This window comes from Pinus tabuliformis, chromosome Q (assembly GCF_031772625.1).
Source record: "Pinus tabuliformis cultivar Carrire ecotype Pingquan chromosome Q, CPIR1, whole genome shotgun sequence".
NCBI lineage: Eukaryota > Viridiplantae > Streptophyta > Pinopsida > Pinales > Pinaceae > Pinus > Pinus tabuliformis.
This window is the reverse complement of record NC_142296.1, coordinates 381,964,110-382,036,198: the sequence shown is the minus strand read 5'-3', so window position 1 is coordinate 382,036,198 and position 72,089 is coordinate 381,964,110. Positions and strand designations below refer to the sequence as shown.

Sequence of the window (72,089 nt, the reverse complement as noted above, 5' to 3'; positions counted from 1 at the left end):
CATACAATTCACGGTTTTCTCCAAATAGTTTATAACAACTCTCTGTTTCTCTAACCAATTCATACGAATTAATATATCATCTGATACTAGAGGAATAAAATTTAAGTCTACTTCTGTGGGCTAACCATTTAACTCAACATGAAACTGTCTTGTTTGAATGGTCACCTTCCTTTTGGCACCAATTTCTAACTATACCAACCAGGCATTTTTAAAATTTTCTGTTTTTAATTTACATGCGTACATAGTTTGAGGAGTAATATAACTTAAACTAGCCCCTGGATCAATTAAAACAGAAACATACTAGTTGGAGATGATACCTTTAATTTCTATCATGGTAGATTGATGTTTAGCCTATCTATCCTCTAGTTCCACATTGATCCTAGGAATGTTCTTGGCAACATAATTCATAATTGTTGATTCATGCACTGCTTGAATATTCGGAACAAATCACAGATTATGTGGACAATGTCTTAATAAGTGTGGTTTGCCTCAACACCAACACTTCAGTGGCTATCGTTCCTTGACCCCACCATTCCTTTTTTTGTTTAGTTCCATGGGACTTGACCCAGTGTAAGATTTTGTAGGATGAATGGCATTTCCCTTGATGAATTTCTTTCTCTGATGATATTTTATAAAAATTTTAAGATGAGGAGGTTTTTATCTTCTTATGACAATCTTGGTTTTGTCCTTACTTTTCCATGGTTTCGAACCTTCACTTATATTTTTGAACTATTGGTAGCACAATATATCTTTCCTTACCACCTCATCCATTGATTTAGGATTGTCAAACTCAATCTTTCTTTGTAGGGTGCTGGTAAACAGTTTAAAAATTGTTGTACCTTGGATTTCTCTTATTTGATGTAGGGAACATACCATAATAAGTTTGTAAATTTTGCTACAAACTCATCCATGGTCAGTTGTCCTAGCCTTAACTCATGGAATTCCTTAGCACGATCATCATAGTATCGCTCACTCAGGAACTGAAACTTAAAATGTTTCTGAAATAAATCACAAGTAACTGTCTTCTCTTCCAACAAATGTATAGTTTTGGCCTCTTCCCACCAGAGAGTAGCCTTTCCCTACAGCTGGTAAATAGCCAGCTGGGCCTTTAGATTAATTTCATATACATACACCTGAAAGTATTTTATTATATTAAGAACCCAGGTTTCCATGTATTCTTCTTTTTCCTCATCAAAAGTAGGGGGTTTGATTTTCCTAAACTCTCCTTGTAACTCCATTTTCTTATTTTTTTTTCCAGCAATATTGGATACGTCCTATCTGACTCTCCACTTTTCGACGTCTCTGATTATGTTTCCACTTTCTTTCTTTTCGTCTTCTCCGTTTCTATACTTTTATGGTTGGACTTCTCAGTCAATTCCCTTATCATTCTTTCCTTCTTTTCACTAGATTTCAAGAAGCGTCCATTACTATTTCTTAGGTAAGTAAATTATTGTTGCAAGTTTCTAATGACATCCATAAACTGATAATTTGATGGGGTACTTCCATTACCCAATTCCACATATAAATTCTCACCAATTGTTATGGGAGGGGCATCTTCTTCCATCCTGTGATTGCCTACTTCCTTTGTGTACCTTATAAAACAATATAAATTACCATCAATAGTTGATATTGGTATTTCTACAAACACAATGTTTTTTTTTTTACTGTAGTGGTTCCTTATAGGCCAAGAGTTGAGACTGGGCTCTGATACCATATGTCATGTCCCCACTAGATATATTTTATTTTATTTTAAAAACAACCATGGTACCATATAACCAGGAGTATGCTTCGAATAATTTTTTTTCTCATGCAGTAAAAACACAAACACACACACAAATTTTAACACAGGAACTACTTACCCCTATTACAACTCTGGCAGATTCCAATATCAAAGTTATTTGATAAGGATATTAACTTTCTATCAACCTTAGTTCCAGTATTTAACACAATTCAAATTCATATGTTGTACCTATACTTAACACTCTAATTATTAAAGTGTATACATACATTGAATGTGTGCTACACGCTAGGCATCTCTAAGGTTTGTAATCTTCACAATTAACCTACAACATGAACCTTTTTCACATACACTATGGTTTCCGGCCTATCCAAAGCCTCTAAGTGATTTATGATAAGGCTTAATGGTTGATTTTATTTAATTTTCTACCTTGAAGGTATTAGCCCAATCTTCCCCCCCTTGCAATAATGGAAGGGTTTATACTCGATACCATTACTCCATGACATATTTCACGCTTACCAAAGTTATTCGTCATACCAAGCGAGCCATCATATGTTTGTTGGACTATGTTATTTACTAGGTTTGGAATACACTAAGTTTATTCGTACGCTCCACTTTAATATACCCACAACCTCATTTCAGGTGGCACCTATGGTTCTTTACCCGAAAGCGAATCACTCATTGACACATGGTTCTAGATCACATGGCCTTCACTTGGGTTGCCAGATTTCTTGGAGTGGACGGTGGAGATTGATCTGACCTATCTAACGATAGAAAATTAATCTTAGGAACCCTAACTCTATACATTCGCAGGAGCCCAAACGATTTTGTCTTTCACCGAGTGTGAGCTACAGTTCTTGGACAAGTCATGGCAGACATGTCCAAGGTTAGGCAGCTGGATAGAGACAGTCGATCAGGTCGCAGTAATGCATACTTCTCTTCGACGAACAAGTAATGGAATATGAACCTCTGGTGCGACATTTATGTATAATGTTATTTAATCTATGATGATTTCCTAAACTCTACTATTTACGGATTTTATTTTTGTTATTACATAACATCAATTCCATTTATCACTAGTTAGTGGTACCAATCTCTTTTTTTCCATATAAACATATTTAGATCATTTATCTTTATATCTATCTACATATTTTATCTCATTTATTCTTAAATTTGTAAATCACCTTCGTAAGCTGCCTCGAGTAGATTCAATTCAACTCAGGTTCCCATCGTAGCATTCACCTTGATGCTTTTCCACCATAATCCAATGCTTCCTACTTACTTCTTTTTTTCTTTCTATTAAATATACAAAGTTCAAATTCCGGTGTGACCATGTATTTGTTTCTAGCATTCCTAAAGGTCCTTTAACTTTCAATTAATTGGTAGCATGGCCTGCTTTACTCTTTCTTGCCGCCCGGTCTTGCAGAAACACAACAATTTTATTTATTTTGTTTTTAAGAGTCTTCGAGCTAAGTTATCCTCAGTTCACTTTATCCTCCTGAGATAATATTTGCGTTTATTTTTTTTCCTCTTTCTGTTAATCTCTACAAAATGTCCTCTAATCTCATTTCCAAAAAAGATTTTATACAAAGAAATAAATTCATTATTTACTAAACAGGGTTATACAAATTTTTATACAAATTTCCTAGTTTAGTAGCTAAATTTCCCATGATAAAATCTCTTACATAAATGAGATATTCACATAGCGCATTTGTAATTGGGTAACTTCTAAGAATTTACACAGAATTTATATCTTTCCAAAGAAATCATGTAATAAATTCATACTCTAGGGTTCGCGCCAATATCTAATCCAATCTTTCTGCTAAAACAATATCTTATGTACAGCATTCACATATGCAGATTTGCTAACTAAACATAATGTGAAATCTGTGCATCTACAGTTTGACATAATAACGAAAACACATATTATTCCAACATTAATCGCACCCATTTTTTGGTGCTAAAAGAAAATACAGAAATTTGACATAATTCATGGTATGCACATAATTAGCATTTGCAGATTTTCTAACCAGATACATTGTAGAAACTTGTACTTGGGAAATACACTATCCACCCAACTGTGAATTGAACCTTTAGTTCCGCTGAGTTGATATCCCTTTTCCCAAAATAATCAACAACCTCTTGTGATTTTAGTCAAGGTATTTTATGCCTTTCTTCCCTAAATTTTTTTTCCCTAGCAAGGTCCCACTTTCAAGGGTTTCCCATCCCATAGCCTAGGTTGTTTCCAGATTTCAAAAAAGGTATCTCCCCTTTTTCGTTAAAGCCCACCTTTTTCTCCCATGGCATTTTATTCACCCTTACTCAGTTTTTTTTTTCCTTCTCTGAGAAATTTAATAGATTTCTCTCTCCAATCATATTAAATCACGTTACCAATTCCTAGGGTTTTTTTTTAGGAATGATTTTAGGGAAGTTTGTCGTGATCTTATCCAACCCCATTGGTTTCTAGATCTGGGTAATAATCTTATTAACTCTAGTGTTTCTTTAGCAAGTAATCGGTAATTTTTTTTTTTTTTCCATTCATAAAAATTATTTATTACATCATCATAATTCATTTCAAGTAAAGTTCACTATGGCTTTCTAGCCATCACAACTAAAAATAGTTCACTCCAAATAACATATATTTACATAAAAACAGAGGGATATCACACCCCCACAGGGATACCTATTAGCTTATGAATATTGCTTGTGGGCAATGAAATAACATCTCCTTCACTGGCCATGGAGCAAAGGGACTTTCCAGAGAAGGTTTTAACAAAGATAGGGAATTTTTGGAAGTCAAAATCCTCAAAACCAATACTTAATAGAAATTCTGGTGTATATTTGCAAAATCAAAATCAAGTTTTAATCAAAATCATAAGACACAAACATAATCTACTGCTCTGTGGAAGTTAATTCACAATTTAGAACAAAAATCACAAACATGCAATAAGAAATAACACACATGCACACAATATTTTTCCTAGGGGAAAGAAATCTACTAAAAACCCCAATGCCTACTTGCATTAATATGATGAATAAAAATGTATTGCAATTTATTTTTTCAACTAAGCACAACCTACAAGTGAATAACCTATCTCTTTGCTCACTGAGAAGATCTAACCCAGACTTAGTCAAATTTTGCCTCCATCTAAGCCCTTATTTCCTTGCACAATTCATGAAATATTAAGCCCCTATTTAGGAAATTCTCCAAAATGGATTACACAATTCCCAAGGTTGATCATCTAACTGCATGCAACACCTATACACTCAAGACTAGTCTAAAAATTATGTTACATTACCTTGGAATCTACATCACAGCCGTGGAACTCAAATTCTTTGCATGCACTAGCTATTTTGGGTTGATTGATTAGTTAACTAGATGATCACTGGGTTAGATTGAAGTTACACTGCATAACTGACCTTCCACTAGTTCTTCCAACATTTGGAACTAGTTCAATTGAAAACAACTTGAGATAACTGATTTTGATTGCTACAAATTAGAAATCATACATGCTTAACTGAACTCTAACTCCTGTAACTCGAATTTTTTGAGTAAACCAGGTGACATGAGCCATGTCACACAAATTAATTGCATCCAAGTTGTCTGTTGATGTGGAAATTCGATTTTTCACAATTTAATCAAGAAAAAATCAAATTGAGAATTTGTTGTTGCATTTTTCAACATATTTGATATGACCGATTTAGGATTTGGAGAGAAATGGTCCATCTTAGGAAAGAAACTCGAGAGATTCAGATCAGACCTAGGAACCAAGTCTGTTTGGGGAGTTATGTCAAATGATTGGTAAGTGATCCCACACCCCTCATGAGGGGTTGGTTTAGACATTTCAACAAACACTTTGCGAGGACACTTCCCGTACATGTGTTCATCACTCCCATAATTTTTCACATGCACTAAGTCCACTTTGAAGTTTATACCTAGAGGGACACCCTCAACTGATAAGATAATGCTTTCAACCAATCCCCTCGCATCCAGCCTGAAGACCCTAATCACAACATTTGCTATGAGGTACATTTGGCATGCATACTACCCTGACAACAATGACTCCAAGGATTCAAGCAAGATTGGGGCCCAAATAGAAGGGAGCGACACTAGTTGAAGCCATAGCTTAGTCATACAGTCACTTGAATATCTACGACATAATGACATATGGATCTTGAATGACTGAGTCCACCTGTGTCCGTCGACATGGGGGGAGAAGGATATGGAATTTGCTTGATTGAATCCTACTCCTTTGCAAATTACAATGTCGTGGCTTATGGTGGCAATGCCATCAAAATATATGTGACAAAAAAACCTAACATCCTTGACAGTTTCTATCACTCACCTAATGAAGAAATTTACTTTTAAATCAAATTATTATTAAAATTTTAAAAACGTAAATCTAAAATTTTATTTTTAATCTAAATTTAAATATTTTAAAAATGTAAAAACATCAAATTATTATACTAGTAGATTTTACAAAGTTCTTATAATAATTTATGCCATATTTTGATGGAGACTATTATTAGTATGTGTAAAATAAAATAGCAATATAAAAGCTAAGCGCCTTCAAACATCCCAAGTGAAGTGAAATTTCATTTAATCCAACATCAAAATCGATGGCAGATAGATTTAAAAAAGAGAATTTGATTTTTTTTGGGAAACCATGTTGTATTTATAAAATATTCTTTATTAGTTTTTATATATATATATATATATATATATATATATATATTATTTTTTTTTTTGTAAATTTAAAGTTTTCTATTAATTCAAGAAAAGATTATATTGTGAGTAGAGAAAATGAAAAAAAAAACTAAGGCCTCACTCCTATCAGAGTTATTGGCCATCAAGTACATACAGAAAATCACTGATAATATTGGGAAAAAACTAGGAGACTTCCACATTATCATCATTGGGTCCTTGAGCATTACCTCTTTCAGCAATGCGACGAAAGGAATCATGAACATGGGACTACATATGGGCTATCCTCCCTTCAAAACTGTCCATCCAATCTTGCAGTCTGATATGATTGTGGTGCCGAGATTATTGTTGATTCAAGATACACCCTTGGTTGTGCAGAATGTCAGCAAAGAAACTCATAATTTCGTTTGGCGGTCATTTTGAGGGTCTCGAGCTTGTTGGTCCATCGAAGCTTGGTTAAGGAGAATTTGGGCTTCTATGGAGTCGAAAGGGGGTGGAAAGTCAATTCTTCCAGGAGAGCCACCATGAGGCAAGTCCATCTCACCTTATTTTGCTAGCGGATCCCCTAGCATTCTTTCTCTTCCGCTGTGTTGGCCGCCCCCACGATGAAGACAAATACGTTGTCACAACATAATTGGATAAAAAATATAACTCCTTTGGCCCATAACAATTGGATTATCTAACTGCAAACAAACATAATCTCTCGCCCAACCCTTCCCAAGCTTTCCAAATGAAGAAAGCCCTACCACCACAAGTTGAGTGTAGTTCACAGGCTGAAGCTGCCCTAGAGCACCCTCCACAAACACCAAGTGAGCAAGTGGCATAGCCACCTGGGTGAAAAATAACGAATTGAAAGGGAAGTTCCCAACCCTAACATTCCTTGAACTCCCATGGCCAGACTCTTGAGGAAGCAATTTTTTCCCCACTCCTGTCCCTAGCCAAAAAATTCTTTAGAATGCAAAGTTTAGCTCTCACCTAAACCTCTCAAACAAAAAAATAACAACACTACACTCCCAGAATGAAACCAGACAGGGTAAGCTAACCCCTCTAGATCTTCTACACCATGCACACACTACCAAATCAAGTAATATTGGGGGAGAGATAGGCTGCACAATGAGAATAGACCAAATAATCCACCTAGGATGGAAATGTGGACGACAAATTACCTCAGAGCCTCATGTACATTCCAACTCAACCTCCCAACCATCGCACAGTCTTACATCCCGATAGAAACCTTGCAAGGGGTTGGCACCACCATACAATGACTTTCTAGTTGTGCAAAGACACCACAGAGTACTTGGACTTGGATCCCATATTACAATCGGAGTGTGAGTAAACACTTGCACTTTGACATTTTCAGGGCTCTAGATCATTATGAATTGCAAGTACCTACCATTGAAATGGCTCGGGGCTTCGAGGAGTCCACTCATAGAATTGGAACCAACACCTCCATTGTTTGCACCTAATTTCATTGCACAACTGTTACAAATGACCATCCAGGCCAGAATCATCACTAATATCTCTTTAGTAGGCTCGAGAATGTTCATCAGGCTGCCTCCTAATACTCTCTCTTCAACATGTTTAATCATTAAAAATGTTGCATGGGGAGGTGATCAGTCCCACATACTTCAATAGTCTCCTCATTTATCACCCCTAACAAGGATAATATTAATTAAATTATATATATATATATATATATATATAGATAGATATAATGAATTATTTTAGAAAATATAAGTAAATTTTTATTAGATAGATATATTGTAGACTTTAAATTTATCTGTGGACTTTCTATAGGAAAGTGTATTTATATGCAATTGCATTCGCTACTTAAAAAATACTTGCAAAACAACATATCATAATTATAATGTAAGATTTCAACACATCACAAGTTAAATTTTACAGTACACATCACAACTTCAAGTTTGTAATATATAAATGTGAGGAAAAATTAATTATTGCATTAATAAAATAATAACAATAATAATATTGGTTTTTTAAGATTATTTTCAGTAAAATATTAAATGAATATATAAGATTTTAAATGGATGTAAAAAATTTAGATTAAGATATATATATATATATATATATATATATATATATTTTTTTAAGAATAACTATTGCATTTGTAGGTAGCCATTATATTAATTAATGGTGGTCTTTCCCAAGCTTACTTTTGGTAGTTTCTCTTTAGGACCATTTGTATTTACTCATTTTAGAATTTTTCTTTATTTTTAGAGTTTTTAACTTGATCATAAAAACTTTTATTAGAAGTTTCAAGCTAAAAACCTATATCTACGAATTAATCTTGGAGTCAAGAGATTGATAATAATAATGTTTTATTTTTTGTCTTTTATTTTATTTTATTTTTATTTTTTTATTAGTAGAAAAATGATAATTTTTTGTAAAAAAGTATAATTTGAGGTTTAAAAAAACTAAAATTTTCAAACTTACAGAATGTTCGCTGATTTATATTAGAGAAATTTTGAGGTCTAAAATGGGTCTCCGAAGGAATATTATCAAATAATAACGAGAATAATAAAATAAGATTAGATTGCCTCGTCAAGTTTTGGAGGGAAATTTTTCAACTCTTATTTTCAACTCATCTCCCTACAATTTTACTCAAATTTTGAGTGTGAGTACTTGTTGGATGCAAAATTTATTTTTACTATTGGACATCTAATCCGCTAAGGGTTGGTGTGGAATGTGAACAGTCACCGGAGTCCAAGTGACCACTTGGTATATGAAGAACAAGGGTCACAAGAATGTAATATAAATGTACATCTTTGTTAATAAAATTGTATTCACATTTTTCTTATTTGGTTTTCCACTATTCTTGTGTGTTTAACATGGTATTGGAGTGGGCGATTTCTGGCCTTGCTCTAATTTGAGCCACCATTTTTGTGGTCTTTCCCAACCACTGGTTTTGTGGTCTTCATTACTGTTTGGTGCCTGCAACTCAGAAATGACAACATATAAATTTAATTAAACCTAGGTGCTCAGAACTTATCAGCGCTATCCATCCTCACTCAATTAAAAGGTGTCAGATTGTCATTCTCTACATCCCTGCCATGTACAATTCTTAAAATACTTTCCTGCCACCTCTTTGCTTTATATGGGTCGATTTCTATTTGTGCTATTCCTGTCAAAGTGAACATTTATGTTGTTGGCTCTGTCACATTAATTTCCCAACCAAAATGATTGGACTACTCTTCTTAGTGAACGTTAGGTTGCTCATTCTACATCCCTAGCAGACTAAACACCTCCTGATTGAACGCTAGTGTCTCCTCCTTGAATTAATTTCATGTGCATGGAATCTCTGCAAATTGTTTATTGCTGGAATCAAGACTGAAGGTGTAATTGTTTTGCATTGAAAAGTCTGTGCGAGTGTGATTGAAGGGAGCAGTGTATGGTGCGGTGAAATGGTGACTGATATGTTGTACATTGAGCTCTGCAAATCATGACCGTGCTTTGGTGGTGCATTCTACCCCACCACATAGCGACAAAAAAGTATTTCTTGCTTGTGGAAAGCACAATTTGACGCTGCTCCTCCATGGCCAAGACCACCATATCCTCCAACAACAAGTTGTAAGTCGAATCATTGTTTGTAGAAGCATAACTTGGGTTTGCATAGTTGTTACCAACACTGGGAGAAGCATATTTAGACAACTATGTAGGATAGAGATCAGTAAATTCATTGCATTTTGTTTGGAAAGAGTGTATATTTTGAAAGGTGTATCATTGAGAGGTCATTGAAAGGATATAAACTTGAACCTAATGGCTTCTAGACTTTGAAAGGCCTTTTCCAGCCAAGCTTAAAGGTTATTATGATTTCGACAATTTTTTGACCTGGACCCTCTTAGAACTCTCGAGTTCGCATGGCAGTAAGCCGATAATACTCATTTGTGTTGTTTGACATACTTATTTGTGATTCTTACCTTTTGACGTCGCTTGAGAGGTCTTCCCACTGTATGAAACCCCTGCCTCCATTATCATATTCAAAGTCTAATACAAGATGATGAAGGGGAATTCTGTCCGTATTCTTGAAGCAAAATGGGACTCCTATTTCTGAGAACCTATGTATTGTTATTGAATGTATGTATGGTAGATGTTGATGGTGTATGGTTTTAATGGTAGAGCCACTCACATGTTCATGTTATGCTTTCAATATTTTCTGAAGAATATTTGTGCAAAAAGACGTGTTGTCCAACATTTCGACGTGCTCTCTATGCCCCCTCTCATCCTCTGATGAGATAAATTGGAAAATATCCTCTTCTTTGCAATCACTGATTGCCTCCAGATTGAGGAGTTGGGAGTTTGGGCGAGAGCGAAGAAACTAAATTTCATACCCTTAATGTGCCAACAGATGTTGTTCATTGTGTTCTGCACTGAATTCGTCTCTCACACTTCTCCTGCTAACTACTGACTTGCACCAAGGCTAGTATTCATTCTTAGTATAATAGTGTGGACTGTAGTGTTGCATAGTGGAATGCAACATTGAACAATTTCACTGTTGATGTGTTGGATTGGTCTCTGTTCGATGGTTCATACCCGTTTTCTCTCTCTATATGCTTTTTGTTGTTGTTTATATATTATATACGTTGGGGTCATATACAATGTCGAATGGAACGTGAGTTAAGTGTTGTGTTTTTTACATGTATTGAATGCTAAATTTTAAACACTATAGTGTGAGTTTGGAGAAGTTTATGCACTGGTTCTTATGACTCATATGGTTTGTATGAGTCATTATATTATTCTTTGTGCGTTTTTCTCATGGTGCCGCATATGGTGCGGATGCTACCTACAATGAAAGTGGTTCCCTTGCATGATTCTCTACAATTGAAGGTCTCCATTCAAGTTTGTGTTGAGTAATGTGCGTTAGTTTTGGTGAAAATAATCTATGTGTTGAAACTTTGGTATGTACGATGAAGATGCATCCAGTCATCATATAGTTGCAGTTATTTATCATTTTATTTGTACATTTTCCAACACCATTTTTTCTTCATTTGTTGTGAAATGGATCTAATTGATGGAGTATTAGAGTTTCTCAAAACTTTGATACAATCTACTTTTGAAGACACAGTTAAAATCAACAAGGATACTTTGACTGATATTAGAACTTGTTTGCAAAATACACAAGAGAAAATAGATTTCTTGCAGATCGATTCACAACTTCAATAAGATGAACTACAACAACGTAGAAATAATTCTGAACCTATTTTTGTTGAGAACATCGAGACAGAATCCCATCAACAACAAGAAATTGCAGATGTAGTACCCATTTCAGGAGCATATTTGCATGAAGATGCATATGTTCAGTATGCACTTCCCAAGCCTATCATCAGACCTTGGGAAACGATAATCAAAAATATAAATAAAGCAGGTCTTGGATATGATAAGGAGGCATCGCTTCATACTCCATACTACTTAAAACTCATCAAATTTCAGAGTGTTGGATTTCTTCAGGACTATTCATATTCACCTGTTCCTGCTCCCCCTCCACAAAAACATATTATGAAATTTCAACATTATGACAGAGTTGGTAATGTGAAATATCACTTTTTTTATCTTCACCCATGCAAGCATTGTGGCCAGCACACTCATTCTTCAAACATATGCTTCAAAACCAAGCCTCCTGCAAGAAAAAATATTCACCTTGGACGAATCGCTTCATGGTAATGGGATTCAACAACTAAGAAGATATTTCACTCATATAACAAGATTTGTTTTTGAATATTGAAAAGTATTGAAGTTGAGATCTTTTCATCTTGTCACCTTGTATCTAACAGGGGGGCATTGATGGTCATATACAAGTTTCAAATATAAATCAAGCAAGCCTGAGCCATGACCTAAACCTGCTTCCTGAGCCTACATCCAGAGACTTCCATACCCAGATTCAGAGTTGTAGCCAAAGATAGAGAAGCCCCTAAGCATGCCTTTGGTTTTTGGCCTCCCTTAAACCACCATAGGTTGCAAACCTCCCTTTTCTAGGTTGAAAGTCTCCCTCTCCAGAACATTAAGGAGCACTTCCTTTAGTAGAAGACTTCAACTTCTTACATGAAATATGAAGGTATGAGAAAGTGGAAAATAGAATACACGAGTCTATGGGAGATCATGTTGATGCTTGGATCCGTAATGGGTGAGTTTAGTACTTTAGTTAAGATTCAAAATTTGATCACAATGACTGTTGTGTTTTTGGACTATTTGTTAGACTCACATGAATGTGTTGTTGCATTTTTTATGTTGGTAAAATTTTTTGTATGAAACTGGGTTGCTGAGAGTTGGGGCTTTTAGCATCTTTTGCTTGGACATGTCTATACTATTAACTGGAAGTTCCATTTTTTCTTATTTTTTATAATATTTATGAATATTATGTAATGGTAATGATGGAATTAGTAACACCCCATGTTAATCAATTCATGTCCAACTTTGCGTATGGGCATGAAGGTGGTTTCTGTCCCTTTTAATGCACTTTTTTGGTAGTTTCCAGTGCTACTACAAAATGTGATAAGTTTCTGAACACAATTATTCTTAACTGAAGTGATAAGTTTTGTTTTCGGTTTATCCTAGTTTCTTCTGTTGTGTATATATATTTTTACACCATTTGTTGTTAAATATAGGTAAGCCTATTATTGGCTCTAAAACGATATTTGGCATATATTTTCAGGCCTCTCTTGTAGTGACAACTGCAATTTCATATTTTCAAAGTGCAGCAGAGCCATTGCTAGAGTATGTCAAGGAAGATGAAATAGAGGCAAAGAATGTAGCAACTAAAATTGAAGATGATAATGAGGAGGAGAAGTAATGGAAGGAAAAATTACACCGACTGGAGGAAGACAACCAAGATACATTATTGGGGCATGTAGGATTCATTAATTTCTCTAGTTACTACTTTTATAGATCCAATGGAATAAATTTGGTTATTCTTCATTACTATTTTTATAGATCCAAGGCATGGTTGAAGTGCACAACTTTTCTTGTAGGTGTGATTCATTTCTGTTCATTTGTAGGGCCTCAGGGCTTTTGATATTCAGTGGAGACTTTTGCATTTGGAGCCTCACAAGTTTTTTGTAGTGCTTTGAAAGGAGGTAACAACTTGGTGCATAAGTAAGCCTATTGTATTGAAAGTACTCAGAAGTTGATTTCATTCATTTTAACCTGATAACTAGCTTCTATAGAACCAATGTTTTAAAACTCGGACCTGGACTCAAAATCGATTAAGGGTCAACTCAAACCTGGATTGAATCTTACTTATCTGATTACAGTGACTTCGTTTACTAAAAAATACATAAAATATTTAGATTTTAATGAAAATACTATATTTTAAAGATTCCAAACCATGATTCCAAAAAATTATTGAAATTTTGAAAGAAAAAATTATGAATAAATGAGCAAGAACATTTAAATGACAAACAATGTTCCACCATTGCCTATATTGGGATCCTCATCATTGGTATCACCCTTTGTCTCGTCTAGCCTTTTCTTGTACCTTGACCCTCTAGGGACATCAGTTGACACCACCATATTTTTTTATAAAACTACCTAATCCAAGCCTTATAATATGGTGGAAAAAGCTTAACATGCCTAACCAATGATTTTGGTTTGAATGAAGGGTTAATTTTTGCTAAGACCGTGATAGAGGAGTTCAACAATCAATACCACTGTCAAGGTACGTAAAGGGTTTGATGCTCTTGATTGAATTCCAATCTGATACATGGGTTATGGAATGCCACACCTGGAATGTATACTTCTCTGTATATATGCCTAAGAAAAGTCATGTGGATTGCCAATCTAAAAGGATAGTTATATGTCTAAGAACTATTAAACCAAACTAAATTTTCACACTTGGATTGGCCTAAAGCATTGGTGCTTCTTGAAGTCAACTTGGAACTTGAGTAGTTGACAATTGTATTAAGAAAAAAGTGAAATATTATGTTGGATGTGCTTGAGGAAATTTGACCTAAAGTGAGATAGGGAGCAACTATGATGACAATGGGTAACCCCTCTTAGTTCCCCTAAAGCTACACTTAACAACACTTGTACTTAAGGAATTCATCGCTTGAGTGTTACTTTAGGTAGTAACAGGTTGATATAAGAATAACCAGAGAAAGATAGTTATTATGAAGTTGGATTTTTACCATACGAGTTTCTACCGAACTTCTCTTGTGTCTTTTGTGTTGTGTGATTGAATGCATCTTAACACTGTTAGTATAGTCTTGTTGGAGAATTACAATCACTATTATTGCGTAATTATTCCAAAAACATTTTAATTCTCCTCGTGTAACTCTCCAATTAGATACATAAAATATATTGAGATGGATATACTTACTAGTAACCATCTACAAAATCTTCGAAGAGGATTGTCTACTTTAAGAAAATAACAAGAACATTTTATAGTCAATTTTGGTTCAATTTATTTTATTCAGAGGAAAGATTTCTTTTATTTAAAGGAAAGGTTTTCCCTTGAGACCCTAGAGACATTGGTATTCCTTGTTTGTATGGCAAGAGTTTGAAAATGATAAGGCCGAGTGAAAGTCCAAGTGGGTGGATATCCTTCTAACCTAGAGCCTATGAAAAAGGAATGAACATGTTATAGTTGATTTTGGTTCAAGTGCTTTTTATTTGAAGGAAATATTTTCCCCTGAGACTGTTGTTTGCCTACTTTGCATGCCAAGAGTTGCAAGGTGACAAGGCAAAGTGCAAGTCCCAAGTGGTGGATATCCTTCAAACCTATACCATATGCAAAAGGAATGGTCATGTTTCTTGAAATATGTCCATAAAAAACAGAATAATTTGTGAAGCAGTAGGAAGTAGGCTCTTAGATTGTTTTATCATTTTTAACATGCAATGCAAAGCCCCTTGATCTGAGAACTTTGTTCACGTGAATAAAGGGGGACAAGATTCATATGAATAACTAAATTACTTTTGGAATTATGACCATTGGAAACCTACAAATGTTCTACCTTACTATACATAGTTTACAACATGAGGGAAGCTTGTCCACTCCCTTAATAATTGGAATTTTGCAACATGGGGTGCATGAATTTGCGTATCTAAATTGAAATGGATAAGTTACTAGAAGTAGGAGTTTAGGAACCTAAATTGTGATTAAATTGATACATCTTTCTCTGTCTTGCTACTCAATTCTTCTGAAAATCATTATGTCAAAACATTAGATTTGATAAATGGAGTTCTAATTGATCCCTTCTATAATTACTTCTAACATTATTTTCTCTATAGGTTCGATTTTTTCTTAAATGCAAATCCTAAAAATTGGCTATGGTAAGTATATACCGAATCCTAAGTCATCTTCTCAAGTGGAAAGTAGTGTTATCAATACATAACAACATCTTGAAGGTAAAAAGGAGTTGTCTGCTACTTAATTGGTTAAGTAAAACATTGAATTCCAAAATCCGTTCAGTTGAATAGCCTTGATCGCTAAATTGAAACATTGCTTTGGACTCCCCGACCAATTACACATGGTATTGGTGTTGGTATCAATAGTTCATATGGAACAACCCTAGCACCATTCTGATTCCTGAGATTCAAGTCTTTATTTCTCTGATGAATAATTTTCTCTATGCCCTGCATGGTAGTAGAAAATTTGTGAAAGGCATCAATGGAATTTGGGTCCCTAGTCTAGACTGAGTTTTGTCTTTGGCCCAAGTACTCTTCATCTGCTAAATGGGTAGAAAAAGTATATACAACATCCATTATATTAGGTTCTTGGAGAAGAGAACTTAAGAAGTATTTCTGTGGATTTGAAAGGAAATTCCGATACTCTGGAGCTTCCTCAGGTATCAACCTCCTCATTAGACAAGGCCAATTTGGGATGTAACATCCATATGGATATTGACTAAAGTTTAGAGCAGTATGTTGTCCTAATGCAATCCATAACATCATAGTAAGGATACTGCAAATATATTCCTTTGTCTCCAATTTTTTCCACCATGTCTCATTTATTTTATCAACATGCCCCTTGTTCTTAATTTCATATCACAAAGCTTGAAGTTCAACATTATTTTGTACAGTGCCAATGTTTGACTAGTAAAATCTAACATATTATTCTACCCATTCTTTGATAGACGACCAGATAAGAATACCATCAACTTCATAGGGGTAGTCTTCAATCATGAGTTTGATACTATGTCACTTAGGATCCTCCACTTCCATACCCCTGTAATAGACAAAATTATAACTTATTAAGATGGGTAGTTCAGTTGACAAATAATTTGTCTGCTCTCAAACTGACGTTTTGTATACATAATCCTTAGGAAATATAACTCCTTTAATTATCCCAGATAATAAAATATGTTAAACCCTATAAATACATTAAATAATAAAGTTCTAAACCATAAAAAGGTATTAATATTTCTAAATTCTCAAATGTTTATGCAAGAAAATATATGATACCCTGAAGACACAATGTACAGAACAAACCAACTTTAGTAACAACTAGAAAAATACAACATGCCTTGAATGTTGTACTGTCTACATGGGTGTCAACATGCTTACCTTTTGATCAAGTCTACAGGTAAAGCATCCAAATCAAAATGCCATTCCGTGTGGTATGTAGTTGCACTAAGATCCATGCAGTATTTGCCTGGTGTTAAAAATGATTCAATAACACCCATTCTATTCATCAAACTTTGTCGGGATAATGCATTGATTTCTATGGTGTAGCGCATGTGTGGTTGAAGAAATTTGAATATGGGGTGCATATCACTTAGATGCACATGTGATGAAATAACACAAGGCTCCATGGATGCATGCATCTGCAACCTGTTAATACGACATCTAATCAGTGATTTGCATAGGGTTCGATTTTCAGTTGATAGGAGTTGGCTTACAAAAGTGATTTAGACACTTGATCTAATAAAATTAATCATTGCATTACACTAATCCCCACTACCTTGAGGTTATATGAAAATAAACTTCCTTAAATCAACAAAAACACTTTACCAGTGGTTCACTAGCCGGTGAACTCCAACATCTTTGGGAGAAACATGATTTTTGGCTACTTGTGAGTGCTAATAAGTGGTTGCATCATTTGAAGGAGTGAACAATTTCTTTGACCAATACCCAGGATAAGGTGGTGGAAGGCTATGCTTGATGACAATAGATTTAAGAGTGCTGAGAAGAGATAAGAAGAAAATTGTCCTGGTAGCGTATTCTTTTCTACCATCTTGTGCATTGATTTCTTTCATAACATGAAGATATGTATCATGATAGTCCAAAATGAACAATTTACTTGCTTCAAGAGCATGTTCCAAACAAAACAAAGTGCAAGCCCATTAGAATAAAACTGCAGAGTTTTTTGGTTAAGACATAAAGTATTTAACATAATATATAACATAGATGAAAGTCTATGCATATCCATGTGTCTCTCCTCAAGAGTTTGAGTTTTGATGTATGTGTGAGAAATAATATTTCCCAATTCAGGAGAAATCTGAATCAAACTACTATAGTGTCCATAGTTGTACTTTTCTTGTTTGGCATATATGTTTACCTGTTCAACAGACATTCTATTGAGATGTCCTAGGATATGTTCTTCTTTTATTGCTGACTGTGACGATCTATAGATTTTAGGATCCAATTTTCTCTTAGGATGGAACACCTGTACCATTTACCAATTACACTTCATACTAGAATACCTTGGAAAAACGAAGTCAAGAATCTTCAGTTTCTTAGGTGGGGTCAAGGTCATATATAAAAAAAGATGGGAAAGAAGGAAAACAAATCTTTAGCAACTCAATGTTGATGGGATTTACACCTGCCAATGTTTGGCGAGTAATTTCATCACCCCATAGCCACGCAAATCTATCCTTTGCAATTCAAAAGCATACAATTAAGAAAACTATAACAACTAGAAATGGATACAATTCACCTTTTTATTGATAATACTGGAAACTAAAATATCAGCATCCTGATCAAAAGATTTTGGGAAACATGTGAGCTACAACTTACTTAAGATGATGCTTGGTGTGTCATATCACAATAGACCCTTGTTGGTTTCTCTAAACTGATCTACTATCTTGGTATGTTCTTTAAGAGTTCATTTTCAACCTCAAACTCTAATTTGAAACCCTCTTTATATAGACAGTTTGTTTCATAGAAGCACTAAAAGTCCTTATTTAGATCTATTAAACTGGGAATAAGGGATGGTATCAAATTATGTAGTAGTGCTTTCAGACGCCCTGCATTAAACACACCCTCATTCATCCTCAAATGTTTCATCACGCGGTACATAGAGAGAGACAAGTTCTTCTATTTTGTTTCCTGCTAATGGATCTATTTAGAAGCAAGAAGAAACAATGTTAATGTCAAAATAAATATGAACAATTGAATGGTGCAAACTGTTATAAAGTATGCATAGAGAGAGAGAGAGAGAGAGAGAGAGAGAGAGAGAGAGAGAGAGAGAGAGAGAGAGAGAGAGAAAAGCTCGATAGGAGAAAAATATGGCAATATTTATGTAACCACATTTTGAGATTAAAGGACTCTCACTTAACTTAGTTATATGATAATGATTTTGAAATAAATTATGTTTTTTTATTAGCTAGACCCAATGGACTTAAGACTAGTGACCTTTACACATGGAATGCCTTAATGATACACTCTATTATTGATTATTCCATGCCCCGTGGGCTTCAAAAAATAAGTATGTTTTTTTGAGACTTCAAATTGATTTAATTCTAATGCATTGTTGTGTTATTAATGGGCCTAATTCATAACAACTATGAGAAGGATTTGAATGAAGTGGCAATTTCACACTAATTTATTAGCATCAATCCAATATCAGGAGATAAAAATGTATCAGAAGATCATTTTATATAAACCTTATGCTTATATGACAATGCAAGACATCATACTTTCTAATATTAATGCAGGACCCCAGCCATCATTTAGAAAGTGGCCTAAGACGTCAATTGTTGTTGTTGGAGAATGGCCAGTGTGACAACGTCATCGATAGGGAACATCCTTACCACCAAGAACTGGTGTAGCAAGATCCTTGCTCCTGTCTGGGTTCCACAAATCATTGTAAACATCATAGTCATACATTCGATCTGAATGTTTGTGTGTGCCTTTACCATCACCATGAATATTTTACAATTCTTTCTACCAAAGATGCTTCAGGCCTTCTAGGGTATGTGATGGTAAATAAAATTGTTCCAATATACGAGTAATCCAAAATTATTAAGTAATTCTCTTAATAATCCCTTTGGTAAGCTTACTTTTACTTAACAATTTCAATCAATAATGTCACCTTTGTAACAATAGATTGTTTCAAGAGAAATAAAGGATTTTCCAACATATCTTATTATAGAAAATCCTTTTTTCAGGATTATCCTTCTTAGATTGCAACCAAGAATTGCATGGAAAGTAGACCGGCCCAACAATGAATCCTTAAAGAACAATATTATCCAAAAATAACTCATTTTGATGTTGATTAGTACCTACGATTTCTCTTGGCTGGCCAAAATCAAAGCTAATGGTAAACATTGTGGTATAATATACTTTCTCTACTTGAACCACGTATTTTTTTAGCCAACCTTTCAATATAAATTCTTCATTTTCTTTCCAGATTTGGTGTCTACATAGAATGATTACACTTTATTTAAGGTTTAAGAAACAATTTGGTAGTATTGGTTCTTGTGTGATTGGTAGGATTTCATTTCTATTTTAGAAAAAAATAGTTATATTGTAGTTATGATTTCTAGTTTATGTAGTCTTGAGAGATGATAACTAGACTAATTGGCATGTCTTGTATCCAGATTGTTGGGATGGTTCCTCGGCTAGCACTTGGAGATTTTTCACTCAATTAATTGTTGGTTAAATTTGCAAATCAGATGGTTGTCCGTAAATTCGTTTTTCTTGTTTGCTAACTCTCTTGTCTTGACATACATAATTGTAAGTCTTTACCTTATCACACCCTATTGATACTAGATAGGACCAAAACTTGCATTTGTGGTCTTGAGCTACCATGTGTAAGGGCATATTTTAAATAAAGGGTCAAGCCTCATTTCTTTTCAAATTTTCCTAGATGCTGGATGACCTGCTATATATCCTTGTTGAGGCTTCATAATCACTCTCTGTCACCGACAAAACCCATATTTCCAACCTTTTAGGGTAGTGGTAAACCTTCACACTTGGACTTGGAAACCCTTGCTATCTTCTAATATTTTTTCTTGTGCCATCTCAGATTAAACTTACTATACATTAAATTTGGCACTAATGTGGATAATTTTTTTCCATTTTGATTAATTTGTTGCACAAAAATCCTTCTTTGTTCATTTGGATTAATTTTGTCATAATGTAATTCCTCCTTTCTTGTTGAATTCTATCTTGATTGTTATTTTTGCAATGAACTAATTACTATGCATGTGGAGGTGAAGTCAATATTGATTGTGCATCACTATTAGTTTATATAACCTTAAATACCTTGTTCACATATGATGATCGACCATCTCAAGTAGTTGTTGAGGATGCCATATCAAAAGAACTAAGAGAACCTACATTTGTAAAAACATTTGTTGGTGCTCTTGTTCAATCTGCTAAGAAACATGTGAATGTTGGGTTAAATTTAGTATGTTACAAGCCTTTTAGATGGTCATGTCTCCCTGTTAGATGGATTCCTCCTATTACTACGACAAAGAATTCTTTCAAGAGAGTTGCATCTGTGCAAGCATCTTTGCTTTGTGTTCTTTCATGGACGAGTCCAATTATGGAAGGCCAGTAAGAGGGTCTTTTTTTATCTCCTTCATGAGGTAAGTTCTAGTATTGCATGTTTTTTGTGTAATTCATGCATTCATGTTTATGACATTTGCGATCTAGGGATGTCTTGTGAAAATTATGATTCATCTCATTTTAGAAATCATCTAGGTGAGGCGGTTTTTTTGGCTTCACAATTCATTATTATTTAGATCTCAACCATTTCTTGTGTTCCTCAAATGCTTTAGGTGTGTCTTACAAGTGGGTTGGAATATGGGTATGTTATTTATTCACAGAGAGTGGTCTTATATGACTAGAATTTCCTTCTTCTGCAGGTACTAACACTTTTCAAACTCTATATTGGAGAGCTGCAGAATGGAAGTTTCAAAATGGAAAATAATGTTGTGTTAATACAATTTTTACTTGATTATTGTGCAATAATTATCCTCTATTTTAGGAAAACACGGTTATCACTTATTTTGGGCCTTGTGCTTTCATCATTCTTCTACATAGGAAGGTTTTGAAGAGTTTTTGAAATTATAAACATTGAAATGACACCATCTCTAACTAAACAAGGATTTCCATTATTACCTTGTTAGATAAATGTTTATTTAAATATATAGGATATGCTTGCTTAAACCTCTTCTGCACAGAAACAAATGCACAATTGGCTGGATGAATATAAACTTCTTATGATTGTGAACATTATGTTATATACAGACAATTTTTCTAGAATTGTACCTTCCAGTGGTTCTCAACTCACAGGAGTAACCTTCAAAAGCACTTAGTGAAGCTTTTCAACCTCTTTTAAAGCACATGGTGCATGAACAATTTGGAAAACTTGTGGTGACAACTTCAGTTAAGATGTTGAAGCACAACCCAAAACTTGCATTCGAGGTTGTCTGTATCCTTCTGAAATTGACAAACCTTGACTTGATCAAATATGTTGGTGATATTCTAGCCACAATTCTACAACACTCACCACAATAATGAAAGCAGAAGGAAAGAGGCTTTGGAGATAATTAAAACTCTTATTTTGTAGTCTAGTGATCCAGATGCCATAACAATTATGTTAAATTCCATCAAAGGAGTTATTGGGGGTTAGTCATTACCTTTAACATTTTATTTGATGTTCCGGGTATTGGTTTTAGGCATTGTTACCACAATGTTTTTAAATTTTTATTGGTATAGTTTGTATCATGTAGGACATTTTGTTCTATTCTTTCGGTATTCAAACTTCACTATACTTAGAGATGCATTAATCAAATAGTTTGTTGCGGATGGAAGATTAATTTGTTATGTTAATGATATGAATGTAATCTAATATCTTTGTAGGGTCAGAAAGGAATTTGACCTTTCCTTACCAGAGGGGTGGAATTTTTAATGCGAATCAAGCGTTGTCTAGTGCCCTTGTTGGAAAAGCCTTGAATATTTCGAAAGCCACTATAGCAAGTTATCTGATGCCCATTTACAAAGCATATGGTATCTTTCCCACTAACCACACTTATTTTTTATCTTTTTATTTTGATAAATGGATGATATCATTATTTTCATTCCCTTTTGCTTCAACTTAACTTTCTTGGAAAACAAATACAGGGAATGAGGAGGCACACATTGCAATATTGTTGTCTTTTGGTTCCTAGATTGCAAAATTAGCAGATGGCTTTGTACAGGACGTTGCTTCTTTCTTTGTTATGGGACTCAAAGAGAAGGAAAATTTGCGAAGAGCACACCTTTGTAGTATGAAACTAGCATGCCAAAACTCAGATATTTTGACACGGTAAATATTGTGGTCTAACTGTAATGGATCAAAAGTTTCAAGTTATAATGTATTCTCTGCTTCTTGTATAAAATATGGTAGTTGTGGATACAAAATCTGGTTAGTGACATATTGCTTCCATTTGAGATTTGAGAAAGGTCATTGCAATGGATATTAATCTATCGTAAATTGTAGCTTGTTATATTGTACTGTTTTTCATGATAGTGGAGAATTATCTATTCTTGGGTATTTGGTGGTCTGCACACTAAATGAAACATGACTCTCAAATGATATACAATTGGAAAATACTATGCTTGCATTGACTTTACAGATCAAATTATTGCAACTGAAAAGGTGATCAGGTAATTGGTTTTTCAAATGGATTCTTCTTTGACTTCTACTACACTAGTATGTTTTGCATCTACTGATGTTTTACATTTAATGTTCGTATGTTTTCTTGCCATCCTCATTTACTATTTTCATGGCTATCATTTACATGATAGCCTTGATATATTGGATTTTATGTTGGATCATGTTATTCCAATTAGTAGGCATGAAACTCTTATTATGTCCCTTTTGTGTAGGCATAAAGATTACCTTCAGATGATTGTTTGGCTTTTAAGGATCTTGTTGAGGTTCTACTTTTGGAGCATCCACACAGGTTTGTAACTTGATAATATCATTGAAATTTTTTGTGTGATTCCAGTAGGTATGGAATTTATATTAACTATAGAGTAAAATAATAATGCAATTACAATCATCAAAGTGTAATATGAGCTATGAATTAAGAATAGTCACATACTACAGAGTAAAATAATTATGTGTCACCAATAAAAACAAGTCCAATATTATATTTGAAAAGGAAGCCTTTGCTATTTAGGCATGGATTATTGTGATTAATGAATTATTGTGCATCCTTTAGCTAAGTATTTTAATACTTGAAATATATTTGAAATGAGAGTAACAAGTTTGTCAATCATTTGCAGAGTGACAAAATCTTTAGGATCAAAGCAACTTTTATAGGTAAATATGGTGTAATGTTGTTTTTAGGTTAATCTCAAACATTATGGTACTAGAAACCATCCTTGCTTATTTTATGATGTAATGTGATTCGTGCAGTTGGGACTCTATTTTTTGTGCCAGTCTTCCTGGGAGGTTTGTAGAGTCACATCTGCAACTGTGAAGTGTCTCCATTTTTCTGGATCAAGATTTTCAGAAGAGTTTCTAGTTGAATTTTGTTAATCATCTTGTATTGGGAGAGTGTATATCACTTGCAAAGACAAGGTATTTTAGTGACCATAATTCATTTTTCATTTTTAATTACTATTTGTTGCATCATTTGAAGGCATGCTTCTGGTCCTTTGACACCCCACCAATATTTTGTTGTTCATGTTTGTTTTATAAATAAAGTTTAAACACTAAACTAGAGAATATGTGCATAATCTACTTTTAGTTTTCCTTCTTGATAAATATTCTATCTTGGCATTGATTTTATAAAATTTCCCAACCTTTTGTAGATCTTCCTAGCTATAATTAAGAAGAAGTATGGTCTATATGTAACAAATGTTGGAGACAAAGGATGCTTTTCTCCAAACATTCAGGTGATTCATTGAATTAAGGGTGAATATCAAACTGCGACATTTTTTTCTTCTGTAATTCTTATTGTATTAAATGTTATCGCGTTGAAATGTAGTAGAATAAAGGAGCCCTGGAATTATTGAATATTTCCATTGGGAAAGAAGACTATACTAGCAAGGTTGGCATTCTTTTTAATTTTATTTTTTTTTCTTTTGTGAAAATTTTATTACCTATAACATTCAGATTAGTTACTTGGTTACTTACTCATGAAATATTGTTTCAATTGCTAGGTTCTTATTGGCATGGATGTAGTTGCTTCTGAGTGCTACACTAAGAAAGATCAAAAGTATGATTTGAACTTCAAGGAGGAGGTGAGTCTCTATTTTGCATTATTGATACCAATGTAATGCATTGAGTGTGCTCTCTATAATTAACATGAGCATTGACGTGGACTTTTTTAACATCAAAAAAATAATTTCAGTGCATGAAGAAGGAACATGACCATTATCGCTAGAGTTTTACACCATTTTTTCCCTTGTAAACAAGAGATAAAACAAAATAGGCCTTAATTAGAAGGAAACTATTGGGAATAGGTCCCCTGGGGATCAATTTTTGGGTTACAAACCGTTTTGGGGCAGAAGGCCCGAATTTTGTATAATGAATGTAAAGTCTCCGCATTTTGTGGTCACGGAGTGCGAAGATATCTAAAGACAAAAAGGGTTTTCTGCCCTTAGTCTAGATAGGTTGTGTTGGTTTAAAGATCCACCCTTGGTCCATGGACCATGGGATTGTATAAAAGGAGAGCCTTAGAGAGTCTAAGGTAGTTCAGTAGTCATGAGCCATTGATGTAATAGATTTGTGAGAGTCAAGAGGGAGAGTCTTAGTGGAGGAAGAGGCTTTGCAGCTAAGTGCACAGAGGCCTAGGGTAGAAGTCCATAGCTGAGTGCGTGGACCCCTGCAATTATGTGCGTGGGGCGGTTAGAGTCTGTATTGAAAATTTAAATCATCAATAAAGAGAAGTGTTTTGAACTTACTGTGTACTTTCCATCTGGAAGCGTTATTTTACTGTTGTTATAAATGTTGCGATTATGCTATGTTGAATGCTGATTTTTAGATATAATGCTAAGTTGATGCGTGAAAATATATGTTTCCCCCTATTATATGAACGCAAGTAATAATATATGTTTATGGGAGGATAATCTTAATTGTATGGTAAGTTGGCTAACACCTAAGACAATTTGGGAAACTAGTTAGTAACCTAGTTATAGAGGCGTGTAAGTGCCTGAATCATCATCTAGGGTTACGCGAAGGACAATCAGATACCTTCGCGGAGGTTTTGAAAGACAGAAGAAGAAGTACATCGATAAGCCCTAAAGTCTTATCGATCTGCACAAAGATAAGAGTAACGGTATAAGATCGACATCACGACTATCTTAGGGTGCAGAAAATTGGTTCCTGCATCCCCCCATACTGCTTCGGGTGAGACTTTGATCTGCGCTTCGCGGATTGATGCTGAAAGGGCTAGTAGTGTAGGGATTTGCTTGGCTACTTAATGCTGAACCTGGGTCAGGGCCCATCAAGCCAACAAATGGTCTTGAGCTAAACCTTAAAATTGCAGAATTGTAGTTGAAGGCCCAGCCTTTGATTCTGCCGGAAGTCAGGGAGCAACGCGTGACTGCCGTGACAGATGCAATCACAGCAGTAGCAATTGTAGTGACGGACTGCACGACCCTTTTTGAGTAGTCACTTGAGGTACTCACCAACCTGCAAGAAGACCCCAATGTGCAGAGGCTGGAGACAGAAGCGTGGGAACTACAATAGTGCTATGATGAGGTTAAAGCGACAACGCGCACTGTCGCCATCATGCAGAGACTAGCAAAGCTGTAGGAGGCCAAGGCATTGAAAGAATAGGTAGACGTAGCTCAGCACAAAGAAGCTGTACTAAAGGCTTGCTTGAAGTCTTGGTTGGATGAGGCCTATATAATCACGACCACCATTGAAGGCAAGTTGGCTAGTCTACAGGAGACTCAGCGAAAGCTACAGGCTGATAGCACAGGACCATCGATAGAGAAGTTGGTCGAAGAGATGAAGTAGGCGGCCACATAGTGCACCGCCGAAGTAGCAGTTGTCCAAGTCGAGCTGGGAGGTCTTCACGACAAGATCTCCATGCCAGCCGAGTGACTTGAAGGCGAGTCACCATGTTTGTGTTGGGGGCTTGTTGGGAACAAGTACCCTGGGGATCAATTTTGGGGTTACCAACCCAAGTTTTGGGGCAAAAGGCTCGAATTTTGTATAAAGAGTGTAAAGTATCCGCATTTTGTGGTCATGGACTGCAAAGATATCGAAAATCAAAAAGGGTTTTCTGCTCTTAGTCTAGATAGGTTGTGTTGATTTTGGAGATCCGCCCTTGGTTCGCTGACCATGGGATTGTATAAAAAGGAGAGCCTTAGAGAGTCTAAGGTAGTTCAGTGGTCATGAGCCATTGATGTAATGGATTTGAGAGAGCTAAGAGCGAGAGTTTTAGCGGAGGAAGAGGCTCTGCAGCTGAGTGCACAGAGGACTAGTGTAGAAGTCTGTAGCTAAGTGCGTGGACCCCTATAGTTGTGTGCATAGGGTGGTTAGACTTTGTATTGAAAATTTGAATCATCAATAAAGATAAGTGTTCTGAACTTGCTGTGTACTTTCCATCTGTAAGCATTATTTTACTGCTGTTATAATTATTGCGATTATGCTATGTTGAATGTTGAGTTTCAGATATAATGTTAAGTTGATGCGTGAAAATATATGTTTCCCCCTGTTACATGAACACAAGTAATAATATATGTTTACGCGAGGATAATCTTAATTTCATGGTAAAGTTGGCTAATACCTAAGACAATTTGGGAAACTAGTCAGTAACGTAGTTATAGAGGTGCGTAAGTGTCTCAATCATTGTCTAGGGTTACACAAATGACAATCAAATACCTTTGTGGAGGTTCTGAAATACAGAAGAAGAAGTACATTGATAAGCCCTAAAGGCTCATCGATTTGCGTGAAGATAGGAGTAAGGGTATAAGATCGACATCACAACTATCTCAAGTTGCAGAAACTTGGTTCCTACATCCCCCCATACTGCTTCGAGTGAGACTTCAATTCGCGCTCCATGGATTGATGCTGAAAGGGCCATTAGTGCAGAGATTTTCTTGGCTTCTTAACATTGAACCTGGGTGAGGGCCCATCAAGCCAATAGAAACCCATTAGATAAATTATGTTATTTATTTGGATATAATTGTCTTCTTACCTTGGAATTAGATCACTACAGAATAATAAAGGTATCCAAAAGATATTAGGATCTGAGCTAATCAATATTTACGAATCGTTTATTGAGGATTATCCAATTGTATCTATAGAGAACCCAGTTAATCAAGATGATTGGGCTCATTATGCATAGTTTACAAGAACAATTGGGGAAAAGGTGCAAATTGTTTGGGATTATCTATTGGTGACAAATCCAAAGGTACGTGCTTGTCTTTTGACACTTGCTTTCAGTTTAATCATTGAGAGTTTTCATTGCCCAAGCCTATTCTTCATCGTCATCTTCTTTTTTCTACTTTTGTTTCAATTTTCATTGATATATGCACATGTATTGGTGCAACGTGTTCGAAAGGAGATCAATGAAAAATATTGCAATGCTCTTTTACTAGAGGTAAATAGATTGATCCTTAATTTTTTATATTTGTTACTGCTATGACATATGATGGCTAATAATTTTTTACAACCTGTTGTAGGTGAACCAAATTGGGTATGTTATTGAAAGTATTGAAGCAGTGAAGATGTACAAATGTGCTGGATGGGGAGTGATGACAAGCCATTGCATGTATTTATTTAATGTTGTTTTTCCAAGTCTATTTATTTCCCTCGTTTATTCAATTTTACGTCATATTAAATTTTTGATGTGTATTTTTTAATGTTTCTCTCATTGTGTGCATGCAATGGCAAAATAGAAGACACCTTTATTGCAGATATGATAGTGGGCTTGGCCATGGTAATGTTCATTTTTCAGTATTTGGTTGCTTTAAAGTGTGTAGAGAGATTAGTGAGTTCAAGATGTGTCAAATGTGAAACCTTAGTGTGTATGGAGTCGAGCATTTAATCCTTGTTCTGTTATATACTTGAGGATTGAAGGTTTCTGATTATCATGAAGAAATTAAGGTATAAATTCACTTCTGATCTATAAGGGTTGTGTGTTTGCATCATCAGGGCCAAATCAAGACAGGTTCCCCTTGTAGGTTTGAGCGACTTGCCAAATATAATTAGGTGCTTTTATAATCTGGTCTTTTGATTTTTCTGGAATCAATTATTTGTTTTGCCTTTTATTTATAGTCTTTATTGTCACCTTTGTAGCTCTTACAAATTGAGGAGGAATTGGGGTTGGATGCAGTGTATGCAGGTGCAATTTTCCACAAGCCTCTAGAGGCATACTAAAGAAAAATGTTTTGGCATGTTCAAGAATGTTTTTGATGTTTAGGATGTGGGGAAATCAATAAGATGTTTTTCCATTTTCGAGAATGTTTCTCTCCATTTTGTTTGGAGAGAGCCTCAATTGCAGTGGAGCTGGAAGTAATAAAGGTTATGTGTATGTACTAATAATAAAGTCGAAATACCCTTTTCTTCTTGGATTCCTTGATTATTCAAATTATATTTTTTAAAAGTTGAAGACTATCATTCCAACCTAAACAAGGTAGCACCTGACACTTACTTTCGACCAAATCATAAGAATGTTTTGAATTTAACTCATATTTTCTTTTGATCCAATGATGAATCTTGTGATACTAGAGATAGATAAGTTATAGGGAACAAGATTAGGACTTGATATGAAACGCGTATCACTCTTGCACTTAATTTAAAAGGTTTTTGTGCTTTTAATAAATTCATTTATTCAGAATGGTCCCAACATTGTGCTACATGAAAAACACTTAAAAGTTCACACATAAGCTTATGATATTCTTGGACAATAAACAAAAACCACCTAGTGAGAACGTGCAAAAAAGAAAACACGAGTAGTGATATTGTCACCATGTGGCTCTTGTTTCTTTTATGATGCAATTCACCAGCCAACTGTCATACATTATTTATTATATGTTGTTTTTTCTTTCTGTTTGTTTTCACAAGTTATCTACAACCTGAGATTTTTAGCATGTAACTTGTTGGGATAGGGTCCCTAGGGTCAATTTTTGTAATAGGTTTTGTTAAAGAATGGAAAGACTCCACGAAACATGGAAGCGGAGCGTGAAGCTAAGTAAGAGTCAAAGGGGCCTTAGTCCCTTGTATGGATAGGTGATAGGTCGATTTTGAGACTCACCCATGGTCCGCAGGCCATGGTATTGTAATGAAAAGGCTATATATAGTTGAGTTATAGCGATTATAACTATTGAACTTTTGATAGAGAATCATTGTAAGGGAAAGGTGCTAAGGTAGGAAAAGTTTGTTTCCTGTACTTAGGTGAAAGGGGAAGTCTCCTATAGTTGAGTGCGCAGAGACCTTGGCAGGTTTGCAGCTGAGTGCTTGGGCCCCTGCAGCTGAGTGCACAGGGATCAGAAGTCTGTATTTGAATGTTATATCTTAATAAAGACTGGATTGAGCAATTTTGTGCATATGTGACTTGTTTAATTCCTTCTGCTTAAGTTTATGCATCTTCGCTCTATGATTTGTTTTATATGACTTAATGCTTTATTTCTGCTTGAAAAATATAGATTTGTAATATTCATGCATAATAAGTATAGTTAACCACCTTCACGAAGCTCGTGAAGTTTCTAAATAGATTTGATGGGGTTAACTGTTCAGAAAGAATAGATCTACATGATGGTAGATCTAGATCGTAAGAGTTGTGGAATACCTAGTTTATTGTGCGAAACTAGTAAATTTGTCTCTTTCATGCAAGTTAAGTATGATTGTGTACCTTCGCGAAGACTTGAAGGTAATTTCAATAGAATTGTAGTAGTTGATAGTCAGGAGGAATAGATTTGTGTGAAGGCATATCTAAGCTATAGATCCCCATCAAATAGGCCTCTGGATGTAGAGACCTGGTTCTAGCATCCCCCAATATTACTTCGGGGGAGACTAGAGCCTGCGCTACGCAGGATGTTGCCAAAAGGGCCAACAGTTAGGGTTTTGTTGGTTGGCACAAATAAATCTGAACCTGGGTTAGGCCCTCATATGCTAACAAATGGTTCCATTGTTAGGACCGGGATCAATCTGTAGAATATGTGATGAATAAGTGGTTCTCTACCAAGAAATAAATTGAGAAGTGGATCGATCAGAAAGAACACGTGTTTGCAGCTCAGGAGAATAAAAATCCATGGTTATCCAAGGAGCAGTGGTTGAGTAGATACCTATACTCAGACAAAACTGAGAACTTTTTCTGTTTCTTCCCTAGCAAATTTGCAAGAGTGGCTATCTACATTAGCAGACAGTCAGGGTATGTGGAGACTTGATGGCCCTATTGTGTGGACCCTTGAGCTGGTGAGGTGCTTGGAAGCTTAAGAAAACAACATCGTTCAGGTCGTTGATCAATGGATTGATTGAACACTAGGAGAAATTATGACTGAGTTCATGATCGACATAATTGTTAGTTACTATGAAGTAGAGCACAAGCTCTTCAAGGGACCGCGAGTTAAGTACTTGAAATAATTAAAAACTTGGATTAAAATGCTATTATGTGAAAAATAGGTTATGCCATTAACTTGATGTTTGAAACTACGTGAAGTGGAAAACCCTTCAAATGGAACGGAGAATTAGGCTCTGAGTATAGTCCATTGATCGGATCCCCTTCAAGTGACGACAAAGGGATAATCCTAAGTACACCCCGGAGTGTGGTATAGTTGATTAGGTAGGGTATCTCGCAAATACCTCATCCATCCAGTCGACCTCGACCTCCACCTCCACTGCATACACCTACACCTTCACCTCCACCTCCACCTCCACTATTCAACATGACAAACTCCATGAAGATGTCGATTTTTAAAGGAGTAGGGAGCAAAGAGAATGAACAGTTCCGGTTTGTTGCAGGGGCTGTGTGGACAACACAACAGATTACGAATGATAACATAAAGGAAATGTAGCTAGTCATGGCCTTACAAGATCGAGCATTAACATGGTATATGAAGTACTGCCCTAATAACCCCAATGCGACGTTGGCAAAAACCTAGTAGGCGCTGAATAAAGAGTTTAGAAAGCCTAAGTTAGAGGCACAGTTGGTAACTAAGTTCAAAGAAATTTGACAAAATGTAAATGAGTCATCCTGGGATTTCAATCAGAGGTTGAAATGCTTGATTAGGCAGGCCAATATGGTGATTTCAGATTCCCATCATCAGGACTGGTATATCGCGTCAGTCTTACCACACTTAAGACTGCCACTGTCACATCAAAAGATAACAACTGAAGGAGATGCGGTAGAGATCGCGATGAGGTTGGAAACCTCACAATTACATGATAAAAACATCAGAGTACAACATACTCACTCGTAGTTGGAAAGCCTACACTTGGAGTTGCAGAGCCTGAAGAAAGGAAAGGAGGCACAACCTAAAGTGCGCGTGAAAGTTTGGTGCTTGAAATTCAAGGTCCGTGGTCATGATAAGGACCATTTTCAGGTTTATCCGAATTACCTTATGGGGGGGTGTCCCCCTAAAGCTAGAAAATACCACTGGGTCGAGCACAGGAGCTGCGCCATGGGGCATTATTTGTCAAGTTATTGGACAACATGCAACAAATAATTGTTGTTTACTACAGAAGTTTGTACAGACCCCCCAACAGTTTTTTTGCAACTTATGCAAGTCTGTAGGTCATGATGAGCATCATTGTCCAAGTTATGAACTGATGATGGATAGAACCCCTACCTACCAGATGTAGGCATAAAATCGGCCTCAAGAACAGTGCGCGGGTGCGATGCATGGAGGATTCCAAGGCCATGGAAGAGGAAGAGGAAGAGGGGCTGGCAAGGCTCATGGCCAGACTATTTTCTATAACTGCGGTGAAGCAGGACACTTCGTGTGAGACTCCCAAAACCCCATGCATCCATCATGCTAATTCTATAGGCAGTTCGACCATGTGATAGAATATTTCCTGATCCTTATAACAAATATGCAAGGAAAGAAGGCGTACACCCAATAGCCTATGCAGAACATCTAGATGATGAGGGCGGAGCCTTGTGAAGAAGATCATAGTGTAAGTATAGTAACAAGAAGTCGTATGGTCACAAGAGAAGAAAAGGGAAAGCAGCCTGAGGTTGAAGGTTAGGTGCGTAAGATTTTCAAGAAAGAAGTAGACTTTGACCTTAATAAAGCCAAAGAGACCTTCATGGAATCCAAAAAGATCTTCGCTGAGGTTTCCACCTCAAGAAGTCAGGAGAAACTGTCTTAAGCTAGTACAACATAGGAGGTAGATCCCTCGCTATTAGCCACTTTCCTGAAAACCTATGAAGTTATTGCATGATAAGAAGGTAGTAGAAGGGATCCAAGAGCTAATTAACAAGTGTGCAAATAAAGATAAGACCCCTACTAAATAATGCACTATGAGAAAACTTAGTAAGCATAAGAAGCGAACGAGGTGCAAAATGAGGTTGACCACGTAGATAGGAGAATACAAAATGGACCAAGTAATCTTGGATCTGGGGTCTGATGCAAATGTCCTACCTAAGCAGATGTGGGAGAGGATGGGGAGACCTACGCTATAGTGGTATCCTATTCAGCTGCGCATGGCTAATCAACAGAAGATTATTCCAATGTGGCGCTTATATGGTGTGACGGTAGACATTGAGGGCGCGAGCGTGCTGGCTGACTTTGAGGTCATTGAAATAGTGGATGATAGTAACCATTACTTGCACTATTGGAAATTGACTGAGCTTTTGATATGGACAAAATAATCAACTTAAGAAAGTGGAAGATGACTTTTGAAAGGAAGGCACTCAAAGTTATAGTGCCAATAGACCCTGTTGAGGGAGCATGCTATACTGAACCTGTTCGCGACTTTGTGGAGGATGATGATGATTTGGATCAGATATACAAGATCATAGGGTGAGACAAATATTGCATCAATCCTATGGATGATGGACGAATTGTGTGGGACAAGGATAGTTCCTATACCTTAGACTCGAATGAAGATCTCGAGAACTACCTGAATCGTTTACATGAAGTATCTACGCTCCGGTGCAATATGATGACCAAATCACTGTGGTGTGTCTCAACTGAGGTAAGAAAGATTCCAAATTATGATGGTTTGACTGATGTTGATCTATTTTTGGATGAGTTTGAAAGGGAAGTGCTGGAAGAACATTGCTTCCAAGCGGTTAAATTGGCACTGCGCGCTACACCTGCCCATTGGTGGGGTACACACAAGGAGAAATTCGTTGGTTGGAAGGAATATAGATACATGATGAAATTAAGGTTTGGATATGCTAATACTAGGATATCTGAGAGGTACAGTGGGATTTGATGCGGTAGACTAGAGCTTGGGGAACGGAGCCACAACCAAAATGGGTGCACATCTTCTGTCATACCTTAGATACAATCCCCAGGAACTGGTATTTGGAAACAAAACTTCGCGATGGGACAACTGAATGGTACATCTTAAGAGAAGTTTTTTTGCTAAAGTTTAGCTTTGAGGATGGGTTTGAATTCATTAATGAAGCGCTTCAGGAGATAAAAGCCGCTATCTTCACGACGTTTGAGGAACTGGTAGAATGGAATCAGCCAGATTGGTGTACATAGTTGCACCATGTGATAGAATGTTATAATGTGACTACTGAAGAAGAGGAGGATGACCCAAGAAAAGTCAAAATTCTGTAAAATGAAGGTTAGCACGAGGTTGAAAGTCCTCAGACACAAAACACTCATGTAGCAGAGCTGCTAAAAACCTAGTAAGTAAATATTGGATCTGATATAGAGCCTAAGTTTGCAAAGATAGGAGACTATTAGGACAAACATATAGTCGCCATAAGGTGGTCGAACTGTTGTGCGATACCAGGATCTATTCCCAACAAATTTTTCGGATCTGAAGGGTATCATCGAAGATTTGAGCATAATGAAAACTACTATGAAACTTGACGCGAAGCCCACAAAGCAGAGACATTATCAGCTCAATCTGAAGTATAAAGATAAGGTGCACAAAGAGCTTGATAAGATGCGAGAGGCTAGATCATTGAGCCAGTAGAAGAATCTGATTGGGTGAGCCCAATGGTTGTCGAGGAAAAGAAATAGCAAGGCGAAATTCGGATATGCGTAGATTTGAGAAAGTTGAATGCTGCATGTGTGCATGATCCATTCCCAACACCATTTATAAATGAAGTGTTAGAGAATGTTGGTGGACAGAAGGCTTATTTTTTCATTGATGGGTTCTCAAGATACCACCAAATAAAGATTGGACCAGAGGATCGTAGCAAGACAACCTTTGCGATAGAGTGGGGTTGTTTTTAGTATACAGTAATGCCATTTGGATTGAAGAAAGTTCCTGTAATCTTATCCAAGATAGTAATCGCGGAATTTAAGGAGTTTATTCATAAATTCCTAAAGGTTTATTTTGATGATCAGACTATATTTAGATTGGTGAAGCGCCATGTTGCATGTCTACGCCTCATGCTGGATACATGTCGCAGGTACCAGATCGTGCTGAACTTCAAGAAATGTATATTCTATGTGCCTTTTGGAATATTTCTTGGCCATGTAGTATGCAAGCAAGGATTAATGGTGGAACTTGCGAAGATAGCTATGATTTTGAATTTAGAAGCCCCAGGAATGTAAAGCAGTTGCGCGCAACATTAGGGCACATTGGTTATTATTGAAAATTTAGCAAAGCTTATGCTCAGATAACTGTGCCGATGGAAAATTTATTGAAGAAAGATGCGACGTTTTGTTGGGATGAAGAGTGTCATCACAGTTTGGATGTACTGAAGGAAAAGATGGTGACTGTACTGATCTTGGTGTTCCCGAATTGGAAGAAAGAGTTTCATGTTCATGTGGATGCCTCTTGCATTGTGCTAGGTGCGGTATTGACCAAGGCAAGAGAGGGAGAAATTGATCATTTGATAGCCTTCGCAAGTAGGAAACTGTCAAAGGATGAGAAGAATTACTCCACCTCGGAGCGTGAGAGGTTGGCGATGGTCTATGTGCTGAAAAAGTTTTAACATTACTTGTTGGGCACACATTTTAAAATGTATACAGATCATTCTGCACTGAAATACCTGGTCAATAAGCCTGTGTTGGGGGGGGGGGGGGGAATCTGCAGATGGTTATTATTGTTTCAGGAGTATAACTTTGAAGTGATTGTGAAACCTAGAAGGTTGAATGCAGGACCATACCACCTATCTAGGATCAAAACAGGTAATGAACCAACTAGTTTGGAGGAAGGATTGTTGGATGCGCAACTATTTTTTGTGCGCGTTGCAGATGATCATTTTGCATATATAATTCAGTTTCTGCCTACTGGAATAGCTCCGAAAGGGTATTCTACTTAGCAGAAGAAGGAACTGGTGGTCACGCTGTTGATTTTTCTATCATAACATGACATTTGTATAAGATGGGGACAAATGAAATATTGTGCCGATATGTTCTGGAGTTTGAGCACGCTAGTATCCGCCAAAGAACATGGAGGAGTGGCGGGAGGAAACTATGCATGTAGAATGACTACGCAGAAGATTTTGTGCGTAGGATTATGGTGGAAAACATTGCATAAAGACTCTAAGGCATTTTGTAAAGCATGCCATGATTCCCAAAGGACAGGAAAGCCTTTACGAAGAGATGAACTGCCCTTAAACCCTCAGGTTTCGTTACAAGTATTCGATAAATGGGCAATTGACTTTGTAGGTCCAATATAACTGCCAGGAAGGACAACAGATGTGCGGTACATTATTAATGCAACAGAGTACTTAACCAGATAGGCAGAAGCGCAACCGGTGAAGGATTGTAATGCTGCCACCGTTGTAAAGTTCCTATTTGAATACATCTTAATGCAGTTTGGGTGCACTAAAGTATTGATGAGTGATAGGGGTATGCATTTCCCGAATGAAACAATCAGCATGATGCATGAAGAATTCCAAGTATAATATCAAAAGAGTACTCCCTATCATCCCCAAGCCAATGGTACAGTGGAAGCATTCAATAAGATTCTGGAGACTGCATTGACAAAGGTTTGTAACATGAAGAAAAAATATTGGGATGTATTCATACCAACGGTTCTATGGCCATATTGGATCAAATGCAAGAAGTTGACAGGCCAAACTCCGTTTAGGTTGGTCTATGGGATCGAGGTAGTGATTCCTATGGAATATGTTTTGCCAAGCTTGCACATTGCGGCTTTGATAGAGATGATAGATCGCGAGACCTTGGAGGAAGGGCTCGTGCAGTTGATGGAGTTGGAAGAAGACCAACTTCTTGCAGGATTTCACCAACAAGTACAAAAGGAACATGAGAAGTCCTGACATGAAAGGCATATTAATATGCGCATGTTTAAGGAGAATGATTTGGTTCTTCTCTATGATAGTAAATTCACAAAGTTTCTGGGTAAATTCCAAATGCATTTGTTGGAACCCTATGTTGTCAAATAAATCATGGATGGTGGTGTAGTTCATCTCGCGAAGCTGAATCACAAAATATTTCTAGGAAGGGTGAATGGCAGTTGCTTGAAGTTGTATATAGGGGATCCTGCCCCTGTGCAATGACTATATGGTAGCAGGACAGTCTTAGCACTCTAGGTAGTTGCAAGGGCACATGGGACTATAAACTACACTACCCAAAGAATAGGAAACTGCAATATGCAAGTTGCATGGTGGGAAAAAAGGGTACGCCAGCAGAAGTTGGAATAGAAGCAGCTGTGATAGAAGAAGTTGTGATGGATGAGTTGCACCATGGGGGTTGGTGCCGCGCAACCGGGTCCAAACCTAGCTGTTGAAGTCACTGTTCTTGATTGGATAACGAAAATCTCATTAGAAGGAGTGGGTAGGCGATAATTATGGCCAAAATATTTGGAGATTTGCCACTAAAGGTGCATTTATCGTTAGAAAATGGAGGGAACGGTCGAATTTGAATTCAAAATCGCCTATAAATTTGGCATGTTGGTCTGCAGAAGAACACTTTTCCTTCTGAGAATTGCGTATGAGCACTACTGTCTTTGCTCTATGAATCAGTAGACTTGGGAGAATTTCGTTGCAAGCCCGACATTCACAAAACTAATTGAGGGGAACCAGAAGCTTATCCTTGAATAGATGGCTGAACCTGTAAGTTCTAAAGCTATTGTCTCTCAAGCAGAAGCCCCTGAAGTAGTGTCAATGGAATCTATGCCATCTGTGCCTACGATGTCGAGATCAAATAGGCCAAAGAAGTCAGCTGCTAAGGACAGGTAGAAGAAACCACAAACTATACTAGTAAGGTAGTCACCAAGCAAGAACCCGAAGGTTTGATAGAAAGAAAGGAAGGAAAAGGCAAAGCAACCAGAGGACTAGTGGATTTGGAAGCAGAAGAACACTGTGATGGAGTTGAGAACTTGGATGCGGAGGAGGGCGAGCCTATAATGAGGCTCCCAATGTATATCCCTCCGTAGAAAGGGAAAGTGAAGGTAACCAAGGACCCAAATTCAGGAAAATTAATTGTCTATACACTGCTACTGCCAAAAGAAGTAGTATTTGAAGGCATGATATTAAAGCGTATCTCAGTGTTAAAATTAGAGGATTGGGATCTCACCGACCACGAGAAATTTCCTCACTTGGCCACTAATAAATACATGACTAAGCTTTACTATGAAGAGACTGGGGTCACAAGGCTGGAACCGATGAAATGGGTTAAAGGCATCAAGCAGGCCGAATTACTACATATGTTGTGTGTGCCACACTTTCACTGGTCAATTATCAATATTGTCTGTGTGTGCCAATTGCTCGTGCTGGTGCACGATGGGTGTTTATGGTTAGGTGAACCCATCCCCATAATAGACATGTTGATCCATAGAATTACGAAGTTTCCCTATAAAGGGGTGGATCCAGCTAAGGAATCTGGAGGAAAAAGAAAGGAGAAGGAGCTTCCTAATAATATGAAGACTAAGTTTGGGCTGATCAAGAAGTCGGACAGATATTCTATCCACTCTATTGCAGACTAAGCAGTGCAGTTTTCCGCTCAAATTTTGGTAGGAAAGATCACGAGAAAATGTCATGCGGACGAGGTTTCGGCGCCAGTAATTTCATTGGCTGCATAGTACGCAAATGGGGTGTAGTACAATTGGGTGCAATACCTTTGCAAGGAGTTCTTAGCAAACTTCTGCGAAGCGCAGGAGGAGAGCAAGGCATTTGACTATGCCTAGCTCCTATTGTTGATTGTACTAGTTGCATGGCGACTACCGGAGGATAGTCAGTTCCCTCTGCAGGATGAAGAATTATTAGAGGCAATGAAGTTTGCTTCTCTGTGGGCAACAAAGGATCTAGAGTCAAAGGTATTTTGGATATTGGTCGAGATGGACCTTCGCATAGTCATAAGTTAGAGGCCAAGGTTATCTCCAACCTTGTTTGAGCAGTTGCAGGCCTTCGTGGAATTTAAGGTTGACTTCCATAATGTATCTATTCAGGCGAGGTGAGACCCTAAGAAGATATGGCACAAGTTTCCATACTTAGTTACGAAGGTTAATGTGTAGGAAATCATGGGATTATGGCCAGTGGAGTGGTGAGAGCCCACAGACCTTGGCGTAGGAACCAGTAAAGGAGGAGAGAGCTTCTTCATGCAGACAACAATTGAGCATAAGAAGAAAGAAGTAGAGCAAGTAGTCATGCGTGAGAGGCCCATTCAAAAGAAGAAAGATATTTCTCCTAAGGTAGCTGCTGAAAAAGAGCATGCTGAAAAAGAGTGTGCTGAGAAAGAGTGCATCGAAAAAGCGGACACAGTGGAAGTTGAAGAATCAACTTCCTAGCATACTAAAGAACAAGAACAGTCTAAGTAGGAAGGAGGAGGGGGTGATGCGTAGAGCACTCCTTTTAGGATGTCGAAGTGCCAAAAGGAGACAACTTATGGACCTAGGAAGAAGAAAAAATCAGACAAACAGACGCATATAGGTCCAATGGTCCTCACTAAAGGGGACTTGGATGAGATCGGGGACAAGGTCCAACATACAACAACAGAACTGTGGCAACATTTTGAGCAACAATACATGCAGACACTAGGGAGTGTCCAGAAGGATCTGCGTGAGTTGTAGATTCGGACAGGAAGAATTTAGGTGAGCATTGGACAAACAAGCAGGGCTCAAGCGAGCCTGCAGCAAGCAAGCATGAGCATCATGGAACCAGAACAGACTTTAGACCTCAAAGTCATTTCCTTGTCAGAAGGAACATTGCACGCAGAGTGAGAGGAAGAAAACGCCCAACTTGGGAAGATCAAAGGATTTGGTCTGGATTTAGCCACATTACCACTTCAGACCCTCCACGCGCTTCATCAGGAGGTCTTAGATGAGCTTCGGATTAGAGAATAGCGCGTGTTATCAGTGATCAACAAAGTTAAAATGAACAATGAATAGATCTTTGTGGAGAAGGTTCAGGCTCTTAAGGAAAAGGAAGAGCTCGAAGCTCGAAGCCAGAGCCTAGAAGCCGCAATTACATAAGCGTGTAACTCAGTACCAGACCTACACATTCTAGATGATGCAGTCGCGTCAATAAAGGTTCAAAAATTAGCCGCTACAGTGCGACAGTGCAAAGAAGAGGTAGGCCGAGTTACTTTTTACTTTCATATGAAGATCTCGGAACTGCAATTGAAACTGTAGCCGACTACTCCGCGAGAGGTCAGGGAGCAGCATGACGCAACCATCAAGGAACATATGACTACCATGGAGGACCCAAATTCGCAGAGATTGGGTACAGAGGTCAGAGAGGCACAACATAAAGTCGAAGAGATCATGGCGACATTAGGCACTTTGGCACCAATCCAGTGCTTCATGCGCTTACATGAAATGAAGGTACTGTAGGTATATGTTAAGGATCTGCAGCACAAGGAACCAGTTTTTAAGGCTTGGCTTCATCCATGGATAGAGGAAGCAAGCCAGCTTACTCTGGCTATCCAAGAGAAGCTGAAAACTTTCCAGCAGACATAGAGGACCATGTGCCTCGCAATGGAGGGGCCAACTATAGATAAATTGGTTGAAGAAGTGAAGTAGGCCGCAGTACAGAGAATTGTGGATCTTGAAGTATTGAAAATGGAGTTTAGTGAAATATGCCACAAATTAGAGAAGCCAACTAAGTGACTCGAGGGCAATTCACCATATTTGTGTTGGGGGACTATTGGGATAGGGTCCCTAAGGTCATTTTTTGACAGTTAAGTCAATTATTGTAATAAGTTTTGTTAAAGAATGTAAAGACTCCACGAAACATGGAAGCAGAGCGCGAAGATAAGTAAGAGTCAAAGGGGCCTTAGTCCCATGTATGGGTAGGTGACAGGCTGGCTTTGAGACTCACCCATTGTCCGCTTGCCATGGTATTTTAATGAAAACTCTATATATAGTTGAGTCATAGTGAGTCTAATTATCGAAATTTTGATAGAGAATCATTGTAAGGGGAAGGTGCTATGGCAGGAAAAGTCGGTTTCCTGTACTTAGGCAAAAGGGAAGGCTCATGTAGTTGAGTCCGCAGAGACCTTGGCAAATTCACAGTTGAGTGCGTGGACCCCTGCAGTTGAGTGCATAGGGATAAGAAGCCTCTATTTGAACGTTATATCTTAATAAATACTAGATTGAGCAATTATGTGCATTTATGACTTGTTTAATTCCTTCTGCTTAAGTTTATGCATCTTTTCTCTATGATTTGTTTTATATGACTTAATGCTTTATTTCTGGCTTTATTTTTGCACGAAAAAGATAGATCTGTAATATTCATGAATAATAATTATAGTCAACCACCTTCATGGAGCTTGGGAAGCTGCTAAATAGATCTGCTGGGGTTAACTTTTAGGAAAGAATATATTTGTGCGACGGTAGATCTAGATCACAAGGCCTACAAAATACCTATTTTATTGCACGAAAGTAGTAAATCTGTCTCTTTCATGCAAGTTAAGTATGATTGTGTACCTTCACAAAGACCTGAAGGTCATTTCAATATAATTGGAGTACGTGACAGTCGGAAGGAATAGATCTATGTGAAGGAAGATCTAAGCTATAGATCCCCATCACATAGGCCTTTGGATGTAGAAATGTGGTTCCAGTATCCCCCAATACTGCTTCGAGTGAGACTGCATCCTACGTTATGCAGGTTGTTATCGAAAGGGCTAGTAGTTATGGTTTTGTTGGTTGGCACGAATAACTCTGAACCTAGGTCAGGCCCCAATAAGCCAACATAACTTAGTTAGCATGATTGCACTTAAGTCTTTTCTGAAGGTTGAATGTTAAGTTTCTAAGGTGTTCTTTTCTATGGTGACATTTTATTTGCTTTGTTTATAAGGTCATTTAGCCACATGGTGGCTACTATCACCCCACTGAAGAAAACTAGTTCGAGTTTTTTTCTTTTATGCAGAAAAATGGTAGACATTGCTAATGTTGAGGTATATGTGGTATAAGTATTTTATAGTTTACTTTAGTTTATATTCTAGTGTTCATCGTCTTTCATGCATTATACTACTCATTGTGTCTTCTTTCATTTTCAGAAGAGGGAATCAATATTGTTGGTAAGAAGCAAAAATTAAAGAAAGAGGAGAATAATAACATTGGAGTGACAAATGTAGGAAGAGAGAGAAAAGAGAATCGGTCTAGTGATACCCTTAAAGCTAATATCCTACATGAGACACACACATAAAAACTGATTGTCAAATCTTCAGAGTTGGTGAATTCACTTACAATGCCTTGACAACAATTTGAAGTGATGAAACAACATTTCATGTGTAAATTTTAGTCCAACCAATATTAAGTTGGAAACTCATATTGTAACACTTGACATTTTATATAATATAATTTATGTTGTTGAAAATATTTATAGTTGCACTTGATATTATTTAATATTATAATTAACATATGTAACTTTGTATTTTCATATTAGATGAACATGCACATTGTATGATTTGTTTTTTAATTTAGTTTCAAAATCATACTAATTAATTTATGTTGATAAATAATGAACACATAAAATCAATCTAAAAATACTAAATTAGTAGTCTATATTGATTAATAATGAACACAATTAAAATGAATATATGACTAAATTAGTCATTTATAATGATTATTAATGAAAGTAAATAAAATGAATATAAACTACTAAATCAGTTGTTTATATAATCAATATGAAACTACTAAAAACAAATAAATGACTATTGCAAATAATAATTTTTTGACTAAAAATAGCGACTAAATATTGCATATATACGACTATTAGTAGCTAATTTATTGTGTCTTATAAAACGACTAAAATTTAGTCATATTTCTTTGGTCATTGATTGGTTTTAAATGATGACTAAAATTTACATATATATGACTATTAGTAGCTAATTTACAGTATTTTATAACACGACCAACATTTTGGTCATATTTCATTGGTCATTAATTGGTTTTTTTTTGGGCGATCATAAAGTAATATATTTGGTCATTAATTGGGGCAATAAATGACTAAATCAATGACTAAATCAATGACCAAATTTATGACTAAATATACTACTAGACGATAAAATTGAGAAATCCAATTAATGACTAAGTTAAAAATGACTAAACGTTGGTCGTGTTATAAGATAATGTAAATTAGCTACTATTGGTCATCGACTGAAAAATGGTTGTTTATATTCAAATTTTAGTCATTTTTTAGTAACTAATTAGCCATTTTGTACTAGTGATCATGTTGAATCTTACCAATAGGAAAGAGAGGTAGGCAAAATCCTTAAAAATTTGAAAAATGCAGTCAAGGATAAAATATAGCTACAACACATCCTTAAATTTGAACACAACTCATTTCAAGAGCTAAACACAGATAAAAGAAAAATCACATAAGTATAAATATTCCTACCAATCAAACATTGAAATGAGTCAATCCATGGCTAAGAATGATCCATAATTTCACTTGTAACAACAACAAATCCGTCCAAGTAGTGGATCTAAACATTTCCATCAGATCCGTTGATGCGTTATGAAGTATTCTAGTATTGGTACATAAGTCAAAAAATGCAAACAAGCACTCTCATACAATAGAAAATCAATGTCAAATATTAGCATGCCACATACAACACTATAATAGAAAGTTTCATCATTTCTTAGACAACATATACTCCGTACGAGTTATAACACCCAAGCCATGGAATTTCACACACCATAACAACTTACCTAGTCTCATTATACCACCATACATAAACATGTAAACATATCTACAATTTCAAGAAACATATCAACACCTATTGCGATCTACAAGTCCCTTACACCATGAGAATAATCACATAAACATCTCATCGTAAACTCATAGGAATACATATTCATTCATTAACATTGCTAATACACATTGTTATGTAAAAAGGAAATTTATAATTCAAGTGCAATAGGTGTATATGGAAATTACAAGTGAGAAATGTATCTTAATAGTTGAATGACTAACAACTGAGAGAGGGACTTCAACTCTCCTCCCAATCATTGGCCAATTGCATTGTTGTTCCTTCTTGTAGTTAACCACCCCTAAATATATTTAGATCTTCAGGAGTGATGTGATGAAGGGTATTCACACTAATACCAATCAACCAAACTAATCAAGAAAAGGGGTCTACTTCCTGATTGGTTTATCAACTGCCTCTAGCAACAAGAACCATAATGACCTCTACTCCAAAAAAAATCAATCACAAGGATTCACCCAAAGCTCAATGAGATGCAGTTCAATTCCAAGAGGATGAACACACTACATGGGTGGTTTATCAGTTGCTTCTATAAGCTAGCACTGTAGGAGTCAACAACCCATTATCTAGGTGGTTTATTGGCTTATTGAACCAACACATAAGTTGTTTATTGGTTGAAAGGCTAACACTTAGTGGTTATTTGTCCCTTTCAATGATCACTTGAGTGTCTCATCCTATCAAGTGGTTTATTGGCTTAGCAAACCAACATATATTTAGTTTATAAGCCCAAAGGATAACACTTAGTGGTTTATTGGTTCCTTTCAGCTAGCACTTGAGTGATTCAACTCCACTAAACTCTCAATGGCCAAGCAATTTATAGGCATGCATACTGGAATTAACAAACACAGGGAATACTACCCAAAAAATAGAACACAAGATAAAAAGTTTATTTTCCCTAGTATATTCACGTCCTCCACCAGTTTCGTGCTCTGAGTTCTCTTACATTACTTGCTACGTAGTTTTTCTACACATTCACTTGCATACCCTTTCTCATTTTTCCAATATCACAAATTGTACACATGTATTTCCTTGTCACCCTCATCTCTCCCTTTGAATTTTCTTCGTGTCCACCTTCCTTGCATGTTGACCACTGCAATATGTTCCAAGAGAAAAATTTTGGGTTTTCTTGTTCTTAGGAGCCCATATGCTAACACTTATTCCTACACAAATTTTCCATACTTCCATCAAGGAGATATGTGGAAATTAAATGCAAAACCTGTTTTTGTCAACTTCCCCAAAAATTTTCCCAAACAACTTCTCCTCCTACCTTTAAATCTATGTCCTCTTCTCATTCCAATGATCATTTATATTTTACATTAATTTTACATAAATAGTTCATATAATAAAATTTACATGAGGGGTGACAAAATGGTTGTTAGAAAGACCACCCCCTTAGAGAACAATGTCCTCAGTGTTTTATACCTGAACACAAAATTTAAGGTGATATTTATATACACAATTCTCTTTACATTTACATTTATATATAGACCTGCTTACCCAATAAACAAAAATCGCCATGAGACCCTCATCCTACTATCCATTTACCAAGTAGCTTCTTCTAGTCCAAAGTGACTCCACTAGACTTTGACTTGCTTGATTGTTCAATTCCAGTGCGTGATATGCCTTTGATCCAGAATGCAATATTATTTTGTTGGGAATTCTTCCCCAGATTCCACATGTATCACAAACTAATTAACAAAATTATTAGCACCATACACATACTTTTTAAGAAAAAGAAATATGGAAATATCATGTTCCTTCACTTTGGGTGGCAAGGCCAATCTATAGGCCACTGGCCCCACTCTTTGGATAATCTAAAATGGTCCAAAAACTATAGGTGCTAGCTTCATACATGACCTATTATATAGTGAAATTTTCATTGGCATAATACAAAGGTAAACATGTTCCCCCACTTGGAACTCCTTTTCATTTTCTATTGATTTGCATAGCTCTTTTTCCTATCTATAACTATTTTCAAATTTTTCTTAATAACAAATATTTCCTTTTCCATTTCTTCAACACGTCAAGCCTAAGGAGTAACATCTTCATTGGATCATTCTAGTTGATGGGTGTGTTACATTTCTTGCCACATAGATCCTCATAAGGACCCATTTTTAATGATTCTTGGTAGCCATTGTTGCAGGGAAACTCCACCAGAGGAAGAAAATCTTCCCACCTTTTCAGATGATGAATGGAATACATTCTAAGCATGTTCTCTAAAACCCTGTTAACTCTTTTATTCTATCCATTTGTTTGAGGATGGTACATTATTTTGAAAGCTAACTCTGTCCCAAAACCAAAAAACAATGCTTTCTAAAATTTTGAAGTAAATTTGGCATCTCGAACTTGGATGTTATTCTTGGGTATACCATGCAATCTAAATATCTCCTTCATAAAGATATGAGTAATATTAATTTCCTTTTAATTATATTTAATAAATACAAAATGAGCTACCTTACTCAAATTATCCACCACCGCCATTATGGCATCATGCTGCCTAGGTGACCTTAGCAACCCATTGATGAAGTCCATTAAAATAGCTTCCCACTTCTATTTAGAAATATGGATTGGATATAGTAATCCTACAGGGTGCCTATATTTCACTTTCACTTGCTAGCACTCCAAACATATAGCAATATATTTTTCCACATCCTTTTTCATGCCTGGACAATAATACATCTTTTTCATGGTTGTTATCATGTTATGAAAACCAAGATGATGTGAATATGGTGTTTTATGAAATTAATCCAATATTAGCTTCTTCAAGTCACCAATGCAAGGTATATAGCACCTTCCTTTAAATTTCGACATGCCATCCTATGTTAGGGAGTAATTCTTATTCAATATTCCTTTTATCCCTTGTTGCAAGTGTTACCTTGCTTGTTGGTAATGCTCATCCTATTACATTGCCTTTTTAATATTTTCTTGGATATCAATTTCACAAGTACTAATTCCCATTACATGAACCTCTTGTATCCTTCTGCTAAGTGCATCAACCACTTTATTTTCCTTTCCTTTGATGTACTCTATTTCATAATCAAATTCACTAATCAAGGCTATCCACCTTGCTTGTCTGCCATTTAGTCGGGGCTAATCAAATGAATACCTCATCGCTCCATAGTTCGACACAAAAACAAATGTCCTTCGAAGGAGGTAATTCCTCCACATTTTTAATGCATGCACTATCACTGGAAACTTCAAGTCACGAGTGACATAATTTCACGCTCATTCAATTTTCTCAATTCATAATAGGTCACTTGTCCTTCTTGCATTATGACTCCACCGAGCCCCTCCTTGTAGGCATTTTTTCACACAACAAAACTTAATTTTTTGAAATGTTATTCTCAATATTGGTGCATGTGTGAGAATATTTTTTGATTTCTTAAAGTTGGCCTAAAATTCTAATGTCCATTGGAATTTAATTCCTTTTCTCTGCATCAATGTGCTTGGATACCCAATATTTGAGAAATTATTGATTAACCTTCATTATAACAGACCAATCTGATGGATTTGAATCGTGTCATGGTCTAAGGAGTAGGTCACTCCATGATGGCTTTTTTATTCTCTATATCCACTGCTACTCCTTCTTTGGAGACAATGTGTCCCAAATACAGAATGTGATTGAAAGAATTCACACTTGCTAATTTTGGCATAGAAATAGTTCTCTCTTATGAATTGCAACACTTCTACTAAATGTTTTTCATGATCCTCCATGATATTTGAATAAACCAAGATGTCATTGACAAAAAACAATACAAACTTATCCAAATATGGATTGAGAACATTATTCATTAAACACATAAATGTTGTTGGGTCATTTGTGAGTCCAAATGACACAACTACAAATATAGTTCCCATACTGGGTTCTAAATGTTGACTTGTGAATATTGTCATCTTTTGTTCATACTTTACGGTATCCCAACCTCTTTTCAATTTTTGAAAATACAACTGGCCCTCTCAGCTAATAAAATATGTATTCAATTCTTGGCAAAGGGTACTTGTTCTTTATTTTGGATTTATTTAATTATATGTAATTAGTACATAGTCTCAAGGTGTCATCTTTCTTCTTTACAAACAACAAAGGTTCTGCCTAAGGCAATACAATAACTATGATGTACCCTTTGTTGGATTAGGTTGGGTTGACCTAGGTTTGATTCTTTACTGTGCACTAACAAAACCCTCAATCATTGGCCCTTTCGGCAATGACCTGCAAGCAGATCATAGTCTCACACGAAGTGACTATGGGAGGATGTAGAACCAAGCTTCTACAACCTCGAGGGATGCTATGAAGTGGTATTTTTCTATTATTTTATCTTTAACATTCATAAGTTACTTCACGTTCATACATTACTTTGCCACATTACATTCATCACTTAAAACATATCATATACATCCATAAAAATTCATTGTACTGAAATAAAGTGCAACTACTACGCTACAATAGATAATAAGAAAATAAACACATGAAGAAACTGATTGTATCGTGGTTCATCCAAATGTGGCACTGCATCCACAAGAACTGTTGCTTATAATAGAGAATTTTTACAAAAAACAATTCTTGGCATATGCACTCAACTGCAGGCAGTCCATGCACTCAGCTATGGACTTAGGCCTCTACACAGACAACTGCAGAGCCTCACCTTCTTTCCCAAAACCACAATTCACAAAGATATAGCCATTCAATACATGATGTGATTCTTGAAGACTATATCCTTATTTACTATTTATCCCTATATATACTATTACATTGAGGGATATATCATTGCAATACCATGGTCCATATTCTATGGACTCCCCTAATACAAGCTAATATGGTTCAAAAACCATTCGTCATTTACAAAATAGTATTCTTTTACAAAACGGGAGGGGCTTCGACCCGCTCCGAAGCCCATATACTGCACAATATATATACTACACGGTCCACTTTCGCACTCCGCTGCTCTACTACACGGTCCACTTCATGCTTCGCTGCATCCTTTGCTTCACACTCCACTCCCCAAAATGCAGAGTATTAATCAAAATCTAGGCCATGTTGGACTACGTCCAACAGGCCCCCAACACTCACATGTGACTCACCCTGATTCACTTAGCTACTTTGCCTCTAATTTTTGCTGCAATGCTGTTGTAGGCCTGGTTGAACTGTTGCAAAGTTTCTATGACATGCTTGTCATCACTGCTTGCTTCCTCCAACAATGCATTTGTCACATGCTTGTCTTCGTTGCGTGCTTCCTCCAATAGTGCCTATGTCAAATGTTCTGCGACCTTCTGCACTAACATGGTTTTCCTTTGTCAAAGCTCCTGAAGCTTCTCATCCACTACCTATGATAACTAGAGGGCCTCATCCTGCCAAGGCTAAGTCCTCTCTATCAAAATCTACTCCTCCTTCTTCAGTTCCTCAATTTTCTTCTAGAGGGCCTTACTCTCATTGATTTTCATGAGCCTCTACGAGATGGGTAAGATCTTCGTAGATGCCTGAATTTCTTCTAATTGTTGTTGCTTCTGCTGCATTTCTTCCTGCAGTTTCTATACATTTGGATCTTCTTGCAACGAAGTCCAAATTTGCAAACTTTCATCTAACAATTTCCCATAGTCTGCCAATGTTGCGGAGATGCTGGCCATTACAGTCTTTAGGTCAACCTCTCTCTGATCCCTTACTTCTTATGGCATAGTTGGTTGTAATGTCATTTGCAGCTCACTAATCTTCATTTCATACTTGAATTGCACTGCGACAATTTTTCCTTATACTCCTTCACTGCAAGGCCAAGTTTCGTGACCTTTTCTTCTACTGGCTCTTATTCTCAGACTCCAGAATATCTTTACATGTGGTTTCGAACACCTCCTTGATTTTCTAGCATTCCTCTACCTTTTGATCATTTTCTTGCATCCCCTGCTCGAGTTTCTGTCGAAGCACAACTCACTCTTTTTCTACTTATATATTTAGTTGCGATGTATGTTGTTCCCGTAACTTCAGTTCCTCTATAATCTGTAAGTGAAGTTTGTGTAGTTTTGGCAATGACACTATTTTTATATTCATGTTGATGAGCTTCCATTATTTAGCTTGTGGTTGTAGTTATGCGGAGTGGGACTGTAATGCTCCTGCAAGTATCTGTGCTAACCTCGCTGCAAGTGTAGGCTCTATCTTCCTTTATGATCCAACCCTTTCCTTTCTCTGTGCAGGATGTCTGACTATTTGCACCAGTATCTTCAATTCTGTGATCCACTCTACGACACTGGTTAGAGGTGCACCGTAGCGATCTTCAACTCTGTTCCAAGATTCTTTCTTTGCTTCCTGTATCTTGTCCCTGATTTGTTCTAAGTTCCCTTCAGTAAGGACCATGAGATCCTTCATCTTATCGACCTTCCGCTTCTTCTTTTTCTTTGAGGTAGCTTCACCCTCTACCTTCCTTTTTTCTGTGGTAGTTTTTTATGTTTCTAACTTTTATGTCTCCTTGGTCTACTCATCTCCCTTAGGAGGATCCTGCTGACCATCATCATGTAGTTCTTCCTCATTTGACTCATGTTCATCCTCCTCCTTATCTTTTCCCCTAGGTTCACCATGCTACAAAGTGTCCACCTCTTCTTTTTCTGTTGCATTGTCTCCTGTTACCTCCAGCGGAGTCATCCATTCTTTCGGTCAATTCTGTATCTATGCTGTAAGATCATATCTATTCACCATATATCGAAAGGCATGCCATTTTTTATTTGTCTCCCTGTGCACCTGTATGTATACTTTGTGAAAATCTGCTTTGAACTTCGCCACAGAGCTATACTACTCGTATAAGATCGGTGAGAGTTTGGGATGTTGGTCCACTAGCACGTGTAAATCCATGTGATAAAGTACAAAAAAAAATTGTTTTCTTGTGAACACAATCTGTTGGTGGTAAACCATAGCGAAGCATAGCTTAGGGCTTCACAGGTATCTGTAGGCACTTGAGGGAACTGCGACTCCTTTGGTTCTCTCCATGCCAACATAGCAATAATTAAGATCAACCAAGTGTAGTTTAAAGTTGTACCTTTCTCCTTGACCTCGTGATAGTCGTCTAGGAACCCCTGCATAGGTATCTAGCCCAATTATACTTAACCCCGTTAGCACATTGTGCGGCTGATGACACCACCGATGTAGGAACTTCATTTACGCAAAATTTCCTCGTAATATTCCAGGCTAATATGTGCATCGTGAAGTGAACTACTTGGTCCCTAATTGAATTTATATCATAACCCCTCTTCCCTTTGACCAACCCGGACTTTTTCTTCGTACTTTCCGCTATAGCACGGTCCTAATCCTTTCCAACGAGCTCCTCTGTGGGGTTCCGTTCTTGGTATGGAAATCTTGTGATCCTCCAGATCAGCATAGTGTCTGTGGGGATCTTATTCCACAACCATAAATTTCCATCATGCACCAGCACAAGCCACTACCTCAAACACATTGTGTAAACTGAGGGTACTTCTTCTTGTCGTTAAAATCATAATTTGTGAACTTGAGTTGCAAAATTTTTCCTAAAAGTTATCCTTTAAAGGGTAATGCTTCCAACAACAAGGGTGTAAATGTGCCATACTTAGCATCCTTTGATTCTTTTACAGGTCTGACATTTGGTTTCCTCGGTGGGATGTATGGTGGTAGGGGTGATAAAAATACTACACTGCCTTCCTCCACCTATATCTCCTCCACTTATTCTTCACTGTCTTTTACTTGTTCGAGCTTTCTCTAAGATTTAATGGGTTTCTTATCTTGTTTCTTCTTTCTTCTCACTTAGTGAGATTCTTTCTTGGGGATCTCCTATGTTTCTGCGGTGATGGTTATGTAGCTGATGCTACTGCGGGAATTTGAAATGATGCTGTGGGCATACTAGTTGTTGCTATGGAGGTTGCTTCCATGAATCCTTCTATGCCTCTTTCGTCAAATATATGCACAAATTCTTCAGTTGACAGGATGCTGATGCGGAAATGTTCTGCAATTTCTTCACACTCAAGTTCTTGATTCAGCAAAGTTATTAATCTGGGCGAGAGATGACTTATTTATAACAATTTTGAAATGTGAACCCCATCATTAGATTTGATTTTGTCTAGATTGCACTTAGATTTTCTCATTAATTGCATGTCTATCCTTAGAACTTGCCAATCTATCTTCATAAATGAAAATTTCCACGTATTTTTCCATTTTAACAGTCATATTTCTATATTCTGGCAAACTTCGATGCATTCCACACTATCGTGTGGATCCCATTTTACGTCGCAGCTCCTATGTACTTCGACATGATCCAGAATGTAGCGAAGTAACTTCCTACGTCGAAGTTCTCTACAACATAGTTTATAGTCCAGTGCCCACTTTCAACTGCAGGTGGCACTAAGACTTTTCTCCTTTCTTCCTCAAGGCACAACTGTAGAGGCAGGGTTGTGTCTATTAAAATTCAACCTACTACCATTTACTCTTCCTTGAATCATATCTCCATTTAACTTCGCTAACTAAAATGCACCTCCATCAATCATATACTTGATAAGGTATGGGCCTAGCCAATACATTTTCAATTTTCCTGGGAACTTCACACACTTTCTATCATAGAGGAGATGAAGGTCTCCTACCTGGAACTTCTTTTGCTTAATATGCCTATCATGCTAGGTCTTTTCCCTTGATTTTTGTACTTACTAATGGAATCCTACTATAAATATGTCTTCTTTCAAAGAAATCAACTGTGACATTCTTTCCTCCATTATGTCAAGGTCTGCCATATTTGTAAAAGTTGCAATGATTAGGATAGGGACAATGTATTCCCTGGGCATCACAACTTCTTGCCCATAAACCAACCTGAAGGGTGTCTGACCTGTCAATTTCTTGCATGTAGTCCTATAAGCCCATAATACTATTGGAATTCTAAGGTCCCTGTCATCTCTGTTCACATTGCATATCTTGGTCAGTGCATTCTCCAAAATCTTATTGAATTCTTCCACAGTTCCATTGGCCTAAAGGTGATATGGAGTACTCTTTTGGTGATAAACTTGAAATTCCTTAGTCAATGCTTCAATAGTCTTGTTTAGGAAATGTGAGCCTTCGTCACTGATCACGATCGTTGGACACCCAAATCTAGATAATATGTATTCAAAAATGAACTTTGTAGCAGTCTCTACACTGAAATCCCTTACTGGTTGTGCTTCAGCCCATCTTGTCAAATAAACAATTGTAGTAATTTTATATCTTGCACTAGTCCTCTTTCCAGGTGGATTGAGAAGTCCAACAAAATCAACAACCCATTTATCACAAGCTTGCAAAGTAACCTGTGGTACGAGTGGCATATCATCTCTTCTTGAAGGTTTTCCTATTCTTTGGCACACATCACAAGCTCTGGAATACTCCTTTTCATCTCTATGTAGTGTAGGCCACCACAATCCTACTCTCAAAATCCTTTTCTCAGTAGCCTTTCATGGATAATTTCCAATAGATGCGCCTTCATGAGCCTCTATTAGAATGATTTTCCTTTCATGTTCATGAAAATACCTCCGTAGTATCTCATTTAGTCCCATCTTATATAAGTGTCTTGCTATCAATGAAAAATCAGCTGCCTTCACCACTAATTCTTTCTTCTGCTTTGTAGTATATTTTGAAGGAGCCATTCCTATGTTCAAAAAATGAATAATTTCTACAAAATGGTCATCTTCTACTCTTATTGTAAATAACTACACATCAAGGATATTATCTTCTATGCTGTTGGGTTCTTCACCTGTTTCCAATCTTGACAAATGGTCAGGTCCTGCATTCAATCTTCCCGGCTTAACAATAATTTCAAAGCCGTACTATTGGAACAACAATAACCATATGAAAATCTTCCCTTGTAATATAGCCTTATTGACCAAATACTTTAATGCAGAATGATTTGTAAACATCTTGAAATGTGATCCCAGCAAATAATGTCTAAACTACTGCAAGGCATATACCATTTCTAATCCTTCCCTTTCTATAGTTGTGTAATTCTTCTTAGATCTAGATAGTTTCCTACTTGCAAAAGCTATATGATGATCAATTTATCCTGCACTAGGTTGTGCTAGTACCACTCCCAAAGCTATACAAGAAGTGTCCACATGAACATGAAATTCCTTATTCCAATGATGGAATACTAGTATAGGAGCAACTACCCTGTTTTACTTCATTATGTCAAGGCACTTTTGACATTCTTCATTCCATTGAAAAGTGACATCTTTCTTCAACAATTTTTCCATAGGCGCAGTAATCTGAGCATATCCCTTGATAAACTTCCTGTAATATCCTATATTTCCCAATGTAGTGCGAAGCTATCTTACTAGCTTTGGTGGAGGTAAGTTGACAATGATAGCAATTGTCGTAGGGTCCACCCTTAGTCCTTGCCTGTAAACAATATGTCCCAACAATATACCAAAAGGTACACAAAATATACACTTCATTAAGTTCAGTGAGATATAATATTGTCTATGTGTATCAAGCATAAGTCTTAAACTTCCAGTATGTTTTCTTAACAACCCAAATATTGTCCAATCATCAAAGTATACCTCCAAAAACTTGTGGATATATTCTTTGAAATATGCGACCACCACTCTTGAAAATATAGCAGGGGCATTCTTCAATCCAAAAGGCATCATTGTGTATTGATATGAACCCCATTCTGTAGAAAAGGTGGTCTTATGTCGATCTTCAGGTGCAATCCTAATCTGATGATATCCTGAAAATCCATCTGTAAATGAATAAACTTCCTGACCTCCTACATTGTCTAATACTTCATCTGTGAAAGGGGTAGGGAAAGGATGATGTAAGCATGCATCATTTACCTTCCTCAAATCAACATAGATCTTGATTTCTCCCTGAGTTTTCTTTTCTTGTACCACCATAGGACTTACCCACTCTGATTCTTCCACAAGTTCAATGACTCTTGCTGCTATCATCTTATCCAACTCAACTTTTACTTTCTCCTTATACTTCAGATTCAATCTGTAAGGTATTTTCTTTACTGGCTTCACATCAGGCTTAAGGGGGATATTCATAACTCCTAAATCTCTAACTATACCCTTCATTTATGAAAACTTAGTGAGAAACAACTCGTGATATTCATGAAGAAATTCTATCACTTTGTTGACTATTTCTTCATCCTAATAATCTCATATAGTTGCAAACTTTGGTTCCTCTTCTAATCCTATTTTTACCTTCTTTGTCTTTACTGGCTTTGTTATATCTAGTATCTCTGGCTCAGGTCCATTTACTTCAGAGTGTCCTTCTAATTATGCAATGTCAATGTCGCGAGCATCTTCTTCTTCTTCTGCAATAAGGTTATAGCATTCTAGTGCATGTTCTATCTGTGTAGCCCAATCAGGTTGCTGTCATGTTCTTGGAGTTGTATTTTCAAATATCTTACTCTTAACTATCTGAAGGGTTGAATCTATATATGGAAAATCATCTTTAAAGCTAAATTTCAATATAAACCCATCAACCATATCTGCCCAATTTTCAATACCATGCCAAAGCTCTGTTTCTAGGTACCAATTTAGAGGACTTGTCTCCAATGTATAGATGAACCCATGTACCCATTCTTGTTGTGGAATCTCCTTCCATGTTGTAGTACATAACTGGATATTCTCCCTCGGACTAGTTTCACCATTATATTTCAACTACATCTTTGTGTTTATCTGACCAAATGTTATCCACATAAATCTTCAACATTCCTACCAATCTCTTGTATTATTCTTATGTGTACCCCACCATCTAGCAGGTGTAGCTTTAGGGTAACTCTTGCACAGTGCCTTATAGATACTTCATGTAGCTGATTCTGCCAATTCTCAAATTCTTCTTTTGAGTTTGATGCACAAGAACTTTCATGTTCCCAAGTTAGCTTTCCGTCTAAAGTAGGGTTAACAAAATCTTGTTCCTTTGTTGTCAATTGATAGATATTATCTATATCAGCTGCACAATACTCTTCTCTATCTGGCATTAAATACCTTGCTCCTTCTGATGGATCCAAGGGAACAATTACCCTCATATTATTCACTTCAAATATCATTTGTCTATTTTTTAGATTAATTATAGTCATGTTATCAAATGCACAATCAAGTCCAAGCAATGTAGGATAGGTTTTACTATCATCCACAATTTCTATTACTTCAAAGTCAGCCGTAGTGTGAACTCCTTATGTCCATTGTCACACCTAATAGTCTTCCTAAGGGGAAGATATTCTGCTAATTTGTCATCCTAAGCTGAATAGGTGACCACTGTAACTTTGACTTACCCATTAAATCCCATGTCTACTTTGTCATAACAATAACCTCAGATCCCAAATCTAAAATAATGTGATCCATCTCATAATCTCCTATCTGTGCACTAAGCCTTATTTCTCTTCCTATTCTCTTATGTTGGTGCAAATTGTTAACTACGTGCAACTCACTTCGCGGTATTTCTTTAGATGCACATGAGTAGATCAATTCCGAAAGTCATTCTACAGTATTTTGGTCTCTTAATCTTCATACAAGTTTGTAGAAAAGACTTTAAAATATCTTATTGGTTTAGTGAATCCTAATCTTGTGTCAAAGCTTGTTCCCGTGTCAAAGCTGATGATATGTCACAATTACTTTTTTATTTCAGCTGTGCACTATATGTCAAAGCTTCAACAATCTTCACTTGGCTTCCGTAAACACTTCTTTTTCCTTATGAATATCAAAGACAAGAGAATTTTCAATAGTCTTTCTAACCCATGCAACTTCAGATTCCTTCTTTTCATTTACTTTGTCATCATCGGTCAAAACTCCACTTGTAGTAACAATATTGATTCAGGGGTCATTGGTTCTTCTTTCAACAATCATCATCTGGATATTCTGTGTCAGCTTCTAGTTTCTCTTTTCTTGCTTTTTTCCATAAGTACCGGGCATTCTTCAATTATATGATCAAATGCTTTACAATACTTACGTGTTGTAGTGGGATTCTAACAATCTCTCGCAAAGTATCCTGGTTGGCTGCAATTATAGCAAATCATTGTCCACGTCCTCGACCAGATCTGCCACCTCAACCTCTTCCTTGATAACCACCTCAACTACTGTGTTATCCATTATTATCATGTCCATGTTCTTATGCTTGCATTTTATAAGTGTCAGTACCACGCTTCATCATTAGTTCATAAGATCAATAATGGTTCTCATCATGTCCAGCCGATTTACAGAACTTGCAATACAGGTCCCTAGGATTCTGCACATATTTTTGTAACAAATAACAATCTTCTGAATGATGTCTGCCTCTAGTTTTTCATATCTCACACCATAGGCTAAATCCGTCATTCAAAGGATTTGGTGCTCCACGAGTCATGTAATTTTTGAAGAGAGGGCATTGTTCTTTAGAGTGGCCTTCTGATTTGCACTTCGTACACTACACTTCTTCTCTGACTTCTTTAATTTTCTTCATATCTTGTAATTTTAGAGTCAAATTTTCCAATTGACTTTGAATCTACAACATACCTGCATTGGTATATCGTATAGGAAAAGATTCTAATTTCATCGCTATCTCTAGAGCTTCGACTTGAGTTTCTATCTTCTATTTCTTGAAGGAAATATGGTATGTGGTGGCAATGTAGATATGACCCGTTCCTTATGTTGCTACGGGGCTATGTCGAAGCTTACCTGGTCCAATAATACCTTAAATCTTTAGTCAGATTCCAAAATAGACTTAGTAGGCCTCTGTTTGATCTCCTTTAACTCTGTGATACATGTTGGGCATGGAATCCCCCCACAACAGGTTTTGGGGCTCGAAGCCCAAGTTTTGGTCAACTATTTTGTAAGACCCCGCGAATTGCGGGCACGGAGTGCGAAGTAGAGCTTAAGTCATAGGGCTGTCCACCCTAAAGCAATGTAATGTAATGTAAAGTCATGTTGGTCTACCCATGGTCTGCGGACCATGGGATTGTATAAATAGAGCGAGGCTCTAATTTGAAAAGAGAGTTGATAGTAGAGTGAATAGCGAAGGAATGGTTCGAGCTTAGAGTAGGATTCTAAGTGTATTGGGTCGTAGTAGTAGGAAGAGGCTCAGTAGCTGAGTGCGCAGAGGCCTAGTAGAGTTCGCAACTGAGTGCGCCAACCCGTGTAGTTGAGTGAGCAGGGCGGTGTCGAGTCTGTAATCAGGATTGAAGACTAATAAAGAGAATTTGATTCTTATTTCTATGTATTTGTTGTGCATTGTCTTCTTTATGTTTATATTAGTTTATGTATTGCGCGCACTGATATGATTGCTGAATATGCTGTAATAACCATTAATATTACACACACAAGTTAAGTAATTGGTTAATTAGCAAGGAGCTTGGTTGTTCTACGGATCGCGCCCCGAGTAGGGCTGCGCAGAAACAACAGCGTAGGTTGTGAAGGAATAACAAGTACGCATCGCGACAAGTCAAACCACGAACCTCCAGAAGCCCATAAAACATCCCCAGGGTGTGGAAACCTGGTCCTAGAACCCTCCCATACTACTTCAGGTGAGACCTTAGTCCACGCTCCGCAGACTATTGCTGAAAGGGCTAGTAGTACCGTGATTTTCTTGGCTAAATCACCTCTGAACCTGGGTCAGGCCCATACAAGACAATAAATGGTTTCGTTGCCAGGACCGAGATCTGCATAAAGGATGTCTGATGTTGTGCCACTGGAATCTAACGAAGAAAGAAATTGAAGAGTGGTTGAATAAGAAGATTCACGAGTTCGCGGCACAGGAGAACAGAAATCCATGAGTATCCAAGGAACAGTGGTTGGAATGCTACTTGTATACAGAAATTCACAAAATTTTCGTTGCATCTTTTCTGTCTGAGCTGTATGAGTGGATTGCGAAGTTAGTAGACAGTCAGGGAAGGTGTAGGCTCGACAAACCAATAGTGTGGACTCCAGAACTAGTGTGCAGACTAGAAGCAACAAAAGATAAGATAGCGTGAGTTGTGGACCATTGGCTCGACCGAATAATAGGAGGATTTATCATTGAGTTCGCGGTAGACATGACCATTAACTACAGTGAGGCAGAGCGACGTTTTCTCAAGGGACCATGAGGTAAGTATATTAAATCTTTAAACACTTGGATTAAGATGCTATTGTGTGAAAAGCAGGTTATGCGAATAAATTAATGTTTGGGACTACGCAAAGCGGGAAGATCTACAGAAGTGGAAGTAGTGAAGAGTTGGAAAATAGTCCCTTAATTTCACCCTCGTAGGAAAGCGAGGAGGAGCTCGCAAAAGTTTCTCCACGAAGCGCGGTCAGTTTGATAAGATAGAGAATTTCGTGTTTACCACCTCCACCCACACCACCACCCGTTTCACCCCCCTCACCTCCATGTCCACCCACTCCACCTCCGCCACCACCGCAGTTTAGTATGGTGAGTGTGATCAAACTACCAGTGTTCAGAGGAATAGGAAATGAACATCTGGACCAATTTTTGTTCATGGTAAGAGCAGTATGGGAAGCATAGGGCATCGTGGATGATAATATTAAAAAGGCTATGCTGGTAAGAGCACTGCAGGATCACGAATTAACTTGGTATATCAAGCATTCTAATGACCACCTGAATGCAGGAATTGCAGAGATCTAGGCCATGCTGAACAGGGAATTTAGCAGGCCAAAATCAGAGACACAATCAATCATCGGGTTGAAGGAGATCGTGATGCTCCTAGGCAAGACCCCTTGGGATCTAGACCAAAGGCTGAAGAGTACGATTCATGAAGCTAATATGACTTTAATAGATGCACAACATCGTGCATGGTTTGTGGCCTCACTCACACCACACTTAAGGACAGCGTTGTCACAGCAAAAACTTTCCACCCAGGCTGAAGCGTTGGAGATGGCAATAAGATTGCATGAGACCCCTATACAAGACCCTGGGTTGGGAGTCCAACAAATCCATGCACAACTGTAGAATCTGTGTCTAGAAATGCAATGTTCGAAACAGGACAGGACACCTCGTTCGGAGGTGCGTAAGGAAGTATGGTGCATAAAATGCAAAGGCCAAGGGCACGACAAGGACCACTGTCTAGTGTTCGCGAACTACTTTGTAGGAGGAGGGCCAATGCCATTAAGACTGGAGGCAGAGGCAGGGCCAAGCATGGTGTTTGCATTATGGTGTGCGATCTGCCAGATAGGAGGAAAACACACCATGGATAATTGTCATGTGTTACAAAAGTATACATAGACGTCCCAACAATTGTTCTGTAATTTCTGCAGGTCGGAAGGCCATGACGAATGCACTTGCCAAAGCTATGAACTAATGATAGATCAGACTCCTGCCTATAGGGTGTAGGTTGAAACGCGAGCCCTCGACCCAAATGCAGGGATGGCATGCGCTGGTTTTCAGGGGCGTGGTCGAGGTCGAGGCAGAATGGGACTAGGAAGGGGTCACGACGAAATAATTTGTTACAATTGTGGAGGGCCAGGGCATTATGCCCGTGACTGTACAAACCTGACTAGAATACCATGTTGGTACTGTAATCAGTTTGATCATGAGGTAGAATATTTCCCTTCGCTGATATCAAGGATGCACGAAAAGGGGGTACTCCAGCCCCCTCCAACCCAGAATTTACAAATAATGAGGTCTGAACCACGCGAAGAAGACCCAAATGTAAACATGCTGCTCAGGAGCGGTATGACCATGGGAGATGATAAAGGGAAGCAGCCAGAAGAGAGTGCTTGGATTCGCAAGGCTCCTACAAAGGAACCCAAGTTTGAATTAGAACGTGCGAAGGAGACATTCATGGAAGATAAGAAAAGCTTCATGGAGGCCTCCACTTCATGTAGCTAGGATCAACTAGAACCATGGATAGATCCTTTAATGCTCACTACCTTTCTGGAGACATGCATGAAACTACTACGTGACAGCAAGGCAATCAAATGGCTATAGGAACTTATCACTAGGTGCGCAGGGTCAGGAGAACTGCGCGTGGTCCGAAAACTTGAGAAGCATGTGTTACGCACAGGAAGGGAGATGAGGTTGACTGCGCAAATAGGTGAGTACGAAATGGATCAGGTAATCATGGATCTGGGTTCGGATGTGAATGTACTACCAAAGCAAACATGGGAACGCATGAGTAGACCCGCGCTACAATGGTCCGCTATTCAGTTACGAATGGCGAACCAACAAATTTTTTTTCCCATGGGAAGATTGCAAGGGGTGACAGTTGATATTGAAGGCGCGAGCACGTAGGCAAATTTTGAAGTGATAGAGATTGTTGATGACAGTAATGCCTATCCCATGCTACTAGGAATAGACTGGGCTACCTATATGAACGAAGTCATAAATCTGAAGAAGCGCAAAATGATCTTTGAGAAAAGGTCACTATGTGTGGTAGTACCGCTAGACTCGGCTAAAGGAGTACGATACACTGAACCGGTGCGCAATGACGATAGTGCTGATGATCTCGATTGTATCTACAAGATAACTGCATAAGGAGAGGATTGGGTGAATCGAATTGCAGATGGAAGGATTTCGTAGGAGCGCAAAAGCTCTTGCACTTCAGATTCAGATGAAGAGATAGAGTGATAGCAGAATCGGCTGCACGAAGTAACAATGCTGAACTACAACATGATGATGAGGATTAGGTCATTGCGTTGCATGACAACAGAGGGAAGGGAGCTGCCGACATATGATGGATTTTCAATAGTGGATGAATTTCTAAGCAAATTTGAAAGCGTAGTACTGGAACAGTAGCGGTTTGATGCGCTGCAATGGGCACTGCATGAACCACTCTCATGATGGTGGGGTACGCATCAACGAAATTTTGAGGACCGGCACGAATACAGAAGGATGATGTGCATATGGTTTGGAAAACCCCAGCTTCAAATGCAAGTCAGTCAATAGGGGCGGAACAACTTGCGTGCCCACCTTTCTCAATGGGTACATACATATACTATAAAACCCTTACAAGCACACACCAGCCCCAGAATAGCGAATCAGAACAAAGCATAGCAGCACGAAAGGTGATGCACACTACTAGTTCTCTGTGATGAAGCCTTCGATAGGGTGTGCGGAGTATTGAACAAGGTTCACCGGGCGAGATGAAATGATTGAGACTTACGCGTGCCAGCGGTTCGATGGGCCTACCAGACCATGTGTAAAACCTTGAACGGGGAGACGATTCCAAAGGAGAGAAATAGAATGGAGACAGTAATTACTGAAGAAAATACAAAAAGGAATCCACACATACTGGACCCTGTAGTAGTGACAGTGTGCAATGACCAGAAGGAAGAAATCACACGTCTACGTGAGGTAGAACATATAAGGATTCAGGAACCCATCCGGCGAGGGAACCTTAGACTTCACGAACTCAAAAAGGACTAGGTATGGTTGAGGAAGAAAAGCATTTTGATGGACACTGAGATCAAGAGGCTAGAAAATGAGATCACACAGGCATGTCTCATTGATAAACCACAGATGACAAAGAAAGATACGGATGACCATATCGTTGTAGTAGAAGATTGTCGCCACGAATTTATAATTCTGTTGCCATGGCTACGACGCACCTCACCAAACGTAGTAACCAGGGAAGCACACTGCATATAGTAGAATGCGCAGTGCTGGTGGTTGCACAGACAGTTGAGGAGTTTCCATGGAGTATGCTGGAAGGCGAGGTGAAGTCTCGCACAGGTGGTGTGACCACCTGACTAGCGATATGAAGCATAGTCTCAGTGCTCCAGACAGTTGAAAGAGAGCGCAGGACTCTAAAAGAGTCTGTTTGGGAGGTGCGCGATGAGGGAGGTGTCCGCAGAAACAACATGACACAGGTTTCGCACCCGCGCATAGGGGGCTGCACTACCATGTGAGTAGGCTGGGAAGTAACCATTGGTGTCACTGTTCATGACGAGATGTCCAATTTAAGGAAAAAGGGAGCGGGCGGTGGGCAATTAAGACATGAATTAAGAGCTAGATTTAGGGCAATCTGCCACCAAGAAAGCATTGATGGCTCAGAATTGGGGGGAACGGTCGGATTTGAATTCAAAAGGCGCTATAAAACTCCAAGGGCTAGCCACGAGACAACACTTGTTCATTTGAGATTTGAGCAATTACATAGAGCACAGTGTTGAGCGCCAAGCAAGATTTGAGCTCCAAAGTTCGCGAACAACCACAGACAGCTCAAGCAAGATGATGGCTACCAGGATAGGTTTGGGCCATGTAGGAGAAACCACTGACGAAGCCGCGCCGAACCCCATAGTGCATGATGTTCTAGAGACACTGAGGTCATGCCGGAAATCCTGAAATCACCTTGAACGCCGAGGCCCAAGAAAGATAAGCAGGTGGTGGGACCAGTCCGCATGTCCCCGAGGAATCCGTGGTTCGGTAAACTCTCCATGGAAGAAAAGTGCAAGGCTGTCACCATTGAGATAGATGATGAGGAGGAGGACTTGCATGCTCTCGTAGATGAGATAGAAGTAGCAGAAGACATGGAAGAGGACATCCAGCTGGTGCACGCTACCACAAAATTGCCTGAGTATGTTCCTCCATGGAAAGGGAAAGCTAAGATACCCAAGGATTTGGATGCCGCCAAGAGCGCACTCCAAACCCCACTCCTCCCTGACGGAATTGTGTTTGGGGGCTTGGCCCTGGGCCGCGTGCCCACAATGAAATTTGAAGATTGGGACCTCGCGGACAACAATAAGTTCCCACATTTAGAGACTGAGAACCTCATGAAACAGAGCAAGGAGGGGTCAGTTACGACACTAGAGCCGCAGAAATGGTTGCGCGGTGTGGAGAAGGCTAGACTACTTCAACTACTATGGATTCTACACTTTCACCACATGCCTATCACAATTTTCGTCATCAGGCAGCAGCTGTGCTTGGTGCACGATGGGTACTTATGGTTGGAGGAGCCTATTCCCATCACGGTGGATCTTATCCACAGGATCTCTCGGCTTCCTTGTAAGGGAAAGGACCCTGCAGAGATAGCCAGAAAAAGTGGAGATTTGGCACTCGCAAAGGCCATGAAGAAGAAATAAAAACTGGAAAAGAAGAAGAGGGGTTACACAATCAGTAACATTAAAGATAAAGGGGTGCGCATAGCCACCCAACTCCTGGCCAGGAAGGTAATGCGAAAATGTTGCAGAGATGAGGTACTAGCGCCGGTAGTTGCGTTGGCAGAACAATGCACGGAGGGGGTCCAATTCAACTGGGCCAAGTTCCTCTATGAGGAGTTCTTAACTAACTGCAAAGAATCCCAAGAGCAGGGCAAGACCTTCCACTAAGCGTGGTTTCTCTTGTCGATTTTGCTTGTAATAGGGGAACTACTTGAGGACAGTCAATTCCCTAATATTGAACAGGACTTACTAGAGGCCGCAAAGTACACGTCGCTCTGGGCTACGAAGGACACCACGCGAATCCACGAAACAAAGATCTTCTGGGTGCTCATGGAGGTGAGCATCCAGATGTGGATCAACAGGAGGCCACGCCTGTCCCCCACAGTGTACAACAGTCTATGGAGCTTTGCAGACTTCAAGGCAGATATGCATAATGTGTATATCAAGGTGCATAAAGATCCGACACAGAATTGGACCAAGCTCCCCTTGATCGCTATTGATGATGCGATCTTCTCCGTGCTGGAATCATGGCCTCCTGAGTGGCACGCCCCGGATTTAGCAGAGAAGGATAGAATATTAGCACAAAAGTAGAAGGACACAACCAAGTTGCATGTCACGAAGCTGGCCCAGTAGAGGCGCAACAAACAAGCAGCCATGGAGGTAAGGGTTTCCCACGAAGCAGCGCAGGCAGCCGCAAAACAAGAAAGGGCTGCCGAAAAAATAGCAGCAGCATAGGTAACAGGGGCCATCGCGAAGCAGGAGGAAGGGGGCTAGAATGTGTCTACAGAACAGGGACTAGATACAGTAGAAGGCGTCGACCCAAGCACAACATCCACCCAGCTGAAACGGTCACGTGTCCTAGAGAGATCAGGTCCACGAAAAAAGGTCAAGGCATCCAAACTGGACATTGAACCAATTACACTAACAAAAGGTGACCTCTATGACATCGATGACACGGTTCACGAGGTCACCAGGGAAGTGCTCCAGGAAGCCATGACAGAGCAACAGATTGTGTTGGGGGCCCTAAGGGCGCAGCTACAGGAACTTCAGGTGTGGCCCCCACAAGAAGGAGCAATATCCGCCTATGGCGCAGTAGGTACATCAGCAGTGGAGCAGCTACTGCGCGCAAAAATGGCCAACACCATAGTGCTACCAGAAGGAGTGCTAATAGCGGAGAGCGAGGAGGACAGAGCCGCGGTGGGTAGGATCAAGGGACTTGGCCTAAATTTGGCTGCCCTTCCGCGGGACACATTGTACCAGTTGCAGGACAACATAACAACAGAGCTACGCACTCGGGAAGGCCACGTGATCCAGGTATTGAGTGAGCAGAAGATCAACATCAAACAGCTTAGCCTATAGCATGACGAGCTAGTGTCATAGAATCGGCAGATCGCACAAACAGTGGATGAAGCATGCCGGTGCATTCCAGAGTTATCCATCGCCGTAGACCTACCAACAGAAATGCGGCAAGTGGAGTCCGAAGCATGTGCGAGGAAACAACATGAGTGTAGCTGAAGCTGAACCTCCAGATTGTTGAGCTACGGATGAAGGCACAGGCTTCCACTCCTCCAGAATTTAGAGAGTAGCATGTTAGTGTGATTCAAATAGGATTGGAAGAAATCGGACGGGCATTGTAGGACTGTACCGGTATGTTGGATGAATCTTTTTATGTCCTTACATCCTTGCAGGAGGATCCCAACATACAGCGCCTAGAAACAGAGGCGTGCGAATTGCAGGAGTAGTATGATAATGTAAGCGGAACTGTGCAGACAGTCATTGTCACCCGATGGCTGGCAAAGATGTAGCAAGCAAGGGCATTGAAAGGAATAGGTGGATGCTGCAAGATAGAAAGAGGCACTTCTCAAAGTGCATGTCCAGCCTTAGATTGATGAGGCCTTCACCATTAAAGCTAAGATTGAGGGAAATCTCACACAAATGTAGAAGATATATGCACTAAGACAGATAGCGGATCCTCACAAAGAAGCATCAAAGGAACGCATGCAACAAATCGAGCAAATCGTAGAACGGTGCGCTGTAGACCTCCGGGCAGTGCGAGAATAGTTGGAGGGGCTCCATGCCAAGATTGTCGCACCAGCAAAGTGACTTAGGATGAGTCGCGATGATTGTGTTGGGGGCTTGTTGGGCATGGAATCCGCCCACAGCAGGTTTTGGGGCTCAAAGCCCAAGTTTTGGTTAAAGGTTTTGTAAGACCCCATGAATTGCGGGCGCGGAGCGCGAAGTAGAGTTTAAGTCATAGGGTTGTCTACCCTAAAGCAATGTAATGTAATGTAAAGTGATGTCAGCCTACCCATGGTTCGCAGACCATGGGATTATATAAATAGAGTGAGGCTCTAAGTTGAAAAGAGAGTTGATAGTAGAGTGAGTAGCGAAGGAATGGTTCGAGCTTAGATTAGGATTCTAAGTGTATTGGGTCGTAGTAGTATGATGAGGCTCTGCAGTTGAGTGCACAGAGGCCTAGTAGAGTCGCAGCTGAGTGCGCGGACCCCTGCAGCTGAGTGCGCAGGGCGGTGTTGAGTCTGTAATCAGGATTGAAGACTAATAAAGAGAAGTTGTTTCTTATTTTTGTGTATTTGTTGTGCATTGTCTTCTTTATGTTTATATTAGTTTATGTATCATGAGCACTAATATGATTGTTGAATATGCTGTAATAACCATTAATCTTACACACAGAAGTTAAGTAATCGGTTAATTAGCAAGGAACTTGGGTATTCTATGGGTCACACCCCCAGTAGCGCTACGTGGAAACATCAGCATATGTTGCGAAGGAATAGAAAGTGCGCGTAGCGACGGGTCGGACCACGAACCACCAGAAGCCCATTAGACATCCCCAGGGTGTGGAAACCTAGTTCTATCACCCTCCCATACTACTTCGGGTGAGACCTCAGTCTGCGCTTTGTAGACTATTGCCGAAAGGGCTAGTAGTACCGGGATTTGCTTTGCTAAATCACCTCTGAACCTGGGCCAGGCCCATACAAGCCAACAATACAACGTGATTCAGACTTCGGTTTCTTGAATTCTTTTACCAATGTTGTTTTAATATCTATGAAAGGTTTGATCTGATTGCTTGAATACTTCATGTACCATGTCAACGCTCTATCCTGGAATGTCTTGACAAGTTGCGCTTTCTTTATATTTTTATTATGGATGTTCTTCGCTATCCATACTGCTTCACATAAAAACAAGAATTGTTTTGTATCTTTCGATGCAGTTCCTTTAAAAAAAGGTAGCTTAATATCATCGGCCATATTTTTTCTTAGAGGGGTAGGGGAAGGGGGAGGGGGATTCGTAAGGGGAGGGGGTTAGGCAGGTGGGGAAAACCAAAAGCATCTTGATTATTACTTGATTGTGGCTTCAGCGAAATTTTAGGCTAGAAGGGTGAACACTGTGGAGTTACTGTGTGGTTTTCAGGGAGGTTTTCTTCACTCTCAGTTTCACTGAAAAGAGAGTTGTAGTTAGTTTCTATGAAAGTCTTCAGATCTTGGCCAAGAGAACTCTTTCTAGTATTTAGTCTATATCTTTTTCCACTTCATGTTGTTCCAGTCTCTTCTTCAAATATTTTCCCAAACATAAACTAATAATCTAACTACATTAGTGAAACTCCCTTTTCACATAAAAGCATCTTAATCTAGAGTTTCAGAGATCTCAAGTACTTACCTCACAGTCCTTTGAAAAATTTCCATTTTGCTTTGTTGTAGGACACATTCAAGTCTACCACAAACTCAGTAAAGAATCATCCCAAGATGATATCATTCCAGAAATCAACAACTCTTGAAATCCTATTGTTAGTGTTCTTGAGTCGTTGTATCAGTTCAGGGGTCCACTCCTTACATTCGATTTATTTAAAATAATCTTTTTTTTCAATCAACCTTCATATCCACTCATACAACTCAACATGAAATGAACTGAAGAAAAAATCCTATTGATCTTCGAAAATATACTTCTGTAAACATCTTTCAGATGATAGACGAGGGCTTCTATTCTCTTAATATGTAAATTTTTGTTCCTTTTATTCTACCTAATCTTGAATTTCCTTCTTCGATGGATGCCGCATAAACATATCCCTTAAACAGATCCCAGTCGTGGTAACGAACCATTTTTTGGCTCAGGTTGGGCTGAACTAGCTTCGATTCTTTATTGCACACCAAAAAATCCCTCAATCATTGGCCCTTTCAGCAATGAACTACAAGAAAACTGCATTATCACTCGAAGTGACTATGGGAGGATGCAGAACTAGGTTTTTGCTGCCTTAAGGGATGATGCAATGTGGTATTTTTCTATTCTTTTATCTTTAACATTCATAAGTTACTTCACATTCATACATTACTTTGACACATTACATTCATCACTTAAAACATATCATATACATCCTTAAAATTTCACTGTATTGGAATAAAGTGCAATTCCTATGCTACAACCAATAATAAGCAAATAAACACATGAAGACACATATTTTACCGTGGTTCATCCCAATGTCGGACTACGTCCACAAGAACTGTTGCTTATAATAGGGAATTTGTACAACAAAAATTTCTTGCCCTGCACACTTAGCTGCAGGCAGTCCACACACTCAACTGCAGACTTAGGCCTCTATGCACTCAGCTGCAAAGCCTCGCCTTCTTTCCCAAAAACACAATTGACAAAGATACAACCATTCAATACATGATGTGATTCTTCAAGACTATCTCCTTCTTTATTATTCATCCTATATACTATGGACTCCTCTAATACAAGCTACTATGGTCCAAAACCATTCATCATTTACAAAATAGTATTCTTTTACAAAAAGGGAGGGGCTTCGACCCACCCCGAAGCCCATATACCACATGGTATATCTACTACACGGTCCACTTTGTCTCTCTACTTTTCTACTGCGCAATACACTTTGTGCTCCATTGTATCCTTTACTTTGCACTCCACTCCCCAAAATGTGGATTCTTCATCAAAATCTAGGCCAAGCTGGGCTGTGCCCAACACCCTCTTTCCAACATTTTATTTTATTGCAATTTTAATTCCACCAACTCTAAAGTACTCATGTAATATGGGTCTCTTGACAGAGGTGTCATCCGTAGCAACAATTCTACGGAGAAATCGATTTCCCTTTATGGCGGAAATCCTAGGATATATTAAGGAATCACATCCTCAAATTATCTTAAGATTGGTTTCTCTTCCAAACTGTTGTTGCATATTTCTAACTCATTAGTGACTTGGAAATCATACAACTCAAATCCCTTCTGGCTGCACCACTTCATTTCCTATGTGGATATTTTCCAAATTGTCATTGGTTTGATTTTTCCTTGCAGTGTTATCTTTCCCCTTTGTCACTAAGACATTTGATTAATTTACTAAAGCAATCAATTTTTTTCTTATGTCCTACCAACCAATGCATGCTATTAACACATTGTGTGAACCCAATGGTAAAAAATTCAATTACATGTGTGTGGGCATGTGTTTTATTACTACTAGGCATGACATCACCACATTTTCAACTCACCTCTTAGTTTCTATTGAAATATGCATCGATCATGCTTTTTCATGGGATATCTTCTGCAATGTAAACTTATTTGAAATATTGGGGCTAACATAACTAAATTTAGAACCTAGGTCTATCAAAATAAAAACTATCTAGGTATTGATCATACATTCCATTTTAGTCATGGATGTCCAAACATTTTTCCTACATGTTCTTAATCAAAACATAAAACAAGGCACAATCTGAGATACATGCCTCATGATCTCTTCTTCTTGTACATTATATAGTCTTGGACCATTCCACTATTTATCTGGATTCTCTGAGTTACCAACATTAACCAAGATCTTTTTGTTAGTGATGTATTCAAAATTGCATGGAAAAGAGTATGAAAAACCACATGTACAAAAAAATTAAAGAATAGGAAACATAAAGGAGATCATAAGACAATGTACACAAAATAATTTGATATCAGAGTTCTTCCAGTGTGAACTACATCTTCAGGCCATGCATCAAGAGTGGGGAGTTTTCTCCATTAGTCTTTGTAAGAACAAGATGAGTATATAGTAAAATCTATGTCAATACAAGGATGAAACTATTATCTCGAGTGGCATGTCTCTCCAAAGAGACATTCCCCTACAAAGAACTCTCACTCACAATACGTTCTCCTTCAACATGACAAAATGATGATCTCTCACATAAGTGGCATAAAATGGACCTCTCACATAAAGGTGCACAAGATAGTCCTCTTGAATCCACTGATGAGATTCAAATCATAATCATCATGATCATCTCTAAATTCTGAGACCAATGGCTATAAACAAGACTACCTTCTAGAAAAATGTCAACATGATCTTATTTCATCACTTCACCGTCCCAGTTTTTGTGCAAAGGCTAAAGAGATGAATTTCATTCAAAGGTTCATATCTCGCCATCCTACTACAACATACAAACATCACCAACACCTACAACATGCATCCATCCTTTTGCCAAAACAAAAATAAGAAATGTGGCCAAAATGTTTCAATATACCTCCCAATATGGTGACGGCCTAAAATTCAACTGTTCAAATGCTAAATCAGGCTACACCATCACGATCCTTACGAAAAATTGTGAAATTTTAATATAAACTTGAAACCCATTCTGAAACTACCAAATCTGGCCTCCAGGGAATCTAAAAGATACATTGCAGATCCTTGCATCAAGGTTCCACCTTCAAGATTCCACAGCTCAATGTTGTACCTCTGGAAATTCAGCTACTCAGATTAGAAAACCATTTACACCATCAGATTATTGATGAAATTCTAAGAAATTTGAATCTAAAGTTGCCATATTTCTGACACTTTGAAAATTTAGCCCCAGGGAATCTAATGTTGGCATTATGATACAAGTGTTGTCCTTGATGGCAACTCACTCAGAGACAGGTACAAGTGATGGCAACTTGATCAGAGGACAGATCTCAGTACAGCAGGACAAGAAAGCGATATACGCAGGTTCAGTAAGGAAAATCAGCGTGTACACGCAGGTTGGCTTCAGGAAAAGTGCGTACATGTGAAAACGTACCTTTGGTCCGTGGCGGTTAGTCCTTGGAAGTTGTGCCTATGGTTTTGGACCATGGTGTCTCGACGGACGTGTTGATCCCTAGTTTTGAAGTTGATGGTATTGTGTTACTATGGTTTTGGACCGTGGTATTGTAAAGGGCCTAAGGCTATATAAGGAGAAGATCATTAGGCAAATAAGAGCAAGCAAGGTGCAAGAGTCTGTGAGTGATGAAGATCTGAGGAAGTGTAAGATCCAAGTGCTGGTTATGGGTTGGTGATCTGAACCAAGGTTTCACTCATGTGGAGGATGACGAATGATGGAACGAGATCTCAAGGCTTGGAATGATTATCTTCATATGGTATGACTGTGGATAGATCAGATCTATTGACGCATGTTTATTGTTATGATCTGGGTATGTTTTGATGTCTGATATAGCTGCGGAGTTATAAGTTAGAATTTGCAGATCTGTACGCGGGTTGGTTTTGGTAAAAGAGCGTATACACGCAGGTTGGGTTCATCCAAGTAGCGTATACAATGTGAAGTATGATATTTGAAGATGGAGTTGGATCTGGTTGTTGTTATGTTGTCTGGTTGTTGTTGACAGGGTTACAGTGATTCAGAATTGGGTGTTTCAGTGATTGATGATGCAGGTTGTACTACAATGGTGATTGACTTATGGATCCAGTATGAAAATGTATGAAACGTGGTCTCGGGAGATCGTAGGCCGGTACCTACGTACTGGTAAACATATCAGCCAGTACAAGAGCCAGGGGGTTGTAGCTCCCTTCCAGGAGCAGCTGGAAAACGAGTGAAGGTTGTAGCCTTCTGTAGGGTTGGCACCTACGTACTAGTAAATGGATCGGCTAGTACAAGAGCTATGAGGGTTGTAGCCCTCTGCAGGTTGTAGCCTGTGTGCTGGTAAATGACTGCACCAGTACATTGTAAAAGAAGTTTCTTATTAAAGAAGAAAGAGACGAATTGCAGCAGGTGGTTTTCACCCACATTGGGTTTCCACCTTATATCATGGTGTTCATGTGTGTGGCTTTTGTGTGATGATCTGTTCTGTTATACTGCAACTGTTTACTGTTAATATGGTTAATAATGTTCTGATGCATTTACTGAAGATAAGCTAACTAAATCATAAGATCTCTGGATATACGCTAGTTGCTTTAGACACAGTAGCGTGTACACGCGGGTTCACTTAA

General features: G+C 38.1%; 1 pseudogene; it reads right to left on the bottom strand.

Annotated features, from left to right (window-relative positions):
• Positions 1-15,881: 15,881 nt before the first annotated feature.
• On the bottom strand, positions 15,882-62,993 carry LOC149219776 (lipoxygenase 3, chloroplastic-like; annotated as a pseudogene).
• Positions 62,994-72,089: the final 9,096 nt, after the last annotated feature.